The sequence below is a fragment of the Mauremys reevesii genome, linkage group 1 (assembly GCF_016161935.1).
Source record: "Mauremys reevesii isolate NIE-2019 linkage group 1, ASM1616193v1, whole genome shotgun sequence".
Taxonomy (NCBI): Eukaryota; Metazoa; Chordata; order Testudines; family Geoemydidae; genus Mauremys; species Mauremys reevesii.
The window spans coordinates 271,069,240-271,138,582 of NC_052623.1; the positions used below are offsets into that span (position 1 = coordinate 271,069,240).

The 69,343-nt window shown below is 48.4% G+C and overlaps 2 protein-coding genes and 1 long non-coding RNA gene across 9 annotated transcripts in view; 1 reads left to right on the top strand and 2 right to left on the bottom strand.

Moving 5' to 3' along the window:
• Positions 1-6,381: 6,381 nt before the first annotated feature.
• TNFRSF13C (TNF receptor superfamily member 13C) lies at positions 6,382-29,139 on the bottom strand. Of its 6 annotated transcripts, none has more exons than XM_039491694.1 (7): positions 29,041-29,139; positions 27,671-27,798; positions 26,650-26,866; positions 22,150-22,324; positions 20,348-20,635; positions 19,553-19,747; positions 6,382-9,103 (listed from the first exon to the last, which is right to left on the bottom strand). In XM_039491694.1, exons 5-7 carry the CDS (start codon positions 20,469-20,471, stop codon positions 8,781-8,783), a joined length of 642 nt encoding a protein of 213 aa, XP_039347628.1. In that variant the 5' UTR covers positions 20,472-20,635; positions 22,150-22,324; positions 26,650-26,866; positions 27,671-27,798; positions 29,041-29,139; the 3' UTR covers positions 6,382-8,780. The 6 variants fall into 6 exon arrangements, with proteins under 6 accessions (XP_039347628.1, XP_039347609.1, XP_039347585.1 ...); XM_039491675.1 differs by having other exon boundaries at positions 27,625-27,798; XM_039491651.1 differs by adding an exon at positions 21,701-21,854 and having other exon boundaries at positions 26,650-27,798.
• Positions 29,140-41,201: 12,062 nt separating this feature from the next.
• On the bottom strand, positions 41,202-52,966 carry CENPM (centromere protein M). Of its 2 annotated transcripts, none has more exons than XM_039491715.1 (6): positions 52,772-52,966; positions 51,911-51,990; positions 48,014-48,112; positions 46,744-46,823; positions 46,157-46,248; positions 41,202-41,398 (listed from the first exon to the last, which is right to left on the bottom strand). In XM_039491715.1, exons 1-6 carry the CDS (start codon positions 52,826-52,828, stop codon positions 41,348-41,350), a joined length of 459 nt encoding a protein of 152 aa, XP_039347649.1. In that variant the 5' UTR covers positions 52,829-52,966; the 3' UTR covers positions 41,202-41,347. The 2 variants fall into 2 exon arrangements, with proteins under 2 accessions (XP_039347649.1, XP_039347640.1); XM_039491706.1 differs by lacking the exon at positions 41,202-41,398 and adding an exon at positions 44,321-44,630 and having other exon boundaries at positions 52,772-52,953.
• An 11,075-nt stretch (positions 52,967-64,041) lies between these two features.
• The window catches only part of LOC120373393, a 7,125-nt gene continuing 1,823 nt past the window's right edge, over positions 64,042-69,343 (top strand). The window contains exons 1-3 of the long non-coding RNA XR_005585523.1: positions 64,042-64,196; positions 68,388-68,463; positions 68,986-69,343. The exon at positions 68,986-69,343 is cut by the window's right edge and continues 1,823 nt beyond it. This is a non-coding gene — a long non-coding RNA (uncharacterized LOC120373393). The remainder of the gene's footprint in view (positions 64,197-68,387; positions 68,464-68,985) is intronic.

Consider the following 69,343-nt stretch of genomic DNA (forward strand, 5'->3'; position numbering starts at 1 on the left):
GTGTGGGTTGTCTGAGGACTTAGCAAAAGGGACCAGTAGCAGCAATTGGGGAGACTCATCTTTGGCATTCCAAGAATTAAAGGATCCAAAACTTTTTGGTCAAAACAGAACAAGGCCAGGGGACTGCGTCAACAGATAACACGTCCCACTGTGGGATTGCAATGTCACCATACACTGACTGCCCCAGAGCAGCCTGCCACAGAGAGCGTGGGAAACCAGGGGGCTTGTTTGTGAAACAGCTACATGGATAACTATTAAAATTCTTTAATCAACTCCCAGGACAGATAGGAAGTTAAAAACCAGTTATGGGGTGTGCTCTGAATGGTTGGTTTCTTCCTCTGGTTGCCTTTACCTTACAAGAATAGCGCTGGAGTTATATTTTAACCATAGGGTGCTGTGTTGATGGAGATTTCTTGGAGTGGGAGAGGTGCTGCAACATTTGCTGGCAGCTATGAGATCCCATTTTGGGGGAGGTAGAGGGGCCTGATTGGCCAGAACATCTTAAGGGTGGGGCTGAGGGACTATAAAGTTTACTCCAAACTTATTCCACTTTAGGAGATCAGCGCAGATGCTCTAGTCCTCAATCTACTTGCTGGGCAATGGCTTAATTTACTTAGGTGCTTGCTCCAGCCCTGTGGAGTGGGTTGCTCTTTGGGAGCTCAGTTTAGTTAGAAAACTACTGCTGCTCCAGACTTTACGAGGTGGAATTGACTCCTGAGTCTAGTTCAGGAGCTTACCCCACCTTAGAAGCTTGGTTCATCTCAGAAGTTTGCTCTAGTTTGGGAGTTCACTTCGGCTCTGAAACTTGCTCTACTTTATGGATCTGACTCCAGTCTGGAGAACTGGTAACCTTTGCTTAAGGGTTGCTGTTAGAAGCGTTCCTACCCTTAATGAGGGGAAGCGGCTATAGGAACGTTGTCATTCATATTAACATGCTTCCTATGCAATCTTAAATTTAAATTATTTATTTTCTCTATTTTTTAACATACTTCTGGTTTTTCCCTCCTCTCTTTCCTTCACTGCATTTGGAAGTCTAAGATCCACAGCTCTCATGCTATGATTACAGGGTGACACTGACACAGAGTTGTGACATGAGGATGCGGCTGCCACAGCATCATGCTTTTATCTCACACAAGATATGCAAACGGTGGCTCCCTGAGGTGAATGTAATGCATGGAAAATGGAGTGAGGATTTTTATTTCATTGTAACACCGGAGATGATGAAGCTTCCCCGCTGAAGGTTCAGCTTCCTCTGAACATGGGGAAGGCAAGGCCAGGTGAGGGGTAGGTATTTTGTAGTTGTGCCCCCTGCAGGAGTGAGGAGGCTGTTAATATCCACCACTGACTGCTTAGGTCAATGGTTCTCAACCAAGGGCACGCATACCTTGGGGATATGCAGAGGTCTTCGGGGGTACATCAACTCATCTAGATATTTCCCTAGTTTTACAACAGGCTACATAAAAAGCCCTAGTGAAAACAGTACAAACTAAAATTTCATACAGACAATGACTTGTTTATACTGTTCTATATACTATACACTGAAATGTAAGTACAAGATTTATATTCCAATGGATTTATTTTATAATTATATGGTAAAAATGGGAAAGGGAGCAATTTGTCAGTACTAGTGTGGCTGTGACACTTTTGTATTTTTATGTCTAATTTTGTAAGCAAGTAGTTTAAGTGAGGTGAAACTTGGGGTACACAAGACAAACCTGACTCCTGAAAAGGGCACAGTAGTCTGGAAAGGTTGAGAGCTGACTTAGGTCCCTAAGATACAGTGTCATTCTTTACATTTTCAGAAACACTGTGTCCTTGCTGATTCCTGCTGCAAAGGAAGGCCAAGTTCAATTCTGTGACCAAAGGGTGTAGGAGAAGCCTGGAACAGGAGTAATTGGTGCTCAGAGCCACCCCTTGCACATTCTGCCCCATTCCAATGCAAAGGCCCTGGAGCATCGCCAGCAACAAGACCCCCTGGAACTTTTCCCACTCGTATGTGCCTGGTGAGATGACCCCGCTGGAACCTGTTCGGGAGGTGATTTCTCAGCTGTGCTATTAATAGTCTTGACGTGCTTTTATAGTGAAGGGTTGTTTCAGACCCAGCTCCTTAGGATCTGCCACTGGGGTTTCCACAGTCTTCCCCCCTGGCTCTGACAGACCCTCCCATGCAAAACAGGGGAAGCCCCCTTATACACCCAGCAGAGAATGTCCTTTCGGCAGGGGGAGGAAGCACACAGCCTACCCAAGATGGGGAAGTGAAAAACTGCTGTGGAAAATAAGAGAGGGTGATGAGAAGAAGCAACTGTCAACACCCTCCAGCTCCACCCTGCTCCCTCACAGAGGAGAATGAGGCTCTGGTGACCTTTCAGAACTGCTAATCAAATGCTGCAGATGAAATGTGGCTGCCCTGGGGCTCAGCCCCTTTCCACGGCACCTCATTCCTCCCCCGCCCCACACACACACACATCATGGGAGATTGTAACTCAGCATTATGACTATGGCATGGCTTGTGGGAGCGAGGAACGGGCAGGGTCAGGTGACTGGTAGGGACGTTGGTTCAGGAGGTGGGAGGGATGCTACATTTTTAAGGATTGCATGTGAAGTTTTAGCACCTGAAAGAGTGAGGGTCCAGGAGTGGGTGAAGTGGTACAGTATTACAGTACAGACTCGGACCCCCTGAGCCCTCGGCACTGTACACACCCATAGTAAGAGATAGTCCCCGCCCCCGAGAGCTTACAGTGCAAGCAATAGACACAGCAAACACAGGGTGGGCAAATGAGAGTATTATCATCCCTATTTCAGGATGGGGAACTGAGGCAAAGGGAGACAGTGACTCACCCAAGGGGTCTGCAGCAGAGACAAGAGCTGAACCCCACTGTCCTGTGGCCTAGTGCAGTGCCTTGCCACAAGACAAAGGCCTTTCCTCATGCCTGTAATTTGGATTTCTATCGCCTGTAACTTGGAGTTCTAGAGCTAATTTCCTCATGAAGGCACTTAAAGCTCTTTGCAGTCTGGACGTATAGAAATCACTCACCCACAGTACTGCTGAAATGCAGCCACCTCGGGGTGGAACACGGCAATTGTCTAACAACACATTAGCAGTGCTATGCAGCAGTTGAGGATAGGAAGCAAATTATGCTACATTCAACTGAAACTGATGGGGGAATTTTAAGTAGGTGAGATATAATTACCCCAGCTGGAATTTAGCCAGGACACAGAGAATAATAACCCATCTTATATAATGTGCCAGAGTATAGACAAGCCACATGCAAGCTTTCCCTCCCCTTCCCCCCAAGTACAGCTCTAGCAGTACACTTCACTGCAGCACCCCCCATATTCCTGTCCTGGGACCCCCCACTCAGTTCTGCCAATGCCCTGCTCCACCCCTGCTATTGTTGTCCGGTGCTCCCAAATAGCTCTTGTCAGTGCATCTCAGTGCTGGCCTGAAGTATGTCCTATGGTTCTACTCCTGGGCCTTGCTCATGCCGGTAGTTTTGTGACAAGCATTCACGAAGCTTTGACAATGCTGAATCCATCAGACTCGCTTTTCTAGTGACCTAACCAAGATTGCCAGAGATGGGTGGCTGGAGCGCTACTTACCCAGCAGTTTCCTTTCCAAGCCCTAAACAGATTTCACTAGCTTCTTGGATACAGCACCAGATTTCTGGCCTTGGCACCAGTGTGAGTTGTGTTCTCTACTAGATTTCGGCCACTGTTCAGTGCACAGTTCTAGGTTACACCGTGCTCACGTGAACCTCTTGGAACTGGGTAGTGGGAAGGGGCTTATGTTCTTTTCTTTTCAAAGCCTTTTCCTCTTTGGTCACACTCCTTGCTCCCCCGCAGTCCAACAAGGTTGCATGTCTCACCTGGTGAACAAATCAGTCTAGGAAGAGGTGAAATCAGAAGGTCTTGGTGTTGAAGGACTAAAAGATCAGTTTCCAGAGGAGTCTCTTTAACCTCTCACACTTCAGTGGGAGCCAAAAGCAGCATGGAAGGCAATAAAGAGGAAAGTGCTACTGGCTGAAAGTCACTGCCACCCAATAGTCTATGTGTCAGGAACTAGGGCTTGAGTTCCCTCAGCTGAGCCTGGGGCTAGCTGGCTCAGCCCTCAGGCCAGGTAATGAGCCTCGCTGAGGCAGAATCACCTGACTGGCCGGCTCACTCGATTGGCTGCAAGGTGCCAACAGGTCTGTGTTTAAGCTCCGCAGCAGTGGCAGGTTGGTGGCTGTGCTATGCTTACACCTGCAGCTGCGATCTTTCCTGTGCCTACCCACCTTGTTCCCAGCCTTGCTCCAGTCCCACTCGTTTGCTCCAGCCCTGCTGCTTTGCCTGACTTCTGACTCCTGCTTTCAGCTCTGATGCTAGGCTGGGCTCCAGCTCTGGCTCTAATGACTAGGTCTGACTGCCCATCTCCCTGGTCCCTGACACTAGGTAGGCTTGGTCTAGCTTCTTATAGGCAGGTGTCCACATCCTAACTGGCATGCATTTGGCCTTAGACATGGTGGCAGCCTCAGCAGAGATCTCATGTGCCTGGGAGACTGCACTCCTCCCACTCTTAGAGGTGGTCTCTTCTCATAAGGGAGCACTATGTACAGAAAGCTTCTACTGAGGACAATGTGTAGAGGAAGTTTCCACTGCCGTTGGCCTGGCGCTACCTGCTCTGTGGCGAGAGGACTTGCACACTAGGGCTATCAACGGGGCACTATAGTAAAAAGGTGGGTGTGAGGCAGGGGCGGCTCTACAAAGTAGGCTGCCCCAAGCAGCGCGGAGCGCTGCGCCGCCCTTCCCCAGTCCCGCGGCGGGTCCCCTCTTCCCGCGGCTCCGGCATCCTGGGGAGGGCGCATTTGCTCCTCAGCTCCGCCTCGCATGGGTCCACCGGAGTCCACCGGACCGGGACGAAGCGGACCTGGCCGCCGCCGGAGCGGAGAGCCAGCGGGAGAAGGGAAGATGAAGCCGGGGACCGGCCGCACGCCGACAGGTCCCCGGCGCGGGCCTCCGGCCGCGGCCGCGGGCATACCGACCGGGAGCCCACGCTCCACCGCCCGCCCCCCCAGGCCAGGGCCCCCCTGGCCGGTGCTTGCCCCCCCCCCTGTGGTGTGAGGACTGAATAACCACGTACACCCCAGAAAGACAGAAGAGCAGCCTCCTGGATTGATAGCAATTTCACTTTATTCGTTAACATTACAACTTATTTTCTTTGTGTCCACTCATCATTCTCCCCATGCACAGGCAATGGGCAGACCCAGTCAGTCCCATGCACTGAAAATAAGGAACAAGAAGCATCTACAAAGAGTATTTCAGCAATGACATAAATTCCCCCAACTCTGCCCATGAGGGGGGAATTAATACTGATGTGTTTTCACCCATCACTGGCAGGAAACCTATTTAAAACAGGTAGGCTACTACTTGCCTCAGAAGAATCCAGTATGGATTGAAATGGTGCCTGCATGAACCTCTGATATTCATAGCTTAGTGGCATCTCACGAGAGGGATGTTTCACTGGGGTTTTAGGTAAGATGGTGGATGCCTTATCTCTTGCAGCCTTTCAAGTTAGACTGGACAAGCGACTGAGAAATGTAGTGTGGGGAACTATCTTGTCCTGGCACAAGATGGGCTCGTCCACTTGTACTTACTGATTCAGGGTGATCTGGATCACTTGGCAAATTGGATGCAAGCAAACAATACGCGTTTTAATACAGCTAAATGTAAATGTATACCTGTAGGATCAAAGAACGTAGGCCATACTTACATGACGGGGGACTTTGTTATGGGAAGCAGTGACAAAAGATTTTGAAAATCTGAAAGATTTGGGGGTCTTAGTGGATAATGAGCTGAACATGAGCTCCCAGTGTGATGCTGTGGTCAAAAGAGCTAATGTGATCCTGAGATGCATAAACAGGGGAATCTTGAGTAGAGTAGAGAGGTTATTTTACCTTTGTATTTGGCACTGGGTGCAACTGTTGCTAGAATACTGTGTCCAGGTCTGGTGTCCACAAGTCAAGAAGGATGTTGATAAATTGGAGGGGGTTCAGAGAAGAGGCATGAGACTGATTAGAGGATTAGAAAACCTGCCTTATAGTGATAGACTCAAGGAGCTCAATCTATTTAGCTTACCAAAGAGAAGGTTAGGGGATGACTTGATTGCAGTCTATAACTACCCACATGAGGAACAAATATTTAATAATGGGCTCTTCCATCTGGCAGAGAAAGATATAGCACAATCCAATGGCTGGATGTTGAAGCTAGACAAATTCACACTAGAAATAGGCATAATTTTTTAACAGTCAGATAAATTAATCATTGGAACAATTACCAAGGGCTGTGGTGGATTCTCCATCACTGACAATTTTTAAATCAAGACTGGATGTTTTTCTAAAAGATCTGCTGTAGGAATTATTTTGGGGAAGTTCTATGGCCTGTGTTATACAGGAAGTCAGACTAGATGATCACAAAGGTCCCTTCTGCTCTTGGAATCTATGACTAGGCCTTTTCCACCTCCACATCTTAGGATTTTTTTTAACTTCTTTCCTTTTAGAGATGGTCCCGTGTCTACATAAGCGATTCTCAACCTGGCAGTCACAGGCAGAGAGGAAATGGGAGGGAGAAGATACGTTTGCAATCCTGCCTCCTTTCTCTGTCCAGTTTTCCAATGAAGCAGATTTGCTCTGTCACTCAGGACCAAATGCGAGGAATGCCCCATAAATCATTTGGTTAACATCAACATTATAGAAAGTGGTGCAAAGGACTTTGGGATAGCATCTGAGGAGGAGCTGTTTTGAATGGCAGCAACTGGAGGTCTTGGGACACAAAGTTAAGCACCCCTGTTTCATGATGAGGGGGTCTTCCCTTCAGAGGTAGTCACTACCGCCCCTGCAAGGGCTACAGTAACCACAGTTACGTGACATGAGGATTGCCTGGGTGCCAATGCTTCTACAGCCTTTCCAGACTGAGACAGTGAGATGCTGAAGGTATGTCTACATTTAGGGCGGCCTGTAGAGACACTGTATACCCTGCTAGTACGGGTTTAAGCAGCAGTGTTGACAGTGAGGCACGGCTCAGGCGAGTAGAGTGCAGCGCCCCACACATCTGAACACAAGGGAATGTACCCTACACATCCCCTCACATGCCCAAGCAGTGCCTCTCACGCCTATGCTGCTGTGTAGTGTCCCATTTCCTATTCACTGCCAGAGCCTTCCACTGCCATAGTGCAAAGCTCTGGCAGTGAGGAAAGGCTCCGGCAGCAATCCACTGCCAGAGCCTTTCACTGTGGTTTGTATCTACACACCACAGTGACTATTGTGGCTGCAGCCTGCCTTGCACTGTGGCCTGTAGCTACACCTACCCTACGCACCACCATAGACAGGCAATCGAATGTGGGCTTCCCATGAAGAAGCTGCTGAGCACTTAGCCCAGTTTCTGCAGCACTCCCAGCCAGAAGGGAATGAGAGACTGGGACTTGAATCCAGGTCACCTGCATAGCCATGTTAAGCACTAACCTTTACACCACCAGCCAGGTGGTGATGTATTTTAGTTAAAGCGCTTTACTCTCTTACCCTGTCAGGATTGCTGTGAGAAAGTCTGAGACACCAGTTGCAGCAAGGAATTCAGGCTTTTGTTCCCTGTAACAGCTTCTTCAATTCTCTCTAGCAACTATTCTGGATTAAAGTCACTTTTATTTCAGAACAGAGTGTCCACATAAGGAGTTATTCGGAATAGCTATGCTGGTCAATTTCCCCATGTAGACAAATCCTTACAGAAATATCAGTTATAGCTAAATATTCCCCTCACCCTCCCATCATGCTAAAAATATCTATTATTATAATTCCTGTTGTCATGATACATATAGTATTTCCTGAAGAAACATGAACTAAAGCCGTGGTGGCCAATAGGACGTGCACACATATCCAAAGGGCCTGCCACAGTGATAGCCCCAATTCTCTGTCCATGGTCCTGGCTGATTCCAGGTCCAGTTGGTCATTGCAGAGATTTCCTTCCCTCATTCTCTGCTTGGGAAGATGCATTTCAACTCCACCTCCTAGCTTCCCAGACTCTGCAAGGGGATTCGCAGAGCTGCAGAGCCTTGGCAGGGGGATTGCCACAGTGTGAAGTGGTCACAGGAAGGAGGTGTCTGTGTGTGTATGTTATGGGCCCTCTGATGCTTGGAGGACTTGATTGTAAGTTGAATGGAAGCTGGATGGGGCCCGGCCTATGTTATTTTGCACAGGGCCCCACAGAACATAGCATTGTACCAGCGCTAAGGACCCAACCCCGCTCCCATTGACGCCAATGGCAAAACCCCCATTGATTTCAGTTGTGCAGGATCAGGGCCTACAGAAACCCCACCCTCCATTTAAACTTTCACTCTATTCTTCCTTTTTACCCTTCCCACTCTCCCTAGGACTCCCTCTCCGCACCCACACAACACACCCCATCCCCTTAAAATATGGACGCTAGTTCGCCAGTGCCTGGCGGTGCAGCAATCATGCAGTTGGTATGTTGGCTCTGAACAATCACTTTTCCTCACGTGCCATCTCTCATCTAGCTTCTCCAGCTACAGAGCTCACGGACCAGGGACAATACAATTGACTCAGGTATCCTCCACTGGTTAGGGGAGTAACTGGGACTTCCTGGCTTTAACCACCATGTTTGAAAGGGGAAATATAAAAGGCAAAAGGCATAGGAGGCTGACCTCATTTAAGGTAAAAGTCTCCACCCAAATGAAGGGATTTTTGTCACTTTCAGTGGGCAACCGGCTAGAGCCAGCCCTATTTTGCCTGCAGTCATGGTCTCTCCTCAGTGAGGCAGTTATTCTGAATGGTCTTTGTGGTCACCAGGACAGTGGCCCCCAGCTCTGTTGCTGGCAGTGGAAAGCCATGGTCACGTTCTTCGTTGCTGGCAGAGAGACCAGAGAGCTCAATGACATCACTTCCTGTCCCACCTTGGAAAACTGGCTTCCTCTTTGAGAAATCTCCTCTTCCTGCTGGCCCAGCATGCTTCAGGGCGCCATTCACATGTGGGCATGTGGCCAGTACGAGATCATCTTCTGGCAGTTTCGGTCCCTTACAGGCCTGGCTTTCACAGGAAATGACACAGTCCAGGTTTTCTACAAGGGGAAAAAACCTGATTAATAATGCACAAGCCAGGGTGGGCTGTATAGCTCATGGCTGAGCTACCCCTCATGACATCATCCTGCAGGAGCACATGCAAGATGGAGATGGGGTGCTCCAGTGAAGGAGGGGGGTAAAGGGCCAGTGGATGTCACCAGAGGGCACTCCCTTTATTGTCAGCAGGCAGCTCCAACAACCATTCAGCTGTCAGATCCCCTCCCCACCCTTAGCACAAGGCCCTCAACCTTCACCCCAGCTGCCAAACTATTCTTGTGCTCCCAGTGACAAGTGGGAGAGGTGTGACAAGGAGGAATTCTGCCTTTCCCGCCTTCCAGAGACCATGTCTGCATTAGCCAGGTTACACTGACAGTTTCCCTCCCAACCTGCGGAAGAACACCTCACATCCATGCTCAAAAGAGAGTCAGACGATTGCTCAGGAGGCAGCACTTGAGGTAACTTACCCCCAGATGTTGTGGGGGTAAGATCTGGGCTAGTCTGAATTGGACGCATGCATCACACTGACACAGCTGGAGCTCTGGGAGCGGTGGAACAATAAACTGCAATGCTGCCTTCTCTAGTGTAGCGAAAGCCCTGGCCCTAGCTACTAGCTCTGCTTCTTCTGCTGGCTGCAAACCTCTGGGGCATCACTGCAGGACGAGAGGAGCATGTCGGAGGGGAGGGGACACCATGGGGCACTATGCGGGGACAGAGATTGGAGTCTCTGGGTTGCTGGGTGAGGCTCTGCAGAGCAAGGAAGGTGTCTTTTGGGGGTGAGAGGAGAATGGGGTAAAGTGGGTGGAGGACATTTCTGGGGAAGGGTAGTTGGCTGAGATTGCAAGGCCTTACACTCAACAGCATTTCTTGGTTTGTTTATCTGTAACACAATAACTTTTGAACACCACCTCTGATCCAGGCCAGCATTTTGGGGAATGTTCCTGGCCTCAATGGCCAGACCTCTGTTGATTCTGGGGATGATCAGAACATCTATAGAGGGACAATGGGGAACACTTGGAGCATCTGTCACATGTGGGTAGCACCCACTACCATTTTGCAGCATGACAATACCCCTGCTCACCCTCCCATCAGCATTTCACATCTTGACACCCTGAATACAGAAGAGGAATAATTGCTCTCCCTGTGGGGTGGACAGGCAGCCAGCAGGGGAAGCCAGAGGGAGAGGAGAGAGAAGGAGGCTTTCTTCATCCCTTCCTCCTTCCTAAAGTCCTGCCTCCTCAAAGCCTGCTCCAGCTGAGGGAGAGAGGGCACCGGCTGTCCAACCCTCCCTTACAATGGGCGGGGAAGGGAAGACAGGTGCTTTGTGGAGGGAGAAGAGAGGGAAGACACACAGAACCCCTGGCATGGGACTTTGCTGTGAGGGGAGGGAAAAGTGGGGGGAACAGAACCCCTGGCATGGTAGAGAGAATGGGGGACCCTTCTTTGGCGGGAGGGAAAAGGGGTCATGTGGGCACACAGAATCCCTGGTGGATGGGGGAAGACTGGAGGATGCTAGCATGGGGGCACACAGGGCCCCTAGTGGGGAGAGATTAGGGGGAGTTGCAGGGAGTTCCTGAAATAGAGGGGGATGGGAAGGTGGCCCACTGGGAGCTTGTGGGGGGAATGGAGGGATGGTGGGTGAAATAAGCTTGGCCTATGAAAGCTATGTGCGACCCTCTCCTACTATGAGGGTTTTGGATGAAGGAGACATGGCTGGGGGTGTGTAAAAGGGGACCATCAGCCAACACACTAAGGAACTTGCCCAGCTGAGGGGGCTGTCATCTGTCAAACCGCCTCACCTGAACCAGTTTAAGGTAGCCTGAGTGTGGACACTCATACTAACAAGCCCTCACAGGCATGTCTACACTATAATTAAAAACTCATGGCTGGCCCATGCCAGCTGACTGGGGCACAGAGACTATTCAATTGTGGTTTAGACATCTGGGCTCTGGCAGGCGCCTGGGCTCTAGGACCCAGTGCGCTGGGAGGGTCCCAGAGCTCCTGCTAAGATACAATTAAACAGCCTCTTAGCCTGAGCCCGAGTCAGCTGGCACGGGCCAGCCATGGGTTTTTAATTGCAGTGTAGACATACTATAAGAGATCTGCCAATGCCTCCCATGCAGCTGCCACCACCCCTTCAGTATTCATTTCTCTAGCTGGCAAGCCTCTCTCATGCACAAACCCCTCCCATCTACAGGTGATGGAGAGGCAGCTGCCTCTGTAGTTAAGGTCTCAGCGCAGGAGTGCAAGTAGGGTTGGCAAGAAATTTTTAGCAGGTATGGGGTACCGGAAAGACTTGGAGCTAGCCCCTTCCCCTCTGGAGGGGGGTGGCTGCGCTCTGCTCCTTAAAGGAGCTTTGTTTAAGTTTGTTAGCATATGTATTGTGCTGCTACATTGGTCAGGAGTCCTCAAGAGGGAAGGGGTGTGTGGGGGGGGAACGGAAGGTGTTTAAACAGTGTTTTTTATTCTGTTTCTCCCCCTTGGTCTGAATTATCCATGACATTCATACTGCATCACATCAAGTCCAAATCATTAGAGGACTGCCTCTGCTTGCACTGACCAGAGGATGTTTGGATTCTGATGTCAGCCCAGTTCTGCAGCCTGATGAGGATCAGGTGTTGTCCCCAGTGTACATAGAATTCTTCTTTGCAGCCAAACTAGTCTAAAATGCATTTTGTTAACTGGAACTGGAGCAGCAAAACAAAGAAAACAGATGCCCCGTTTTCCAGCTTTGTGGGTGAGAGAACTATAAGTGAAGATTATGATGCCGGACATTGATGGCTTTAAACCAGCTGCCTCAGAAACCTGCCAAGAACTTTGCTGAAAATATGTTCCTCATCTTAGCAATGGAGTTAAGGCTTATGACACATCTGCCCACCTTTATTTGAATGAAGCTCCTTCTGATTTGACAGCTCAGGCATTGTCAGTTTCATCCAGAACAATTTACAAATTTGGAACCTAATCCTGAAAATCATTTGATCCATCCCACTGAAGACAATGGGACTATTTGCATGAGTAAGGACCACTTTTGTGGTAAGAGTTTCAGGAGTCTGTTCTGTTCCCATAAAGGAAGTTGAATCTCCCATTGAAATGCAATGTATGGGTACAATACCATAATGCAGTTTAGGATACAGTTCTACTTAAAATTTGTCTTTTAATAAGTCATACATATGCTGAAATAGCTCCTCACCCAACTTCCATATTCCATATAAACAAACTGAATACCAGGAGAGGAATATTTTAAGTTCTCTTTGGTCTAGGTGTGTGGTGTTTAAGATGTCACTGAAGCAGGGGGAACAGCAGCATGGTGCTGCAGAGTGGCCTCTGCCCATGAGGGAGTGCAGCTGACCCTGTTTCAGTTCCATTACAAGCCCAATCTTCACCCCACGTTAGTTTAGGAAAATAAAAAGATTTTCACCAGCACTTTTTCTGATTGCTGTTAGGATGGTGTGGGTGTCCCCCCGTTCCCCTCACATTTCAAGTCATTTAATGAAATGATACTGAAGTTATAATTAATTTAAAAATTACCCTTTTTAGCCTCTCATGTCTCTGGACCCCTCGTTTACACACTTAAACATATGCACCTGTTGCTATTTTAAGTCTTTTGAAGCTTTCTTTCTAGATTGCATACTGAAGCGTTGTGTTTGTGGCAGTCAGGCTTTGGGATCAGGGCTAAGGGAATTTCTGATGTATGGAGTCTCATTTGAGAATGTTTAAACTAGGGATCGGCAACCTTTGGCACACGGCCTGCCAGGGTGCTTACACTGGCAGGCCAGGCCTGTTTGTTTATCTGCCGCGTCCGCAGGTTTGGCCGATCGCGGCTCCCACTGGCTGCGATTTGGCATCCCGGGCCAACGGGGGTGGCAGGAAGCGACGGCCAGCACATCCCTCAGTCCGTGCTGCTTCCCGCAGCCCCCATTGACCTGGGACGGCGAATCGCAGCCAGTGGGAGCCACGATCGGCCAAACCTGCGGACGCGGCAGATAAACAAACTGGCCTGGCCCGCCAGGGGGCTTATCCTGACAGACCGCGGGCCAAAGGTTGCCGATCCCTGGTTTAAACTATAAGACTACTCCATGCCTCATACTTGCTACCTTATCTTGTCACTTCCAAACTCTTTCATGGATAGATTCTTTCACCTATAGCATTCTTAGTATTTTAATGTTTGTGACTTATTGCAGCAAACTTCACTCTAATTAATTAACTAAGTGTTCTGCCTGGGAGCTGAAAGGCCCCTGATGATCTCTCACCCTAGCTGCTGCTGATACTGAGAGGAGCACAGTCATGGAGCCAGCATCAGTATGCAGGGATGGCTTATCTGTGACATTCACGGGGAATTTTCCCCTCCTTCCCCCCACCCCTGCTGCACAGAAACTTAGAAGCAGAAGGGTGAAGAGAACAGGAAAACAGCATATCTTACCCCCTCCCCGGAAGCCTCTGACGTGCTCAGAGAGACATGAAATTATGCATGACAGTTTCTGAGAAGAGAGTGTGGGGTTGAGTCAGCACAGAGGCATAAGCTCCCAAGGGAAAAGAGATATGGCAACACCCAACCCAATAGTGGCCCTGCCTGACTTTTGATTAGGGAGCATGGCCCTTTTGTGGCTAGTAGGGAAGGGAGGGAAGCCCAGCAGCTCTGCTATACTTGAGGTTAAGACCAGCTTTCTGTGTAAAGCTCAGCTCTTCTAAGTGTTCTAAAATCTACATGGTTATGATTGCCTTGAAATCTGGTGTGCCTCCTGGGGGCACAACACTCTGTTAGTGATCCAAATTCACAGCCATTTGAGCAAGAGGTTCCCAAGATGCAGCCTCAGAAAAACAGCTTATCTTAAAGTTGAAAGATTCTGGCAACTTTTTTCTCATGGCTAGAGCTCCAACCAGGACTCCTGTGCTTGGGTTACCCCAACGGAGCGAGTGGCACCCATTACCCTTTGAGGGAAGTCAAATTAAAATGTTGTTTGAAAAACGTTTTGCTTTTCCCGTTAGACTTATCCCAAGCTTCCTGTGTTTGTTCTTGAGCATAATAGATTACACTGAGCATGCGCAGACAGAGGAGTTGGGTTCTCAGGTTTGATAGCCTTCAAACTTTCCCATGATAGTCAAAGGGATAAGCAGTAAATCTTTGAAGGTGACCCTCCCAGCCCATTAGAGAGACAAGGTGGATGAGGTAATATCTTTGATTGGACCAACTTCTGTTGGTGAGGGAGATGAGTTTTCGCGCTAACACAGAGCTCTTCAGACACTCCACCCAGCCCATGTCAGATTAGTCCAACCTTGGGCAGAAATCTGGGAAAAGTTGGGAGGCAAATTGCTAAAATCTGTCCGGGTTTTCTTTTATTTCAGGGGAATGTGAATGCTTGCTGGCAGGGGAGGGGCACGTTCGGGGGTGGAGGAGTGCAGTGAATGGGGTGAGAGGGTTTGGGAGCTGCATTGAGGGAAGGGGGATGAGTGATAGGGGAGGTAAGGGCTTGGGGGCGGGATCTTGGAAAGAGGACATGGGGGTAAGCAGCATAGGGATTGGGGGAGCATAGGGGCAGGGGCTCCTGTCAGCCCCACATTCTTCCTTACTTTGTGTGTGTGTGCCATGATGTGGGAGGGGAGGGAGTTTCAGCCCCTCTCCTTACCCCTATGTGAGCTGAGATCTGGTGCTCCCTGCCCCCCCCCCCGCCCCCGCCGTGGTATCTGAGCCCTGCACCTCTGTGTGCCAGGATCAGGAGGGTTGGTGGGGGGCTGCCTATCTTTGGTGATCTAACTCCCCATGTGTGCCAGGTGCTGGGGGGGAGGGGTTCTGCTGGAGGGTCTGAGCCCCTTTTCCTACCCCCTCCCCTATGTGAATCAGGATGTGGGGAGCTTAGAACAGTCATACTTGGAGCATGTACCAAAACCACACTGCTTGATGCACATCAGAAAGTCCTGGCGGGAGGAAGGGAACACCTACTGCCATGGAGCAGTTCACGTGTCTCCGAATTATTGTTTCAGGCTGTATTCGTTCCCATTGAGTATTCTCTTTCATCTGAGAACATCTCAGTAAGATGAATGGACTACTTGACAACTCTCTGAGCTTGCAACTTTGAAGTTTGAAACCTACCCTGGACAGAAATCTGAGACTGAACTGTAAACATTTGGGGAAAAGCTGTCTCTCAAATTTTGTTATGTTTTTTGAGAAATGTAATCTGAGTACAGCAGAATATTCAGGAGATGATGAAGCTATATTTGAAAAGCAAATAAATTATAAATGCAAATACTCCCTGGGAGGGGAGGGGTGGAAGAGTAGGTCGTGATAGGTGGCAGAGGGGTTTGGGTCTGCAGTGAGATATTATGGGGAGGAGGATAAATGGGAATGTATGATGGGGGAGGGGAGAAGACAGGAGCAATTGGGAGTAGTGGAGGAAGTTGGGGGAAGGGGGCTTCCCTTCTGTATGTGTGCTGGGATCGGAGGGAGCCCTGCTCCACTCCCTGCCTGCTGTGTGTCCTGGGATCTGGGGACCCTGAGCCTGGTGGGGTGTCTGGGCCCCTTCACCTGTCTCTCCACATGAGCTGGGCTGGGAGGGATGAAGGGTAACAGATTTAAACATCTGAAATCCGGAACACAATTAGCTAAAATATACATCACCCCTATGTGGGGTGGGGGAGAGTGGGGTGCGGGGTCTGGGAGGGAGTTAGGGTGCGGGGGGGGGCGGTTCCAACCTGGGGCAGGAGGTTCGGGGTGCGGGCTCTGGCTGGGCAGTGCTTACCTCAGGTGGATCCCAGTCAGCGGCACAGTGGGGGTAAGGTGGGCTCTCTGCCTGCCCTGGCTCTGCACTGCTCCCCAAAGCAGCTGCCATGTCCAGCCCCTAGGCAGAGGCGCGGCTAAGCAGCTCTGTGCAGTGCGCACTGCCCCACCCACAGGCACCACCCCCACAGCTCCCATTGGACACAGTTCCCAGCCAATGGGAACTGCAGAGCTGGTGCTCGGGGCAGGGGCAGCATGTGGATCTTCCCTGATCGCCCCTGTGCTTCGGGGCCGCAGGGACATGCCAGTTGTTTCCGGGAACTGCACAGAAGCAGGGCAGGCAAGGAGCCTGCCTTAGCCCCACTGCACTGCCGACCGCACTTTTAATGGCCCCGTCAGCAGTGCTGATCGGAACTGCCAAGGTCCCTTTTCGACTGGGTGTTCCAGTCAAAAACCGGATGCCTGGCAACCCTAGGTTTGGGGCCGAAGAAGGAGACACACACTAGTCTTCTCTCCCACACTTAGTTACTGTAACAAACATAGTAAAACTGTCAAGGTTTTGGGACATAGACCGTGGATGAGATTTCTCTCACCAGCGCTGTTAGCAACTACACATTGCAAAGGCTATCCCCATTCCACTGGAACACAATATGCGAGGGGGAAGAAGCACCGAGGAACTGCATAGCAACCAGGTGGCCTACTGCAGGATTTTCCAAAATTGGGAATGTTTCAAAGGGTCGGTTGCATGGCAGCTCCTGTGGCTCCTGTCCCACAGGGCTGGCTGGGCTCACCTCCCTGCTCCAGGCACTACAACCTCTGGGGTCCCAGTGCCACTCAGGTTTGGCCCAGATGTCATGATGATGGGAGCCTCGATAGGCCAAATTTGAGTGAGTCTCACTGCAACCCCATGAGCCGGGTCAGAACTCCATTCACCAATTTGGTCCAGTCAGCAGGGCGGAGCCAAACCTGAGCAGTGATGCCATCAAGTCCAGCCAGCCACAGCACAGGAGCTACTACCCACCAGGGGGCCAGGACCCAACCAAGACCACCCAGGGCTTCCACCCCCTGACTTTTTACTGGACCACGACAGGGACATAAACATTTACGAATGGGTCCTGAGCCCAGAAAGGTTGAGAACCACTGGCCTAGTGGAAACACCACTGTATTTAGACTGTTCCTAGCTCTGCCACTGGCCTGCTGAGTGACCCTGGCAAATCAGTTTCCCATCTGTAGAATGGGGATAATGATGTAAAGTTCTCTGAGAGCTACTGATGAATTGCACAATATAAAAGCTGGGTCTTTTAATTATTACCTTGCCACAGTAGCATATAAACTGCAAACCTAGGTGAGAACACCTGTCTAAATGGCCACTAACTCCTACCAACAAACATTTCTCTTTCTGTTTAAAAATCTAGGAAATTAAATGGGGAAAATACATTGCCCCAGAGTGCAGGTTGGCCAGTGATAGCTCATGCCCTTCCAGCATGCTGAGTTCAGCAAAACTCAGACTTGAGAAAACCAGGAACTAGAGTTCAGGTAAACACCCAAACAACCTTATCTTCGCCGTCTTTGAGTGATGCCCCAATATAACCATAACACACACATTTGCGCTGTGTCTTTTTACTGTACTGGACAGGTGCTACCTGCATCTGCCCTATGTTCCAACACGGAGCTTACTCCCCTGACCTAATACCACACTTGAAAAATGTAATAACCACTCCATGCCCTTCTACAACCCCTTCACACCTGCACACAGGAAACCACCAAACCTGTGCTTTCCCTTACCAATCATTAAATCCACCAACAGCTCTCACATCCCACCTCACTACCCATGATACCCATGGCAAGAAGAGCCCAGTGTCCTGCTACTGACTGATGCAATTCTGTGCTGAAATGATGCTGACAGGACCCTCAAAGTCCACACGTGCACCTCTTCCTTTGATCACACACTGGGGGACTCAGACCCAGACCTCTTCGTATCACAATCACAGCTCCTTCAAGCTGCTCCAACGTATCCCTCTAATATTCAATATGGCTCTGACTAGCACAGTGAATGTAGCTGGAGCGCATGTAGACAGTGGCGGATTTAGAGTTAGTGGGGCCCTGTGCTCAGCTTCATTTTTGAGGCCTCTCCTTGGGACCCAGCCAAGAAAAAGAATATTCTGTCTTATCTTCCCCCCCTTACCCCCCCGCCTCCATTTTTCATTCTTTTTTTCTTCATCCTCCTCCTATAAGTAATAGGAAGTAAATGAAAATAAAGTGAAATACCTTGATTGTTTTTGTAGTCTAACTTATTTTTCTACAGAAAATCTACTTGAAAATCGCTGAGGGTCTCGGTGGACCCCTTAATGATCTTTCTAAATATTGTTTGTCCCATTAGTTAACTATTATAAACCACTTTGAATAAGAGCACTTTATAAAAAAAAATGTAAAAAAGCGTTGGGGTGTGGGGTCTGGCCAGGACTTATGGTGCGAGATGGGGTGCAGGGCTGGGGGTGCAGGGTCTGGGAGGAAGTTAGGGTGCAGGAGTAGGCTGGGGGTTGGGGTGCAGGGTGGGTCTGGCCAGGAGTTAGGATGCAGGAGGGGGCTCAGGGCTGGGACAGGGGATTGGGGTGTGGAGCGCTTACCTGGGGCAGCTCCCAGTTGGTGCGAGGGGTGCAGGTGGGGATGTGGGGTGCAGGAATCAGGGTGGGCAGGGGGTTGGAGGTGTGTGAGAGGGTGCAGGAGTCAGGGCTGCAAGTGTGTAAGGGGGATTCAGGAGTCAGGGAGGGCAGGTGGCTGGGGGAGTGTGAGGGGGTGCAGAAGTCAGGGCTGGGGGTGCAGGCTCTGGGAGGGAGTTAGGGTGCAGGAGTGGGCTGGGGGTTGGGGTGCAGGGTCTGGCCAGGAGTTAGGATGCAGGAGGGGGCTCAGGGTTGAGGCAGGAGGTTGGAGTGTGGAGCACTTACCTGGGGCAGCTCCTATTTGGTGCGAGGGGTACAGGTGGGAATGTGTGGGGGGTGCTGCAGGAGCTCCTGTTTGGTGCTCAGGGTGGGGAGGAGATGTGGGGGGCTGCAGGAGTCAAGGCTGGGGGTGTGGGCTGGGGTCATGGGAGTGCTCCCAGCCCCCTGCCCTGAGTGGCTCACAGCAGGGGGCTGGGGGGTATGTGTAGGAGGAGTGCAGGGGGCACCATCTTTGCTCCTCTCTGACCCGAGTGCACAAATGGAGCTGAGATGAGGCCACTTGGAAAATTTCACTCTTAATTTTTTTTTTCTTGAGAGCTTCTGCAGAACTTAGTGGGGCCTCTGGAGAAGAGCTGGGACAGTATTTTGGCCTGTCTCATCTCACTCGGAGCCCAGGGAGGCCTCGTTGCCTTACAAAGACTAAAGGAACTCAATCTATTTAGTTTATGGAAGAGAAGGTTAAGAGGTGATTTAATCACGGCCAAAAGTGCCTACAGAGGAAGAAGGTATCTGATGCTAGAGGGCTCTTTAATCTAGCAGGCAAAGGCATAAGCAGAGCCAGTGGCTAGAAGTTGAAGTCAGTAGAGTCCAAACTGGAAATGAGGCACAACATTTTAAGGGATGGGTAATTGGAACAGATTATCAAGGGATGTGGTAAATTCTCCATCACTGAGTCTGAATGTCTATCCAAATGATGTGGTCACTGGATGAAATTCTCTGGCTTGTGTTATACTGGAGGTCAGACTAGATGATCCAATGATCCCTTCTGCCCTTAAAATCTATGAAATAAAGACACCTACCCTTGGGCTTTTCATCAGGGCTCCTCTTCTTCCTCTGCCGCCTCCTCCTCACTTTGCAGGTCAGCAATCCACAGAGTGCAGCCAGGACCAGAACTAGCCCCACTAAAGCAGGGATCCCAAATATCAAACCTGGGCCCGGCGCTGGTGCTTGGGTTGAAGTGGGGGCTACGCTGGTGTGACATGCTGTGGAGGGAACTAAAGCAAGACAGGCAGTGGTCAGCCCGAGGGGACATACTGTGCAGACTTGAGGACAGCAATCCTGCCCACGGGACCTTGGGTGGTCCCAGCTTTGAGCTCAGGGGCTGGGGAGTTAAAACACAATGAATAATCCCAACATTTTCATCAAATGTGGAGCAAACTCCCTTCACAATTGTAATTCCCAACATCTACCCATTCTGCCTCCCTTACACAGGGAAGTAATAGACCCAGTCCCTCACCTTCTCTCTCCTAAAGGATTCTTATTTCACACATAGTGTGGATTGGGCACCTTTCATATTGCCTGTCTTTTCCATCTCTGGGTTGGGTTGAGATCTCTCTCTCTCCCTAGCTGTTGGGGTCATATTCACCTTTCTGTCTCTCCCTCCTCCCCTTCCCTGGCTGCCGGTGACTGTCCCATTCCTCCATTTTTCTTTTCCCCACGCCGCTTGGGATGAAGCTCCCCTACCTTCCTGAACCTGTCTCCACCTTCTCTCTCTCTCATTCCTGCAGTCCCTGGAATCTTTCCCTCCAAGAAGGATCCCCAATGGGTGCCTGATCCCCACCTAGGCAACCCAGAGGCTGCCGCTCTTCTCTTACTTGTGTCCTCCTCGGAGTGTCCAGGCAGGTCTGTGCACCTCACACATCCCTTGATCAAGGGGTCGAAGCACTGGGGAAGAAGGCAGGCAGTGTCCTGGTGTCTGTCTAAGCTTCCCCGCGCCATGTCCAAGTCAGATTCAAAAATCCTTTATTGCCCGGAAACTTAGACGAATGCTGCCCAAGTGTGAATTCACAGAGCCCTGGGACCTGTGTCCGAGGGAGATACAGTCTGTCAAGCTGTGTCTGTCCCTCGGGGGCTCCAGCTCTCTGCACTTCCCCCAGGCGGCCCTATATCAGGGGGAGGAGGAGAGGAAATGTGCTGAAGGTGTCAGCCAAGCCTGCCCACGCAACACCCTCCTCAGCCCATCTCCCTCTCCCAACCTGCCCACCTAACAGCTCCATAGCCCATAGGAGCCACTACACCAGAGCTGACTAGTCCAATAACCTGCCTCCTGCCACACCAGAGCCAACCACTAGTTGATCATCCAGTCTCTCCTCCAGGGAGGAGCATTACTTGTAGAAGGAATCCAAGCAAGTGAAAGCCACAACTCAAACTCTTTCTCGGTCACTGCCCGCTAGTCCCATCCCTCTTGTGTTTTCACTTCCCTTTTCACTCACTACATCTCATCTCTCTCACCACCAATTTGGTTTTGGTTTGGAGGCCTCACTTATGCCCTGCTTTGTGGCCCTCTCAGTTTCTGCTATTCACCCTTCTTTATCTGGCTTTGAAAGGATTCCCTTTCCAACCCAGGGCTTGTTTTCGCCTCATTACGGTGCGAGAGAGAGCATTTGGGGATCAGAGCTGTGGTTCCTGGGTTTATGACTCCACTTCTGAGCACAAGTATCAGTAAAACTAGAACTCTCCACATGGGCCTGTGCTTAACAAACACCCCCTCTCCTCCATAGTTCTGAGCTGCAGATATGTCTGAACATGGTGGAATAATACTCAACATCACGTGTGTTGTATTTGCTCATGTTAAACAAATTCTTTATTTTGCTTCCTTTTTGCAGCTAATCTGCCTATGCATTTCTACTGCACTTTTCTCCATGGAATCAGAGCACCTCCATGTCTGTTATTTTGAACTTGCAGCTTCTCCTACTATTCCTGTCTTGGTCTTCTCTACACAGCTCTGCCAATGCACCTGAATCCTAACCTGCAGCACCCTCTGCTCTTCCAGTTCCTGACTTCTCTTGAGCAGCAATAGCCAATCATGCCAAACTGGATTTGTGATGTAAACAGCTGCTGGCTAGAATGAGACTAAGACCCTCAAAACTCATGTCACTTGTGACCTATGTCATAGAGGAACCCATGTCTGGTCCAAAGCCCAGTGAAATTAATGGAAAGACTCCTACTGCCTTAAGTGTGCTTTGGTTCATGCACTTAACACAAACTCTTTTGTTGCATCAACAGCTCTTCCCTTCTTCTGCAACCAAAGCAACTGCAGGATGGATGTTTGTTTCACAGCAAGAGCTGTTATTCCAGTTGTTATTTGGTGAATCCTAGACCCTGGAGATGACAGAAACCAGTGATGTCCCATCTTCTCTCCTACCCCTAACCCTCCCTTGCTTCTTCCCTACAGTATATTCTTTGTTGTTTTGTCCAGTCCTGTTTTAAATTACCCCAAGGATGGGATGTCTCCACTTTCTTTGGGGGACTCTTGTAGTTGAATAGATCTTAAATATTTCATGAAATCCACTCTAGCTTTCCCTTTGATCAGTTTCATCCACTTATTCCCTCATATCACTCTAAATAAAGCAACATAATTAATAGGAAAGAGAACATTTCTTCTCCAAATACACACTTTGGTTTGGTTCAGTTGGAAGGGAACCAGATGAAACTCCTCACAGGGACCCAGGATATCTGTTCGCGATTCTTGTCTGATTCCTCCTGTCCTACAGCAGATTGCTTGGTTGTGAAAATCTTCTCATCGTTCCCCTCTTGTCACTTCTCACCACTTCACATGTATTCCTGCTAGACTGCTGCAAACAAGAAAGCTGAGCACAAGTACCTTTCAAACAGCAGAAAGCATTGTGGGAATACTCTCTCCATGAGGCAGCACTCATGAAGGAACAGGTTGGATGAATGGAAAGAGAACTCTTACAAAATCCATACGGATGGTTTGAAAATAAATCATGCTGTACACATGTTTACAGTGTTGAGATATTAAAAAACAAAAAACAAAACAGGCATTTTTCAACTCATCCCCAAATATTGTCAATCTTGAGCATTCAAAAATCATGAGTGACACTCCACAAAACTATGAGATCATCTTAACAATAATATATAATGTGTTCTTTTTCTTTGCCTTCTGGCTTTTGAGTCTTCCAATTTCACTTGGATTATGTTTTCAAGCTTTTAGCCACAATCATGAGGGCTAGAAATGTACTTTTGTCTTTCAGTGAAAACTGGGATTATCTTGTAATCACTTAACTTCAGGAACTCAGCTTTAGCAAAACCACCAAACATCATGTGACTTGTGACAAAATTGCAAGAGTTGATCCTATTAGGTCAGTAAAAATCCTTTCCAAAGCCGAAGCCCCTGTCAAATCCAGCTCCTATGGAATGTGCTTTAGCATTGCAGCAGAGAGCCGAGTGAAAAAGACCCCCACCCCACCCCGAATGCTCTCTGCTTCACTAATGTATGTTAGTAGCCCCAAGAGTGAGACGCACTTCTGCGTGTCACAAAGATATTCCTTCTTTTTTTTTTTTTTTTTTTGGTAATTGACCCAGAGCAGGTGACTGGGACTAGGAAATAAAGACCATGTGGCACTCTGTGTGTTATGCCCTCATTACATATAGAGACAAGATGTCCAGGCCTGAAACTTCAGCTGAGAGTATGCCACAGCATTTCAAAGAGCCAGGGCACATATCCCATTGATATGAAGGCTTCAACTGACAGGTGATTAACCTCTGCTAGGCCTCTTTAATAAACATCTCTGTAGCCAACAGCAGTAATCCAGCTGCTGTAAGATGCTGTTTGCAAAACATTGAGCCTGAAAAGCTTTCACAAAATACTCTGGTACAGTCTCAGTGTCTCTATATATACACATACACTCATTCCAGTCCTGTTTCCAGCTCTCTGCCGAGTGTGCTGGATGCAGGAATCATGACAATGCTCATGCCCAGTGCGATTCCACCTCTGCAACATCCTTCATTATTGGGCTCCTGTGGCACCCACTGACTTGGGGTGGTGTGATGAGTCAGATCAGTGGGCTGCTTACACCCATATAATGATCAGCTACAATGCTCCTCAAAAAATCTTTCTCTGGAAATGTGTGTCACCAGGCAAATGGTTTCCCAGCTTCTTTGCTCACATTAATTTCACCTGCTATTGTCTTTTTCCAAGACGGACATTCACTCTCTTTATTTCCCATTGGCCTGCTTTACTTCCCCCCACCCAGTTCTTTTGTGTTCTCTCTACTCCAGTCATCTTAATGACCCTAGTCTCCCATTTCCATCTCTCCTCTCTCTCCCCTCCCCCACACTATCTCCCTCTGGCCATCTTACCCCTCCCCTTTTTTCCTTCTTCTTTCCACCTCTCGCTCTTTCTTCTCTCTTCTGTCTTGTTGCCCTTTTACTTAGGGTATAAGGCAGGATTCTTAGGTCCTGTTCTTATTTCACCCATGAACTAAGTACGTGATCTTGGGCAACTCACTCATGGCCAAATTTTCAAATGGGGGGGGTCTAAATAAAGGCAGTTAAGTCCATATTTTAACAGCTAGGGCTGGATTTTCAATACAGCTCAGCACTCAACAGCTCCCATTTGGGCCTCTTAACAAAAACCAAACAAAAAATGGAGACGCTAATCCTTAGCCAACAGCACAGGATGTGAAGCTTGATGCATTAATGTTTGCAAAGTACGCTGACATCATACTGTGTTGAAAGCTGCCGCTGCCTGAATGCACGTTGTTAATGAGCAATAATTCTACCCTTTTCTGTCACTCTACCCAATTTCTTTCTCTCGCTCATCTTTTTAAGTCCTGTTCTGTCACTTTCAGTCTCTCTCTGATTTCTCTTACTACCCTGCCCTAAGCCCTATTGTCTGCATCTCTTCTGTGGGCAGATAGTGAGCTCTGGGTTCCCACTGAAGTTCACTCACTCATTGAAAAGCCCCATTGTCTTCCATGGAACTTTACTCATATGACTAACGACTTACCCGGGTGAACCGGGGTCCACAGTACAGACCTTTCCCCTTTGTGTCATGCATCGGTCTCTGTCACTTTACTCTCAACAAACAATTGATCCATTTGGATCAGCATGAGTTAAACCTGGCTCAGCGAGTGGTTAATGGCTGTGAAAGGTTTGCGTCTAAAAGTGCTATATGACAGGCAGATATCGATAATAACTCACATGAATAATTAAATAGCACAAAGTTGACTCACTAGCTAAGGAAATTCACATTTCTCATCTTGTTTGTGAAGAGATGGAAGCCCCAGGAGCTTAGGAATCTAGTTAACCAAGTAGTTTTTATTAAAGAAATAAAACAGCAGAAGTATAAAAACAGCAATTAAAAGTATAGCTTAGTTCTGGAGCTGGGAAAATCCCTCAAAATAACTTCCACTAACATTCACTTGAATGCATCAAAAATTGAATCTGCATCGGCTGAGTTTGCACCCCATTGTGTCTGGTCCCCACAAATACCTTAGCGAAGGACTCTACTGGTGGAAATAATCATGAAAACAGTGAATTAAGGACCTGATCCTGCAAACACTTACACATACAAGTAAGTTGACTCACACAAGTAGTTCCAGTTATACCAATGGGTGGGTAAAGTGACTCATCTGCACGTTTCCAGGCTAGGACCTCTACATGTCAGAGAATAGCCATTAAAAGTTAACACTGAGCTTGTCTACATGACTATTTGCACAGGAAACCTGATTCTATGGGTTTGTCCAGATTAGAAAAGTTGCACTGGTTAAATTGATTTAAAAGTGACTGAGGTCAAGTGGGGCAAGTTCCTAATGTAGATGCACTTAAACTGGATTAAACTTCACTTAAAACTATTATTTAACCAGTTTAAACCTCACTTAAGTGCACTTCTAGTAGGGTTCAACCCCCCGTTTAAAGCACAGATTTAAGTGAGGCTTAAGTCCATTTGGGTGCATTCACATTAAGGATTTGCCCCAGTGGAATGAGATCACTTTTAAAACAATTTAGTTACATCTGTGCAACTTTTGTAATGAGCGACAGGCCTCGGAGTTATGCTCATCAATAGTCTGACTCAAAGGCTGTGGTCGTCAGCAGGAGTCTTTCCATTGACTCAATGGGCTTTGGAGAAGGCCCCAAATCAGGGAACAGAAACAACTCTACGTCACCTAAGAGTCAAATCAAAACTAACTAACCCCCTTTGAATTTTGCATACTAATCACTTGTAACAAACTGTTCCCGGAAGATCTGCAGACGGAGGATTATTCACAGGAATGCTTTGGTGAATATTTTTGAATAATGAGTAAATCGGAGAGAACAGTAAGGTGCGTGCGGACAATTCCCAAACAGAAAAAGAGGCTACATTGGCCAGACAAATTATTTGCTGCAGTTATTCACTCAGCTCTGTGCATTACATCTCCCCTCATCCCCCTCCATTAGCATATCTGCAGCACAAGCACAGTATGGCCACCATTCAGCAAAGCACTTCAGCACATGCTTCTCTTCAAGCATGGGAGCAGTCCCATCGGAGACTTGGGGACTCCTCACATGCTTAAAGTTAGCCACCTTGCTGCTCGGGGGCCTGTGCCGGTGATAGAATGACAAATCAGTGCTTCCGTGACCGCTGTAAAGTCAGAGTAGCAACTAAATAGGACTAACGGTAAGATGAACCTGTGAATGCTGACATACTAAATGTCTTCCAAAATCAGCTGGCAATGAGTCGCTGCGGTTGTTATGTTAACTGATTCACTCTCTTTGTTAGCGTGGCACATCATGGTATACTACAACCCGACAGCAAATCAGGAATGGACAGTTACGACAAACACACAGGGACACCCCCCCCCCCTCCCTATAGACCTAGCTGGACAAATGCTCATAGTATTTTATCTCCCGCCGACGCAGACCTGGAGGGTTCTGAACTTTTTATTTCCTACCACTTGGCAACACCCATCGAGCTTGTTGTGCCAATAAAATATTTTGAATTTGAATTCGACTACAGGCTGCCAGGGATCAGATTACAGCCCAAGTCAGCCCCAAGAGCTTCAGCAGCGACTGTGATATTTCAAAGTGCGTGTGTGTGTATCGGTTCACTTAAACACCCGTTTTCGCTGATTGATAAATAAACAAACAAACATCCTCAAATATGAGTGATCACCTCTAGTACTGGCTGAAACTGGCACTGCCGCTGTCTCTCTGTGGGCAAGGAACTAGTTGCTGCATTTTGGAAGACTTCAGCTGAAAGTTTAACCTTTCCCTCTTCTTTTGATGGGAGACCAGGAACACTAGGTTCAATTTGATTTAGTTGGTTGTACCATCTCTCTGCTTAATGATACATGCAAAGGCGTCTTTGGCTCCTAGTACCCTGGGATGGCCTGGATCATGAATAGACAGAAATCCAGCATGGCTCTTGGGTCGACACATGGTCTCATCTTGGCCCCTGTGGCCAAGTCTAGCTTAGACTTGGGCCAAGCTTAGCTAGGGTCTTCCCTTGTAAAGTGCTGAGCACCCTCGACTGTTGTTAACTTTGGTGGGGTTACCCAGTAGGAGCTAGGAGCAGACTTTGTAACATTCCCCGAACACGAATGATCTGAAACACTTGGGGGCCAGACTCTGATTACAATCACACTGGTGGGAGTCTGGAATAATTCCGTTGGTTTCACTGGAGTCACTTAGGATTTACACTGGGTGAAGCTGGCCCTGTGTTTGGCCACTATTTCAAATGTCTGTCAGTTCTCTTTTGTCCAGCATCATGGTACATGGCCTTAGTGGTTAGCATGGGGAGCTTATTCAGTTGTCAGGAAAGCAATAAGGTAGAGAAATTAGGTGGAGAAAAGAGAGATGGAGGAGACAGTGAGGAGAAAGAGAAGAGAGACAGGGAGATGGAAAATTCCTCCTTCCCACAAGAAATGTTCTGCCCTACTGGGTGAACTCCATTAAATTACCCAGAGATGCTTTCAAAAAGATATCCCCTTCCTACAGCACACAAGGGCCAGATCCTTCAGTGGGTGTCAATCAGCATCGCTCCATCGATTTCTGAGCCTTAGGGATTGTAATGGCTTGAGACAGAACAAGGACTAAGCAAGGAAAAAGAAGGGATGCCAAGTGAAAGTACACTCTTTTGATGCTATACCTGGGTGTGCCTCTCTGTCAAGCAGGTAGGGGCAAGAAGGTCTTACCTCCCTAATCCCACTTTCCGTTCCATACAGAGCAGGGAGGCCAGTCCCTCTTTGCAGTCTACTACTGAGGAAGTCCTTGGTTCTTTCTGGCAGCTCAAGAGAATTTCGGTTTTCATATGGAATGTTGGCTATTAAAACAAAAGCCCAAATTCTGCTCTCAGGTGAAGCCTAAGCCCCAACAAAGTCGAGGAGGTTGACAGACTTTAGCCTGAAATTTTTAACATACAGCAATCTGTGGCTGTCATCATTTAGCCCAATGCATTGCCTAGCTGCAGGGGTGGGGGGGTAGGTCAGAGATGCTGTGATGAGGGTGCAAACATCTGGCCACTTTCCAGCACATCTTTCGGTTTGGCCCCTTCCCCGCTCCTCTCATTCCCCTGATGGTTTGGGTGGGGATTGTTCCCCACTGCACACACTCTGTGCTGGTTTGCATGGTTGTCTAACACCTTCTTACCTCCTCTCAAGGGTTCTGTAAGGGGCACCTTCCCCTACCCTGGTTTGGGACAGACAGTCACAAGGACACAGACAGGACCAGATAACCATGATTCTCAGGCCTCTGGAAAGAATTCTAGGCTCCTTTTTGAGGGTGACTGATTAATTGCTTATTTAGTCTGATAATACTTTAAAGCAGAGATTTCCCTACTCCCCCCCACCCCCCGCCACCCTTTAGTCATTTTCCAACTAGATCTAGTGGTCTGGAAAATTTTCTAGTTGGAAAAAATTGTCATTTAGTTGTCGGTTGGAAATTTGAATTGAAATTGAAACATTAATATACCCTTTAAAAGCACATATATGATAAAAGACTGTACCTGAAAAAGCAAAATAGGTTTGAAACGTGAGAACAAAGACTAGCTTCCTCACACAGCTGTGCTTGTTATGACAATGTCCACACATTCATTTCGGCCATGTTGGCTGACCTAATAATTTCAAATGATTTATAAACACCAATAAATCATCAGAAATTTAAATGCTGATGTTTATTGGTGTTTTATGATGTTTGAAATTTGGGGCAGAGAGTTAGCACCGAATCGTCTTGCCGACAAAAACGTACAGCCCATCTTTGCCCTCACGGTCTCACCCCTCAGCCCTTACCCGCCCTGTAAATTTGAACAAATGTCAATTTCTGGGAAAACACTGCTTTTAAGGCACCATCTAATTAGGATGATTTTAACCCTTTGCTCTCTGGTAGCAGGGCAATTCAGCACCCCTCCCCCTTGCTCTCTCTGCATCGTTTCCTTTGTGAATCAGGCTGGGGTTTCCTCCACTCTTTTGCATTTGTCCTATTTTGATTCTTTGGCAATTCCACTTCAATCAATATTCGCTCAATTTAAGCCTAATTAGTATTAAAATCAGCCTTAATTGTTACTCACATCCTCATGGTAATTAACACTGGCCACATTTCAACTCTCTCATTGGGTGCAATGAACACTACAGCTGGCTTAAATGACTTCCTCCATACCTGATTGAATCAGCAGCCCCTAAAAGAAACCCATGCAGATTTCAGATGAGAGAATAACAGTTCTGCACTGAATGTCCTAACTAGCAAGAGGGACTCAACACAGAAGAGATGGTAAATGTACCAGTTGTATCATAGCGCCATCGCTGTGTATCAGCCCCACATAGTGGATAAATAAAACCTGGCAAATAACAGGTCCCTTCCCCAGTGCATGTACAGCATGAAAGCATGCGCAGGTTGACTACAGTACAATTCAATACAAAACACAGACAGGAGGTTCAATTACAGATTCATGGATTTCAAGGCCAGGAGGAAACACGATCTTCATCTAGTCCAGCAGTTCTTAAACTGTAGGTCAGGACCTCAAAGTGGGTCACGACCCCATTTTAATGGGATTGCCAGGGCTGGCTTAGATTTGCTGGGGCCTGGAGCTGAAGCCAAAGCCAAAGCCAAAGCCCAAGACCCACCGCCCGAAGCTGAAACCCGAGAGCTTCAGCCCTGGGCAGCAGAGTTCAGGTTACTTGGGACTGAAGCCCTTGGGCTTCAACTTTTACCCCCCTGCCAAGGATGGTGGGACTTGGGTGGGCTCAGGCTTCGCCCCTCCTCCCCCGGGTCATGTAGTATTTTTTGTTATTAGAAGGGAGTCATGGTGCAATGAAGTTTGAGAACCCCTGATGGAGTCTGACCTCCTGCATAACACAAGCCAGGGGATTTCACCCAGTGATTCCTGCCGTGGAGAGAATTATTCTTCCCTGCTCTGCAGGTGAATGTTATCAAGCCCTGTAACTTATGGCTGAATCAGATCATTATGCAGCAGCTGCACACAAACAGCTCCTGTTAACTCTCCTCGGAGCAGCTCATGTGCAGTGGCTTCATGATCAGACCCAGAACGGTTCAGTGTTTGTTTCAGGTCCCTCAAAGTCACACCACTGCACTGGAACGTCTCCACGTGTACCTTGCGGTGACCTCACAGCCACACTGAAGCAAAGAGGGGGCCTGTGGGGAGGAAAATGGGTGGGAGGATGAATTTGCCTTGTGGAGCCTAAAAAGGGAAGGGAGGGGAAGAAACCAGCACATTCCAGAAACTATTATATATGTAAGTATTCCCTCTGTGCCCCCTCACTGCTCCATCCTACCCCACTGCCCCCAGCCCCACACATACCCCACAGTCTTGTTTGCCCTCAGCACAGCAGCAAGTTGATGAAGGGGCACTGCTGAGAAAGGGGCACTGGCACTGCTGAGAACTGGTGGGTGGAGAGACTGGATAGAGAGAAGAATTGTTTAAAGTGGCTGCCCCAGATATAACTAGGGAACAACTGGATGAAAATGAGCAAAGGGTAAATATGGCAGAAAAATTCCCTGCATGATGAGAAAGAACGGGCCGTGGAATCGTCTCCTAAGGTAACCCAGCTTCTGCCAACTGCTAGAGTGGTTTAAAACTAGATTAGACAAAGCTCTGGAGAGCAGAGTGTAGAGAACAACTGTATCAGCCCGAGGTGTGCCTGCATGGTGAACAAGATGGGACACACTGCAGCGTACCAGTCTTTTATCTCTCATTCTTTTGATTCTATGCCACACTGCATAACAACGCATGATAATTAGTCACCTCTTTCCCAGGGGTGTTGTGAAAATTAATTAGTCGCTGTCTGCACAGTGCTTTGAAGATGAGAAGTGTTATCTGCTGTAAGAGCTATGGGCTGAGTTGAACACCGTTCTGGTTTGGGCTTTGCCTGCCAACTTTTGACAGCTATAAATAAGGAGATTGGAGGAGAAAAATAAATACAGACATTTTAACTCACTTGAAACACACCGGAGCACGAGGGAGGGGCAGAGAGGAGAAATGATCAATGTTGACAGAAAAAAATAGGGACAGTGCCTCCCGTTTATGTATTTTAAATGTTCGTGATTGTCCATTTGCATCGCTGTTTTTGCAGGAAAGGTCCGGGCAGGGACACTGGTGCTTTATAGATCAAGGAGATCAGAGACGGGTGAGCACCAGGTACCTGGATCCAGGCTTACAATTTGCCACTTACACTTCTCTCTATATAAATGGACCAAACCCAAACAACCCAAATGTAAAGAGAGTTTGGCTTTAGAACTGGATTCCAGCCCCTCTCACTACAAAGACAGGATGTTTGGGTTCGGAGGTGTGGAGGGTGACGCTCATCTCTATGTAAAACTGCCCCGGCGATAAAAATACGTAGGGCACAGACAGCCCTGCTGCCACTGTATGTTAGGAAAGGAGATGGACTTTAATAGGAGAGTTTGCTTTGGTCATCATCTCGGTGTATGTCCTCTCACTACCTTCCCTCCAGCTCCTCTTCCTGTGCTGTCTGGAGCCCCCGAGAGCTCTTTCAGCAGGGGACCACAGCTGCACCTGTGCTCAGGGGGAACAGCAGCCTGTGGGTATGTAAAATAAGGTCTCTCTCTCTTTCACACACTGCTGCCTTCACTGAGCCGTGAAAGGATGCGTGAAGGACACAAGGGGAGGGCAGTGGCTTTCACAGCTGTCGATTACTATCAGACCATTACAATGAGTGATATTCTGTACAGGAAGGAGCCCCCGCCTTAAGCCCTCTAGTTAGACAGTACTGGAGAACAGAATAGTACCTACAGCTCCTCCTTCCTCCAGAAGGACTCCAGTGGATTTCAGGGCCTGTAATAGGGGAGGCAATATGGCCTGGTAGACAGTACTGCACTGGGAGTCAGGAAGCCTGGATTCTATTCCCAGAGTTGCCGGAACACTTTTAATAAGGGGGCTGGCTTTCAGCACCCCCACAACCCATGACCCTACATGTGGGGCTGGGAGCGGAGCCTCACATAAAGCCTGGGGGTGCTGCAGTACCCCCCGCACCCATCCTGGTTAGCATGGCACTAGAGCAATATAAATATTTAACCAAGAGAAATACGTACAGAGGTTTGCCCTAGAGCTGGGCAGAGAAAGGGAGTCCTGAAAGTTGGTTTCATTCCATTTCAGGACAAAAAGGACAGTTACCTCTCCCGTAACTGGCGTTCTCCGAGATGTGTTGCTCAGGTGTATTCCACAGTAGGTGTGTCTGCTCGCCATGTGCACCAGTGTCGGAAGTTTTTCCCTTAGCAGTAACCGTACCGGGGGAGCACCGCTGTGACCCCTGGAGTGGCGCCTCTATATCGCGCTATAAGGGGAGCCGCACGCTCCCCCCACCCTTGGTTCCTTCTTGCTGGACAACTCCGACAGAGGGGAAGGAGGGCGGGATGTGGAATACACCTGAGTAACACACCTCGAAGAATGCCAGTTATGGAACAGGTAACTGTCCTTTCTTCTTCGAGTGATTGCTCGTGTTTTCCACAGTAGGTGACTCCAAGCTGTATCTGATGGAGGTGGGTAGGAATTTAAGGGTTTCTGGGATGCAGTACCACCCTACCAAACCGGCGTTATCCCTTGCTTGGGAGACGATCGTATAATGCGAAGAAAATGTGTGGACAGAGGACCATGTGGCAGCCCTATGGGTGTCCTGGATTGGGATGTGGGCTACATAGGCAGCCGACAAGGCCTGAGCTCTCGTTCAGTGCGCCCTGATGATCGGTGGTGGAGGAACCCTCACCAGGTCATAGCACGTGTGTATGCACGAGGTGATCCAGCGGGAAAGGCGCTGGGTAGAAATTGGTTGCCCCTTCATATGCTCAGCTGATGCAACAAACAGCTGCGAGGATTTTCGGAACAGCTTGGTCCGGTCCAGGTAGAAGGCCAGTGCCCTATGCACACTGAGCATGTGAAGGCGATGTTCCTCGTTGGAGGAGTGGGGCTTAGGACAGAGCACCGGGAGGAAAATGTCCTGTTCCATATGGAAGGCAGAGACCACCTTCGGGAGGAATGAGGGGTGTGGAAGACTGTATATGAGGGTTCCGAGGTCAAGGCCCTGAGCTCCGAGACACATCGGGCTGACATGATAGCTATAAGGAATGCTACCTTCCATGAGAGGTGAGACCAGGAACACGTGGCCAAGGGTTCAAAGGGAGTTCCCGTGAGACGGGATAACACTAGGTTTAGGTCCCATTGCAGAATGGAGGACCTAGCATATGGGAATGAATGGTCCAGGCCTCTTAGAAAGCGGGAGGTCATAATGTGAGAAAAGACCGATTGGCCCTGCATTGGCGGGTGGAATGCCGATATGGCCGCCAAATGTACCCTGACAGAGGCGGGAGCTAGTCCTTGGGTCCTAAGGGACAGGAGGTAATCAAGGATAATCTGGAGCGGTGCGGACAGTGGGGAGGTTCCCCGCTCCGCCGCCCACCTAGAGAATCTGGACCACTTTGCCAGGTATGTCTGCCGTGTGGATGGCTTTCAACTTTCCAGCAGGACTCATTTGACATCCACTAAGCACCTCCCCTCCTCCTCATCTAACCACTGAGCAACCATGCTGTCAGGTGGAGTGAGGCTAGGTTGGGATGAAGGAGGTGGCCTCCTTCCTGGGAGAGGAGGTCCAGGCGAAGTGGTAGCCTCCATAGGGGGGGCCACTAAGAGGTGCAGGAGGGTCCCGTACCAGTGTTGTCAGGCCCAGTCTGGGGCTATGAGGATAACCTGCGTCCTGTGTGTTTTTACTTTTTGCAGGACCTTGCCGATCAGGGGAAAGGGTGGGAAGTCATAGAAAAGCTGGCCTGACCACTGCAGGAGGAAGGCATCCAAGATCGCCCCCTTTCCCACTCCTCCCCTGGAGCAGAACCGGAGACAGTGCTGGTTCTGGTTGGTTGCAAAGAGATTGACGCGGGGAACTCCCCACTCTCGGAAGAGCTGGTGGATGACCTCCGAGTGGAGCGACCACTTGTACTGGTGGGAGAAAACCCTGCTGAGGCGATCACCTCGCACATTGCAGACGCCGGGTAGGTGGAAGGCTTGCAGGGAGATATCGTGGTCTACACAGAATTCCCATAGGCTCAGAGCTTCCAGGCATAGGGCCGAGGAATGAGTCCTGCCTTGCCTGTTGATGTAGTACATCGCAACGGTGTTGTCCATAAGGACTCTGACCACCTTCCCACGAAGGTGCATGCTGAAAGCTACGCACGCCAACCGTATTGCCCTGAGCTCTCTGGCATTTATGTGGAGGGACAAGTCCGAGGCCGACCATCTCCCTTGGGTTTGAATGTTCCCTATATGAGCTCCCCATCCCAGATCTGAGGCATCTGACACCAGGTCTAATGATGGGGAGGTTTCCCGGAAAGGGACCCCCTGCAGCATGTTGCTCGGGAGGGACCACCATTGTAGGGAGGCAACTACCTGGGGTGGTACCGTAATAACCTTGTCCAGTCCGTCCCAGGCCTGAGAGTACTGAGAGGCTAGCCAGAGCTGAAGGGGCCTCATTCTGAGCCTGATATGGCGGACCACGTATGTGCATGCCGCCATATGCCCGAGGATCTGAAGGCACGCTCTTGCCGTTGTCACGGGGAAGGCCATGACCGAGGCAATGAGACCTTTGAGGGTCTTGAACCTGCCTGGAGGGAGAGAGGCCGTGGCCTTTAAGGAGTCCAGCAGCACCTCCATGAAGTCTATGCGCTGAACTGCGACTGACGTAGATTTGTTCTCGTTCACCTCTAGGCCAAGATCTGCGCATGTGGACAGGAGCAGTTCCACATGGGCCTGCATCTGGGACCGAGAGCTGCCTTGAAAAGCCAATCACCCAGGTATAGAAAGATCTGCACCCCTTTCTGTCGGAGATAGGGCGCTACCACTGCCATGCACTTGTTGTAAACGCTGGGTGCCATGGATAGACCAAAAGGGAGGACCGTGAACTCGTAGTGATCCAACCCCACCAGGAACCTGAAGAAGCACCTGTGCCCTTCAAATATATGGATATGGAAATACGTGTCCTGAAGGTCCAGGGAGGGAATGATAGAGGCCAGGGACTCCATGCAGAACTTGCAGCAGACCAGAAACCGGTTAAAATCCTGTAGGTCCAGGATGGGCCTGAGCCCCTCTTTTGCCTTTGGGATCAGGAAGTACCGGGAGTAGAAGCCTCTGCCCTGGAAGTCTACTGGTACTCTTTCCACCGCCTCCAGGTGAGGCAGATGGGGGTGGTAAGGTGGGAGCGAACACGTAGCCCTTGGAAATGGTGTCCATTGGTCCAACGTTATACGGGACCACTCCACTCGGAAGGCAGACAATCGGTTGCAGAACACAAACTTTATTAATTGGGGGGTCTCCCTGGCAACAGGCCTGGTGCCCCCCTGCAAATAGTCAAAACTGCCTCTTTCCCTGCCTCTTGCCCTTTGAGGGCCCGGGCTGAGGAACAGACATTGAGACCGATGCCTCTGGTCTCTCAGCCTCTTGGACAGGGGCTCGTATCTGCTCTGTGCAGGTGGAGCCGAAGTTTGTGGCCTGGGCTTGTCCTTAGCCAGTGGGACATAGAGGCCCAAGGTTTGCAGGGTGGTATGGGAATCCTTCATCCCGTGCAGATGGGCATCCGTTTGGTCCACAAACAGCGCTTTCCCATCAAAGACAGGTCCTAAATGAGGGACTGGGCCTCCGCCAACAGCCCGGACAGGAGGAGCCAGGATGCCCTGCGCATGGAAATGGCGGAAGCCATCAAGTGGGCTGCCGTATCAGCTGCATCCGACGATGCCTGAAGGGTTGCTTTTGCTGCTGCTGCCCCTTCCTCTACCAGAGCCTTGAAGTCCTTTTTGTCCTCCTCCGGGAGGAGAGATTCAAACTTTGGTAGGGACCCCCATAAGTTAAAGTCATACTGGCTCAGTAGAGCCTGATGATTGGCCACCCTGAGCTGGAAGCTTGCCGAAGAATGAACTTTCCTGCCAAAAGTATCCAGTCTCCTGGTGTCTTTATCCTTGGGAGTGGGTGCAGGCTGGCCGTGTTGTTCTCGTGGTTTCCTGATTCCACCACCAGAGAGTTAGGTGCCGGGTGGGAATAGAGGTACTCGTGGTCTTTAGCTGGCACAAAGTACTTCCTCTCTGCCGTTTTGGAAATGGGGGCCAAGGAAGCAGGAGTTTGCCACAAGGTCATGGAAATGTTGGCTATTCCCTGGTGGAGAGACAGGGCTACATGGCCCGGTGCCGAGGAGGACAGCACACTGAAAAGGGAGTCAGACGGGCCCTCCATCTCTTCAGCCTGGAGCTGGAGGTTGGACACCACCCTTTTAAGGAGGTCTGAAGTCCTGAAGTCCTCCTGTGGAATGTCTGGCAGTGCCGTAATGGCATCATCCGGTGCCAGAGAGGGGGCTGGTGCGGAGCCGAGAGTCTCGGGTAGAGAGTCAGGGGTTCGGTCCCCAGGTCGGAGTCTGGGCGCAGTGCCTACAACAGTGCCTTCTGTGGGACTGGGACCTCGATGCCGAGGACCGGTACCCATCGGAAGTGCTGCTCTGGACTTGCTCCAGCGCCAGCAGCTACAATGTTCCTGTGCTGGTGAATTGCAAGAGGAGTCCCGAGTACGATGCCTGGCAGAGCGGGAACTCGAGTGGGAGCGTCGATATCGATGGCGTCAGGACCGGCTGTGGTAGCTGCAATGCGAGGAAGAGTGTCTGTGGTGCCTGTCACAGTGCCTGTGATTGTCGCCGCGCGGCATGGAGGGGCCTCGAGACTCCCGTTCGAGCGGCAATCCAGTCAACCTGACTGGTGTAGAGGACTGGCGTGAGCCATGAGAAGACCGGAGTGGGAGCTGCGCCGTGCCGGGGAGGTCTGATGAGCGCCCAGCGGCGACTTGCCTCAGGACCGACACCGGTGGTGCCCCGGGTATCAATAAGCTCAAGATGCCTAGCACGGCCTGTGCAGCCTCCGGCATCCTCACTGCAGAGGAGGCATGAGCAGACAGAACTGGGCTGCTCCGCTCAACACGAGTCGGAGGCGTAGGGCCTGGGGGGAATCGAGGGCTGCCTGGCTCAGGACCAGCCTCACCCCCTCCTTTTCTTGGTGCTGCTGTGAGACGGAAGTCTTCCCTTGCTTCTTGGAAAGGGAGTGGTGCCGGCTAGTGGAGGGGACTTCGCTATGCACCGAAGACGCGGTGCCGGGCGCCGAGTCCGCTCGGCGTACCAGGGTAGGGGCCAGTGCCGATTCCATCAGGAGAGTGCGAAGCCTGATGTCCCTTGCCTTCTTAGTCCGTGACTTGAACGACCTGCAGATCTTGCAGCACTCACTTATGTGAGTTTCGCCCAAGCAGCGGAGTCACTCAGCGTGCAGATCACTTCTGGGCATAGAATGACAACAGGAGTCGTCCAACTTGAAGCCTGGCACATGGGGCATGCCCCGAGCCCACTCTAACCACTTGAAAAGCTACTAAAAGTAACTGTACCACTAAAGTCAACTAGAGAAGCTGCAGCAAGGCTAGAGCTAGATGTTCCGACTACCTTCACCAGCGGCAAGAAGGAACTGAGGGTGGGGGAAGCGTGCAGCTCCCCTTATAGCACGATATAGAGGCGCCACTCCAGGGGTCGCAGCGGTGCTCCCCCAGTTCAGGTACTGCTAAGGGAAAAACTGCCGACACCGGTGCACATGGCGAGCGTGCACATCTACTGTGGAATACACATGAGCAATCACTCGAAGAACTCAAATTTCAAAATTCTTTGCCGGGGGAGTGAAGCCCTGGCTCCGAGGTTGTCTGCATGATGGGGCTGTCACACAGGAGCTCTATCAGCCAGTCAGGCAAGCTGGCAGAAAACCAGGCAGGTTTTCATCAGACACCTGCCTAGGGTCTGTCAGAACTTCTGTAAGATCGCTCTGTCTCAGTCTACGTCTGCATGTACAGCACAGGCACTACATGTGCAGCAACATGCCACAATGCAAGGCAGGCTACGGGCACACTTGTCACCATGGTGCATTGCTATGTGCAGGGGTGAAAGGCTTTGGCAGGGAAGAAGCAGCAGGGAGCTGGCAGAGCCTTTCAGTGTAGCAGGGAAAGGTTCTGGCAATGGGAAACTACACTGCTAAAAATGGCAGTGTAGAAATGGAAGGCACTGCTTGGGCATGGAGAGAGCCATTGGAGGGAGTATATCCTGGGGGTTCAGTTGGGTAAGGCAGAGATTTGCAAACTTTTTTTTGTTGACAGACCCCTTTTCAAATCCAATGTTGATCATGGACACCCCCCGAGAAACGGATTGACAGAAGTATGTGTACGTCATATAAACACAGGCGAGAGGAGTGGGATGCACAGAGGCTGTGGAGCCCAGGAGGCTGCCCAGTCTCCACTCAGCACTCGACAGCACAGAGCCAGGACATGGCTGCCCAGCAGGGCAGGGAGGTGCTGTGGTAGCTGAGCCTGAGAAGAGCATGTGAGCACCCAGAGGAACATGGGGACCAGCTTGGACCAGAGGGACCTTCCGCACCTGCCTGGCTCCATGATGGGGCTCCCTCAGGGGCGGCTCTAGCCATTTCGCCGCCCCAAGCACGGTGGCATGCCGTGGGGGGCGCTCTGCCGGTCGCCGGTCCCGCGGCTCCGGTGGACTTCCCGCAGGCTCCACCGAAGCCGTGGGACCAGCGGACCCTCCGCAGGCTGACTGCCTGCTGCCCTCCCAGCGACCAGCAGAGCGCCCCCCGCGGCATGCCGCCCCAAGCACGCGCTTGGCATGCTGGGGCCTGGAGCCGCCCCTGGGCTCCTTCTGCTGCTGGAGCTGCTTCTTTCCCGAGCTGTGAGTGTAGTGGGACTTGCCGGGCTGGGAGCTCCCCGGTGGGGGGCTGGGGAGGGTGCAGGAGCCTGTGCCCCAGGGGGAAGTGACGTGCAGTCCAAGAACTTACCGACTCTCCCCCTCCCTGAAGCCTCTGCAGCTTGGACCTAGCGCCGAGCTGACAGCCCAGGCAGGGGCATTGCTCACAGCTACCAGAGCTCGGAGTCTGCCAGGGGGCCGAGGGGTCCAGAGGTTTCAATACAGACGTGCAGTGACATTTTTTAGAAATACATTTTGGTAATATTTCGCAGCGCAGTCTCTGCGGGCCCCAGCTTGACAATCGCTGGTGTAAGGCGCTCTGCTCACCTAAGCCATGCCTCTCTACGCTGCTATTTACAGTAGATTCTACTTAATAGCAACCCAGATATTAACTTTTGGTTAATAGCAACTTGCTGCTGGGAACCAGTCCCATCCCACTGACTTTAATGTTAACGGGATTCAGAGATTGGCAATGGTATGCTGCTTCTTAGCAAGATTTTTGGGGAGACAAGCTCCACCAGCAGGCAGGTTTGCAGGGCTGCAGCCAGGGAAGGCACATCCCAATAGTTCCTACTGTGGCTGCTGCTTTGCAAACCTGCCTTCTTGTTAGCAACGACTGGATAATAGAAGTTATTGGTTCATAACTGAGGAGTTGCTAATAAGCAAAATCTACTGCATGCACATACTAGCTGAGCCTGCAGTGTCTGTACTCTGTAGATATACGCTCAGGAAGAGGTTTCAATTTCACTGCATCAGTAAATCCTGACAAAAAGAGTTTGCTCTGAATTTTTCCAGCCAACTCTACTTTGCACTTCTGTCCCTCGCTTCATCTGAGGGGCTCAAAGCCCTTTACAAATGTACATTCATTCATTAACACTCTGGTAATTCACAGAGATGTGACCCATTTTACAGATGGGGAGAGCGAGGCACAGAGATGTTAAGGGACATGCAGAAAGTCAAGAGCCGAGTCAGAAAAAGACCCCAGCCCTTCTGCCATCCGGTGCTGTGCTACACCAGCCATTGCTTTGTCTTGCTCAGGACCCATCCCTCCCACCAACGGACAGCTAGTTGCAGGCTGCAGAGTGGCAGCTGTTCAACAGCTTAGGCTAGGAAGTGAATAGTGTACATGGTGGAAACTGCAGGGGGAATTAGGCCAACAGACCATAAACAGCACAGCTGGAATTCGGCTGGGACTAAGCCCCCGTTCGTACAAAATCAAAATTGAAACCAGACAAAAGGAAAACAAGTATTTTCGTTTTCTCTAATCAGCATTGGGACCTTTGTTTTGTGTCTCTTCTGGCAGTGGAGACCTGCAGCTATTCAGTGTCCTCTAACACCATACAGTACCATCAGTTCAGCATTGACTCAACAGAAAGTGCACCGCCTACCATCTCACTAGCGTCACCACTGATTGCAACACTCGGGAGAGCAGCTACCAAAGCTTCACTCACAAACATCACAACGTCCCTCATCTAGTGTAGTCCCTGCACTGATTTTAACTAGCAAACACCCTCTAGCTACACTACATGGACAGTTGGATTATTTGGTAACTACTCTAGTAGGCTTCAAAAGATAAATATTGGAGATATCTTTAAACAGGAATCTGAACTCACACACTGGTCCCCAATTCCACACCAAATTGCAAAGGGTCCATATTTACGTCCCCAGATATGAACCCATCTCTATGATTCTGGTTCCAGGTCAATTCCAAACCCAGGAATGGCCTGTTTTCTGGGTCTGGTTTAGAACTGCTTATACTAGTGACGCCAATACTAGTTTGACTGGCATAACCACCAGTATAAGCACTTGTATATTGATATAACTGTGTGTACACTAGGAAGGTTTTGATGGCATAACTAAATTGGTTTGAAAAAAATCACACCCCAACCAACCAAGATATACTGGCAGAACTTCTGAGGGTAGATCAAACCTGAGACATTAGTAGACTCATCCTCACAGCATCTGAGGGAGGCAGGGGATGGAGGCACAGAGAGATGAAGAGCAGGATAGTGGCACATTGCACAAACAATTGATTTTCACTAGATTTCTACAGTTTTGGCCAAATCTCTCATGAGAGTTCAACATGGTGGAGCCTAAATGTAGTCCTAGTTCAGCCTCCAACCCTTCCATAAACCTCATCTAGATGTGAATGCCACCTCCATAACCCATCTCTAGTAAGTATTAAAGCTGTGCTTTGAGTCTAGATCAAGATATTTTTGGCTGTCTGGCCCGGCTCCATGACAGGCCGTGCTGTCTCCTGTCTAAACAAACAGCCAGCAGTTCCCAGAGGTCTTTACATAGTTGTGGTTGTCACTTTAGATGAGTCCCAAGAACTTCTATTTGTAAAATGTAATGGACCTGAGACACAGCATCACACTCTCAGGCATGCTCCAGTTACATTACAGAAAGATCAGTTGATCAGGGCTATAGGTAAAGGAGGACAGCCTTTCTAACCACCAGAGAAATGTTTGCCATGGGAAAGGGGGGAAAGAACAGCTGTTCTTGAAGGAACTAGATTTTATCTTGAAGCAGTAGAGATTCAACAACCTTTAAAAAGTCTCAGAGGAGAGTAGGGCAAATGGGTTTCTGCATTTTCTCTCTTCAAGGGCTGTGATGAGGGAGGACATGCTGGGGTAGTACACAGATTTGAGTCTGAGGGTAAAAAGGCAAGAATTGGTAAAGTCATACAAGTGGGTGATGATAGTGAAGAGCACAGTGAGGACTTTCATCCCAGAGAAAAAAATTAGACTATCATTAAGGGTACGATTCTCTCACCGAGGTCACAGATTCTGTGACCTCCATGACTTCCGCAACAGCCAGAGCAGGGGCCCCCTGGGGCTAGAGCAGAGGCCCCCCAACGGCCCCACCCAGCCACACTCCCAATGTTAGCTCCCCCTGCGCGCGCACACACACACGTATTTTTAGTAAAAGTCAAGGACAGGACATGGACTTCTGTGAATTTTTGTTTATTGCCCATGACCTGTCCCTGATTTTTACTAAAAATACCTGTGACAGAATCTTAACCTTAACTCCCAAGAAAGTGATGCTTGTTGGGAAAAAATAATCCCAACTATACATATAAAATGATGGGGTCTAAATAAGATGCCAGCACTCAAGAAAGATCTTGTAGTCATCGTGGATAGTTCTCTGAAAACATTTGCTCAATGAGCAGTGGCAGCAGTCAAAAAAGCTAATAACATTAGGAACCATTAGGAAAGGGACAGGCAAGACAGAAAATATAATGCCACTATATAAATTCATGGTACGCCCCTACTTTGAATAGCAGTTCTGATCACCTTATCATAAAAAAGGGTATTTTAGAATTGGAAAAAGGTACAGAAAGGGACAATAAAAATGATTAGGGATATGGAACAGCTTCTATACAAGGACAGATTAAAGACTGGGACTGTTCATCTTTAAAAAAAAATGATGAAGGGGGAATATGATAGAAATCTAAAATAAAAATAAAAATCATGAATGGTGTAGAAAAAGTGTTATTTATCCCTTCACATAACAAGAACCAGGGGTCACCCAATGAAATTAATAGGCAACAGGTTTAAATAAATAAAAGTAAGTACTTCACACAATGCAGTCAACCTGTGGAACGTGCTGTAATGGGATGTTGTGAAGGCCAAAAGTGTAACTGGGTTCAGAAAAGAATTAGGCAACTTCATGGAAGATAGGTCCATCAATAGCTCTTTGCCAGGATGGTCAGGACATAACCTCAGACTTCAGGTGTCCCTAAGCATCCAACTGCCAAAAGTGGAGACTGGACAACACGGGCTGAATCACTTGAAAATTGCCCTATTCTGTTCATTCCTTCTGAAGCATTGATCACTGGCCATGGTCAGAGACAGGATACTGAGGTAGATGGACTCTGGTCCAACCCAGTACAGCCAGTCTTATGCTCTTAAATGACTCATCTGATTTCTACTGTCGGAATCACTTAAAAGTAGACTGGACAACTGTCAGGAGAATATAGTATAAGGACCCATCCTGCATTGGCTAGTGAAGGGAACAAAAGAACCTAAACTGGACTTCTTCCATTTCAATTACCCACCCACATGAGTTTGCACCTGTGCTTCAAGATCACATTGAAACTACTGGCTCCTCCAAACTGTGTGCACAACGCTAGCTGAAAATAGTTCACATTGATTGAGCTGCTGTGGGCTTTGAATTCTTGCTATATGGGCATGAAAATCCACTCCGCTTTTTCCTCCCATGAGTTGCAGCCATTGCTTTTGGACATAGAAACACAGCTTAACATTTTAGCTCTTTTGTTCAAGCTGGCTGCTGGAGACCTCTCCATCTCCCTCCCCATGGTCACGGTGTCAAGAGGATTGTAGATGGGATTTGTGCACCCTCAGGGTGTTAGGGAGGCGCAGAGCCTCCCTAAGTCCTTTCTGTGATGACTGCCAACACCCAGAGCTGATTGAACCTGCATTGCACTTGGGGCTGGGGCTCTGTATTCATTAGTTCAGTGTGAGGGATCACCCCCCCACACACTCTGGTTTAACTTAAGGGACTTCTTTTAAGAGGTTTTTTTATTCTAGAAAAAGATTTATTTCCTATTCAGTATGGAAGAGCCTAGACCATTTGTTCAGGAAGGTTGTTCAGATGTTTATTAAGGGGTTTATTCCAGTGATGAGGTCTTAGCACCATCTTGTGGATTGAAGTGGTAATTGCAACCCATCTCAAGTTAATACAACAGAAGCTAAACAAGCTGGTAAGAACTCCCACACTCAGTTTACACTGTTGGTAGCACCAGTGTAGAGCTACACCACTGATGAAAAATACCTACTGTTTTCCCAGCGCACCCACACTATGTATCAGTGAATGTTACCAGAGAATAGAGAGAGTCTGGACTAATTTTTAGATATTACACATTTTATTAACTTAATATTCCAGCACATAGTATCAGATTCATGGTATATTCCCAATACAATTACTGCTATTTGTGTCTCGACAAGTATAGTCTGACTTTGGGGTTTATAGGCACAGTGCAAATGTATAGGCATGTGCAATCTGTAAGAAAAACACATTATGCAGCATGTTTATAGCCAGGTTAGCCACATTACACCTTTCCACTCATGAAGAAAGAGCAGAGATGGCACAAGATCCAGGGAAGCTGGAGGAATGCAGATTAAGGGCCTGACTTTCAGAGGCACTCAGCAATTCTGAAAGTTAGGCCCTTTGAAATCAAACTTTGTTAGAGAGGAACCATTTTGTGGATCTTTACTTTTAGAATAATAAAAGTCATTGAAGAGTGACTTCTGCACTTTTCTGTGTAATAGACACACTTTCACCACCACGCTGAGCAAATCCATGCCCCCATACACATACCTGGACTATCTATAATTGGTACTAGGCAGAGAGCAGGCAGCAGCCTTCTGATACTTCCTCTCCTGACACCCTACTGCTAGGATACAACACATTGACCTAGGACCTGCATCTCTCCCTTCCCCCCCAGCCAGCTCTCTCAGACAGCAGCTCTCTCTCAACAAAAAAAAAAAAAAAAACTTAATTGGATAGGAGGAGAAAGGAGATTCATTTAGTATCACCACAGCCACCCACCAAACAGGAACCAAGCCTTTCCTGTAAAGGTAACAAAAGCAAGCAGCAGCATGGAACGAGCTGGCCTCATTACAAATCAACAGAAAAAGCGTCTCAACAAAATTCCCATTTCCATCTATTTCTGCAGATTGAAACAGGATCGAAGAGTGTGGACAGGAAGAATGGCAATGGATTTACATCAAGGTTACTCATCAATGGAGCTTTTCATCAAAGAACTGAAGAAGAGGGCCGAAACCCCCGGCACGTGACCAGCGCAGATCTGCAACATCCGTAGCAGCCGCTGAGCTGTGGCAACTCTGATTCCTTCAGACTGGAAGCAGAGGGAGAAAACCAAAACCCACAAGTTACTTAAAAATAAAGGGACGGAAAAGAAAATCTAGTTGGTGCTGAGGCGCAGGCAGGAACCAAAGTTAAGTGGGACCCAGATCAACTAGACATGGAGGTTCCCAAACCTGCTCACCTACTTGTCTAGGGCCAGTGGGAAGAAGGGGACAGAGTCAAAAAGGTTGAAAGCCCGTTTGAAGAAGTACTGGGACCCAAACCCACTGGTATGAAATTGGGGAGAGGGGGAGGGAGGAAGGAGTGAAAAGGGGCAGCAGAGCCACAGGGTTGATGAGGGAAGGTAGGATAGGCAGTCACTAGATTCAGGATGACCGATTATGTGCAAGGGAGCAGCAAGCCATTTCCATTATGCAAGCTCTCTTCCCCCAGCCCTTCAAACAGCAGCAGCCGATAAATTTCCCCACCCCCAAGTACACATCTGACTGCAGGGATGAAGTATGTGCCCCTCTAGGAGGTGCTGTGCCTTACGCTGTAGAGCTTGGGAAACAGGAAGTGTTTGGGATGTGCGAGCTGCAGGGCAATTGCATAACAGATAGGGATGGCAGCTCATGGGTTCACAGCAAGGTGACAGAATGTTTCAGGGAACTGGTGTACTGGGGCTGCATGTCTCAGAGGGGAAAATCCACGCAGCAAAGAAGTCAGCTAGTTACCATCAACCTCGTAGCTATCAAGATGTGGGTTTCTGATCACCCTGAGCACTTTGCTTATCCCTTTACATAAGAATGGCCATAGTGGGTCAGATTAAGGGTCCATCTAGTCCTGTATCCTGTCTTCTGACAGCAGCCAATGCCAGGTGCTTCACTGGGAATAAACAGAACAGGGCAATTATCTGTGACCCATCCCCTGTCGTCCACTCCCAGATTTTGGGAGTAAAAGGCTAGAAACAACTCAGGGCATGGGGCTGCATCCCTGACCATCTTGGCTAATAGCCACTGATGGACCTATCCTCCATGAACTTATCTAGTTCTTTTTTGAACCCCATTATAATTTTGGCCTTCACATCATCCCCTGGCAACGAGTTCCACAGGTTGATTGTGTGGTGTGTGAATAAGTACTTCCTTTTGTTTGTTTTAAACCAGTTGCCTATTAATTTCATTGGGTGATCCCAGGTTCTTGTGTTATGTGAAGGAGTAAATAACACTTCCCTATTCACTTTCCTCCAATCCTTTGTTGGTTTAGCCGGTCAACTTTATAGGGCAGGGATTGTGTCTTCTTGTGCTATTACAATCTAAATAGAGGTTATTTAAATGAAAACAAGAATAAGTTTCTAGAAGCACATTGACTCTACTACCTGCACTTTGAGTGGCTGCAAGGATTTGGTCTTTACAATCAAAATATACAAGCAGTATACACTGATATTAGGTTTAATCACACACCTCATCATGATTTATTGCTGACATACCAGATATTGTTAGTTAATAGGAGGATTTGCTGACCCCCATCTCCCGCCCCTCCCTGCACCATCCCCCCAACCACAAAATTAAATATCCTTACATCCAGCTCACAGAATAGGACAGGGCTGCAGTAGAGGTTTCCTAGTTTCCGGACAGCATTCATCTCTACGCTGCAGTGATTCATCCTACCAACTTCACCAGAGAAAACAGGAAGGCATTAGGGAAAGTTTTGCAATATTCCACAGCCCATCCCCAGTGGAGAAGAGCACTGAGGAATGTTTAGTTCCACAAATGATCCAATAGTCCTCATAATAGCAAAGCTCATTCAGGCAGTGATGAGCAGGTCAAACAGAATGGCATTGAGATTACCATTAAGAAAAGTCCATGGGAAGACACTTTGCCATTCCATACAAATCAATCTTGCAATTCGTATCCATGGGGGCAAGGGCAGAAAAGAGACACCTGATTGGAGGAAATGAAGGGAAGGACCAAGTGAAGTAAAAAACATGTTCTGAGCTGGGGAAAAGAGATGAGATTCAGCAACATTTAAAGAAAAGCTTCTGTGACAAGCTGTTGGCTTGTTTTGTTTAAGGTGAAGCCATTCCAGGTGTTCTAAGGAGTAGAATAAGAAGTGATGAAACACTGGAAGGAGGAGAAAGAAAAAGGCAGCTACTCGGCCATACATACCACCTGTGATGAGGAAGCACACTTTCCCAAGGAAGAAGTTGGCATCCATGTGTGATAGTGAAGCTTCAACATTCCTAAGACTGATGGAAAAGGAAAGAAAAAAAACCCATCATATAATCCAGTTAAACCAGAGGTTAGGCTAGTGCTAGTACTGTCACCAGCACACCAGGAAGCCAGAGCAGCACAAAAGGAGAGACTTTCAAAGGCACAAATGACAGATGGACATCCACCTCCTACTGGAAGTCAGAAGGACTTGGGTGTAGCTGCCATTTATGCCTTCGAAAGTCTCTCTCCTTTGTGTTTAGATACTAAAGATGGGTGCTAGAGAAGCCATGAGACAGACAGAAAGGAGAACAAAACTCAAGAGTAAGAGGATACTGTTCAAATGAATAAATATCTTGGTGGAGATCTTTAGAGGAGCCTAAGGAAGTTAGGCATCCAAATCCCACTGGGCACCTAACTCCTTTAGTCTTCTTTGAAAATCCCAGTCCTTGTATTTTATAATGACTTTCATATGGATGGCTGTCCAGTGTGACCGGTTACTTTTGAAGATCTGTTCGAGTCCAGAATCAAAGGTCACAAATGAAGTGGCTTTGGCAACACTCTTACTTTTCCCAGCAATAAAGTTTTATCCTCATTATAAAAATAAAAACAGGATTGGTTTTCTCTTTGTATCAACACTCTGGTGCAGTGGCACAGCTGAGAGACGTAAGGGATAAGATAGACAAAGATCAAAGATCATGTTAGTCCTGCTGACTGATGGAGCTCCAATCCCAGAGGGACCTGGTTTAGCAATGCCATCATAAAGAGTACCTGTACACACCATTGACTCAGCTCGGACTGTTAATTAAGACTGCCTAGGGTAGGCCTGCTATCAGAACACCGTAACACCCACCACCAACTTGTATGTTGTTTCCATTTTACAGATGATAAATTTTCAGATTTCATGCACCTGACTCTGCATAAGCAAATTAATAGCGTGATCAGAAAGAAATGCCACCCTCCTTGCTATGGCAGAGCACTGCACAATTAGGTGTGTTATAAGAAAGCAGGTTTCATATAATTTATTCATTGCCATAGGCAGGATAACTGCTGGAGGAATTATTGATCTGTTCCACTACAGCAAGTCCAGTGTCTGAAAGCCAATGGCTCCGTGGGCTTCTAACCATCACAATGATGCAGGTGCTGGATCAGTTTACCCCAGGTTAAACTAACAACTAACTCCTTCCTCAAGTTCTCCCTCCACTGTTCCAACCCCTTCTGCATTTACCTGTGTTTGCTTTGCATGTTAATCATAAAGGCAATCAGATCAATCCGGGGCCGGATATGATCTCTCTCAGCAGGTAAAGGGAGGGAGGTCGCCACGTGGCTGAAAGACAAAATAAGTTTGCAAGTTTACCCAAACTGAATAGAGGGACAAAGCAGAATCCATTTTGCCAGCCACTTACTTAGCTAGAATGGTTAGCAGGAACAGATTTAGTGTAGGGTGACCAGATGTCCCAATCGGGACCGTCCCGATATTTAGGTGTTTGTCCCGACCGATCTTTGGTCAGGACGCAATTTGTCCCGATATTTTGCTCCGCTGGCAGCATTCGCCTTATTTTTTTAGCTCCGTCGGCAGACTCCCCCCTCCACGTGTCCCGATATTTTCCTCTCTCTCATCTGGTCACCCTAATTTAGTGCCATGTATTTCAATGGCTATAAGCAGTTGATGAGACTCACTGCTTGGTTAAATGGCACTCCTGGTGTCACCCATAAGCCTATTCACAGTCATTAACAGCCACAATTGACATTTGGTAGCATGAACTTTGTTCCCTCCAAGCTGCTTAATGAGGCCATCCCATATGACAATAGTTTTCTCCAAGGATTTGTACTGGACTCTTCCCTATAAAAGCCCTAGCAAGGTATCAGGAACTGTGTGCTGTTAGAGGTCATCTTTCAGATGAGATGTGGACCAGAGGTTCCAACTCCTCACAGTCATTAGTGACAGCAGGGTTGTTTTATGTTTTTCCTTTTTTAATTGTCAGAAGAAGAGTGTTAGACCTGGTCTGCTTGATCAACTTCAAATCAAGTAGCTGTCATGATCTCGTACCAGATATGGTCTGGCTACAGTGTTTACTTATGATGAACACATTTGGTATGTAGTTTGCTCAGAAGATCCTTTAATGCTCTGCCAGCTATGGCTTTGGTTCGTTTAAATAAGATATTTTACACATAGCACACCTAAGAACAGTATAATACAGTTTGTCTTTCCATTACAATAATTACATTTTAGAGGCCTAAAAATTCTCGTGTAACTACAGTTGAATGCAGCACTGTACTTCCTTGGCAACACTGCATGTGTGTAGGATAATGTCAGTAAATAGTGCTTTGCATTCTACATCAGAGTCTACTTCAGTAGCACTTGACTATCCTGTAAAGTAGAGGTTCTCAAACTTTTGTACTGGTGACCCCTTTCACATAGAAAGCCTCTGAGTGAGACCCCCCTCCTTATAAATTAAAAACCATTTTTATATATTTAACACCATTATAAATGCTGGAGGCAAAGCAGGGTTTGGGGTGGAGGATGACAGCTCGCGACCCCCCATGTAAGAACCTTGCGACCGCCTGAGAGGTCCCAACCCCCAGTTTGAGAACCCCTACCGTAAAGTACCTTGAGGTTCTGTAAGTTAGGAGATACAGTATTTTTTTATCTATGTATCACAGAGAGAGTGTAGCATCTTCCCAATTAAAACTTCTAACCAGCTCTCTATGGTATATTTAATGATAACCACCCCTGCAACGCTCAAAAAGTGATCTTTTCAGCTTCAGAGTGTGTTTTATGTGTGGCTAAGGAAGAATCTTTTTGACCAGATTTCGAAAAAAATTGGAAGTCATTTCTGAGATATGAGAGTTTAAATTTTAAGGGTGAAAACTCTCTCTGGAAAATACTTTTGTTTGTAACACCGTTTGTCAAAAATGATTTGGCTTAAAAACTTAGGATGACATTTATGGAAAAGTTCAGGGACAGATCTAGTGCCTTTTATCATGTTTAGGAAGTGGAGCTGCATATTTTGGAAAGTCTCCATGGCTGAATTACAATCAGAATGGTTTGGAGCACAGGTGATGATATCTGGCAAATCTTGTACCTTTGTAATACTTACAACTTATAGGTATTTGCTAGGTGAGGCAAAGGTATAAAGTTAAGGCAGGAATGCAGTGGTCTTACAGGTCTTGATGTTTGTAGGCCAATAGCTTAGCTAAACTAATTAGGGTATAAGGCCCAAAAAAGTTGAAGCATAAGTAGCTAACAAAGACCAACCATAGATCATAAGGTATCACAAGACAGAATGTGGTAATGACTGAACTGCTGACAGGTAACCACAAGATGTTAGTTTATATCAGCCAGGGATATTTTAAGCTAGAGACATCAGCAGATGTCTGACCACAAGAATGCCATGTAACCTGGCTGTACCATTGTCTGTATGCCTCGGGAGATGCCAGGGTGATGACCATTGATGATGGTGATGATAGTGAGGGGGAAGACGATACCTAACACTTCAGGTTGTTCTGCAAGGGCCGGCATAAGTATAGGGACGCTCCACTCATTCTGTATTACATCTACCTACCTTGCTTGGTTGGAGTGTTTGTGAGTTTGCTGATTGTGTTCATAAAATTATTACAAATACAGAAGGTTTTTCCTAAGTGTGAGTGTTGTCATTGCTGTGCACATTGGAGCTCCCAGCTGAACAGTAATTCTGATAATACTTGGCCTAATCTTGGGACAAGAACCTACCAAATTCCAGAGTGCTAACTGTGGTAATGTAGTTCACCTACAATCAATAGATCAGGCAACACTTGCCAATGGCCTTGAATGGTCCAAACTGTGTTGTGTTGTGCTGTGGATTTTGGAAGTTTCTCAGGAGTTCTGGTGGACAATTATACTGCTTTAGAATCACTAGTGCTGAAGCAGCGAGAGAAATATACCCTTCTCCCAAAAATCCAAGTTAATGCATTGCCAAAGTCATTACATTAGCAACAAAGGGAATTCCCAGACAGAAGTTATCATTTAAGCTGGAGTTAAAATTCCAAATGCAAATCAATAACGCGAGGAGGAATAACATATACATAAAAGGATGCGTGTAGGACAAGAATTGCAGCTAGTGGACATTTTACAAGGAAACTTGAAATCTAATCAGTTTAAAGTAGTGTGAGGCACAGCTGCCTGACTCCCCCTATTGATTTCAGAGAGTTTCCATTTTTGAATGGAAGACCCACACAGACAAAAAAAAAAAATCTATCTATCTATCTATCTATATCTATTTAGATGCTTATACTGCACCCAGCACTCATCTCCAAGCACTTGGGCTATATGAGGTATGTCTACACTGCAGCTGGTATCAGGGAGGGCAGACAGACTCATGCTAGCACACTAAAAATAGCAGCTTGGCTGTCACAGCATAGGTTATGGCTCGGGTTAGGCACCCAATGACCCAGGTGGCGGTTGCCACACTGCTATTTTTAGTGTGTTAGCTTGAGCAGAGACAGTGCAAGTCTGTCTGCCCACATCAGGAGGCATGTCCCCAGCTGCAGGGTAGACCATTCCACAGAGGGCTAAGTAATGCACAGTAAACAAATGAAAACAAGCAAAGAGTCTTGTGGCACCTTATAGACTAACAGATGTTTTGGAGCATGAGCTTTCATGGGTGAATACCCACTTCGTCGGATGTGAAAACAAATATTCTCCCCCTTTAATCAGGTGTGGACTGCTATTTCCTGAAGAAAATGCAACTTGTCTCTTGTACATACACCTAAATCCTACTGAGAAGTTGTAGCTTGCAGTTGTACAACCACATTGATGCAATATTGTGCTCTGGGGGTTCAGAAAAGCAAATTCTATCCTTGGATTACATTTGATTCCACTGCTACCACCGTGGAGATTGCACCTGTGAGTTTCAGGTCTGCATTTGACAAGTGCAGATGCAGCCATACTGAATCACTATCCATTTCCTGCAGCGCCTCAGTTTTAACTTAATCTGCCATAACCAAAACTACTTCCACAAGCCTATCTGACCAGATCTCAATTTGAGATGGAGTCTAGAAGAAAAAGACACAAATAAACCTTGGCAAAGAATAATTTCAGAATTGAATTGGGAAGATTTTTGTTCCACTCTTTCCCATCACTTACATATTTATCTTGAAGGTTTTTTTCTCCTTAAGAATTGCCTCTGCTAGCTGCTGCTGCTGACTTTCATCCGTGCCCACCAACTGCTCAGGAAGGGAAAATGGCTTGTAAGAGATGCAACCAAAAGACGGAGGGAAGTCACTAGCTAGTGCCCTTCACCTTGAGAGGTCCCAGGGCACGTTATGGACAACAAGGCTCAGGGAAGATGGCTCACACACAGGCAGCCACTTCTGGGGCATGATGGGGCAGCTGGTTAACAGCAAACGGCACATCTGTGGGGAGAAGTTGCAGCCACCTGGCCCTACATTTTGGGCTTGTGCCCATCAGACCCCAGGCACATGTGTCCAGTTGTGCAGGTCTCTCAAGCCCCTGGCACTAGGGGAACACCTAGCACAGGTTAAGGAGAACAGAGGCAACCAGGGTTTCAGTGTTGTAGCCCAGCAGAGGAGGTGCCCTCGGTAGGGCCGCATCCCCCACAGCCAGGCTGGGGCTCAGGTAGCCATCCGCAGAGCACGCATGGCCCAGTCACCCCTCCAGCCCCTGCTCCAACTGGGTCCCCTGTGCAGGTACTGACCAGACAGGATCCTGCTTAGCCTGGGGAGGGCACGAGACCTGCCCACAGTCGCTCTAAGGGGCGGGGCAAACAAGCCTCCCCGCCTATCAGCACAGGCCCCTGGGGAGGCAGGGCGACTTGTTTGCATACTAAATTCAGAGCACCAATCAGGACGCAGGGCGTGGCCAAAGGCCTCGGACGGCGCCGATTGGCCGAAGCATACGGTTAGCTGGAGGGAAGCGGCGGTAACGGGGCTGTTGGTCCCGGGCGCTCCGGGCAGGGGACGGGACGCGGATTCCTCACAGACCTACCAAGACAGTGGCCGAGTTGAGCGTCGGGAGTTTATCGAAGGGCTTCACCAGCGACATCGCTGCAGAGTAGCGCGCGGGCTCTGTCGCGCCAGGCTTTCAAACCGCCAGCACGCGCTGCGTCATCACCCGTCGGACCGCCCAACGCACGCAGCGTAGGCGGAGCGAGATCACCGCGCGCCACTGCGCATGTGCGCCTGCACGGGCGGGAGGGGCCGGGGGAATAGAGTAAGCTTGAGTGGCGCGCGAGTTCGCTTCCGTTACCTTACTTCGGTCTCCCGGCGCGTGGCCGTCTGGCGCGCGCGTCACTCCCCCTCCCCTCGTGCTGCGTGCGCAGCGCAGCCTCGCTGGGGGTAAGCGGGCCCCGTGTTCATGCGCGTGCGGCTTGGGGCGGGCTGCACGTGCCTGAGCCGCCTGGGTCCCCGCAGCGCGTTAGAGAGACGGGGGAGGTTGGCCCAACAGCCCCGCTTGGGGACCTGCGCAGGGCCTGTCAGTCCCCTGGCCCAGGGTGTACGGCGGGGGGCAATGTCAGCTGCTGGCCCCGCCTCGCTAGGATTCCCCTGGCCCCTGATGCCAGTAGCCCGGCTCATTCACCCAGGGCAGGGGTGAGCTGGGGCACGTGGTGCTGGGGCCAGGTTCTGCCCCGGGGGGGCTGGAGAGCAAGCTCACCCCCCAGCAGTGGCTCCTGTGCCAGGGGAGGCGTGTGTCTGGGTGCAGGTGAGGCGTTCCCCCTCGGTGCCCTGCGCCTTTCCTGGTGCCAATGGGGCGCCTGCCCCGAGTGGGGCTGTGATGGGCCAAATAAAATGACCTGGCCGGCCAGATGCGGCCCCATGGCCACCAGTTGCCATCTCTGAATTAATGTGGTATTGGGACACCACTGGCATTAGTCATACATAATGGTGACTCAGGTTGGATGTTCATAATAATAAATAATACTTGGCAGTTCTATAGGTGCTTTCTATCCAGGTACTACAAAGCAGTTTAATAGAGATGCCTGCTGTTTATACAGATATTAACTAATCACAACAACCTTCTGAACTGGGCTGGGAGGATGAGTATTAGCTCTATTTTACAGAAGGGGAAACAAACAGACTAATGCTCCTAGAGTGAAATAAGAATTTAAAAAACCGATTGGGGTTTTAGGCAAGAGAGGGAAGGAGTTACACACCAGTGGCATGCTGTCTGTGTATACAAGGCTTGCCTTGCCTGCACGCTTGAGTGGCTGTATGTTGTCCAGCTGACAGCGCTCAGGGTGACTGTCCAGTCCTCATGGAGGATGGCATTTGTAGAACAAAATGGCATCCTTTGCACAGCGTGATCTCGACCCAGGTGTGACCGTATATGTGAGGTCATGCCACATGGAGGACGCCATTTTGAACCGCCCAAACATGTGAGTTGTTGTATGCCTTACTAAAACTGTCATAACATGCCATTGGTATGTGCAAACTATAAATCATTTTCTCACTATTAAAATGCAGCTATTAAATAAAGATATTTAACGGCACACAGCAACACTAATCAACAATTGAGATGGGAAGTGAATGTTTTCCAGTCCCCTTCCTCACTATCTGCAGCACAGAGCCTCAGTACAGTGCTTAGTCATTGTCTGACTACTGACCCAGAGACAAGTGATCCTAGTTGTTTGCCAGCACCAGCAGAGAGGCATAGACTGATGAGGGGATTGTGAGCCATTAGGTGTAATTTTCACTCTCACATGGAGTCCCTCTGACTTTCAGCAAGTCACTTAACCTGTCTGTGCCTCAGTTCTTCATCAGTAAAATGGGTTTAATGGTCCCTACCTGCCTCCGAAGACTGATGTTTGTGAAGAGTTTAGAAGATGGAAAAGGGCTAAATCCTGCTACCACATCCTGCTGGATTTCCCCTGGAGCTCTCCTATTCACTTACCACCCAGGCATCCTGCTCTTTTGCTTATAGTATCACTGATATGAATCAGTTAGTTTACAGAGCAATTTGAAGATGTAAAGCAATATATAAATGTTGTGTTATCACAATGAATTTGTAATGAGATTATAATCTGAAGACACTTGACACTCTAATGCCCTTGGAGAGGCAGTCAGTCACCCTTCTTGATCCCAAGGTATAAAACTGCAGTCTGTCTTGCTGCAGCCATTGTTGCTTGACTGCACTGCCTGCAAGTCCATGCAGAGGTAGCTTGAATCTTGTATATAGTTAACAGCTTTGTTTCATGCTGGGTTTGGGTCACTGCCTGAGCTTTAACTATAACACCTCATAATAGGGAGTAGTATTTGTGTATGCTTGGGGGCAGGGAGAGGCTCAGAAGGCTCAAGGATAATGTCATGGACTAAAGAAGACAGTGTGGACAGACTTGCAGGCCATACCTCTCCCTGTCCTCTGTTGAGTGCTCATAGGAGAGACAGGGTGGTTGTGGTGGGTAATATAGTCTGACATCATATAGCTTGGATGCCTGTTTTGATCCTGACAAAGGCAGACAGCTCAGCTCATTGCCAGCACTAGGCGAATTACAGGTGAAGCAGAAGAGATCAGAGAATATTTATGGTTCCTGTCAGATTCAGTTGGGAGGGTGAATCCAAGTCAGGCATGTTCCAAAGGTTCAAGGCAGACAGAAGCATTAAATAACCAGAGGCTGCTAGTTGGGGTTGGAGTGAGAAGACAAAGGTTCTTTTATTTGCTGAAGAAATGAAAATGTGCTAAAAGATGCAGCACCAAGTTAATAAAAGAAATGATTCTCCTTACTCCTCCCCTCCTCTGCTCTCTATATTGAAAGAGAGAGCTGTAGCTAGGGATGAGGTCATTGCATGGTATGGGACACACTGGCTTCATCCACTTGTCACCTGCAGGCATTTCAAACATCGGTTTTCAATTTCAGAGATCCAGCGCTGATTAGTGAGTTTATCTTGATTCCACAGTTATCTAACTGCCCATACTAGACATTTTTACTCTGCTCATTGCCATGATATCTGAGTACCTTGGCACCATGTGGGTGGGCACTTCTTCAACACACCACCTTCTAGGTATGAGACCCTCTGGTAACTGCTAGGCTCCCCACCCAACCTCCATTTTTATTCAGTCTTGGGCTGTCCCTTTAGAGACTCCCACTGCCCTTGGATCTCAACTCTATCCTCTCATGGGGTAAGAGGAATTCAGTCTCCATTCTTCTTTTTTGCTCATTTCTGCCCTGTCCCCATGTTTTAAGTGAAGATGCTCACCCTCCTTAGCTACCCCTGCACTCATTAATTAGGGCACTTCAGAAAGTGCTCCATGATCCTCTGCTATGACTGCCAAATAGTTCACAGAAGTGGCATTCTCCCTTAATCCTGCTGCTGCTTTGTAGCCTCTTACTGAAACATGTGCTACGCAATCTGGGGCACTGGAGGAAGAGGTAAATCAAACTTTCTTCAATAACAGTTATGAATGGCACAAAGAATTCAGACAAAAGCAAATTTATTTTACTTTTTTTGGGGTGGGGGAGGGGGTGCCCCAAAACAACCACTTCACAGTGAGCCTATTTCCATGGGTATGAGGAGATGGGACTAATTCTCCACTGCTTTGCACCTGGTGTAATCATTTACAGTGGGATCAAGAAAATGTTAAACACACCCAAATCAGAATGGTGGCATTTTACATTCACTGCACAGGTATAAATGAAGGCACGAGAGGCAATGCAACAGAGAATCAGTTCTGCTAGGAATACAGACTCACTAAGAAGAAGAAAGCTGGTCAAGGAGAAGGATTGATTTGTGTATAACAGTCCAGATTTCTCTAATTAGTTTCCTTGTTTAAAACTATAAGAGCATCCAGAAGGCAGACCACACCACGAAAGCACTGGAATATTTGATTTGTGATATGCTGATATACATCCAGAGGGCTAGTCTCTCCACGGGGAAATCAATTATGCTGAAACTGGGTATTTAAGCACAAGTATTTTTGTGACTCCTGCTGGAGCTCCACCTGCTTGTAAACTTGAGGCACATCTAGTTTTGCAAACCTGTGCTAGCAGATCCTGGGCTTGGGGCAACTGGTTATTAGTTCACATGACTTGTTACCTTATAAGCTCTGCAAGTGCTGACAGTGCCAGCCTGTTTCTGAAGACACACACTAGATGCTACTCATTCTGAAAATTGAACAGGTTATAGGACATCTTGGTTAACCACATTCTCTTCATGTTTTTCAACATAAGACTGAGGTACCATTCTAGCATGGAATGAGTTCATCTTTACCAAAGCCTATGGGCAAACACAGTAGAATATTTTCCACATAGCCCTCTTCAGGGCACTGGATATTTTATTTACCTTAGACCAATGAGGCAAAGGGGCATATCCAGCTGCATCCCTGTAATGACAAAACTGACTTCATTGTTAAAACCAGAAGTAAAAATGATAGGGCCAGATTCTTTGTGGCACAAAGGGAATGGAAACTGGGTGTGAGTCCCCCAACGTGTCTCCTATGCCTCTGTCCCCAGATCCCATAGCATGATGAACTCCAGCAATCCTCAGTTGTCCCTTGAAGGTCCCTTGGGGACCATAGTCAGCTAGTGCAGGTTAGAGAAACCCCCAGTCCGAAGCCCAGCTTGGCAGAGAATCAGGGAGCTTTAACCAGTTCCCTGACAACCCTATTTCTGCTGTGCCCAGCAGAGGCTGGATATAGCAGAGACTCTGACCTGTACTGTTTACCTTGATGAGTATCGTACCTTTACCGTGATGTAACCAACCCCAAACCTCCAATCTTTTTTATATAAGTTTTAAATGCACATTGTGACCTACTATGTGACCTTGGGCTTTCATCTCTGTGCCTTGGGTTCCCCATCATAAAATGGGGATGAGGATATTGACCTCCTTTGTAAATTGGTATTATAGTCCCATATGCGTTCCACGGCACCATACTGAATGCTTTATTAATATATAGGGCCTGATCCATTACTGCCTCACTCTGGTTTTGCACTGAAATCAGTGGACTTACATCAGTGTAAAACTGGTGTAACACAGTGGTGAATCAGGCCCATGTTTTTTCTGGAAATCAAATGGCAGCTCTGGTATCCTTTTTTGTTTCATGGTTATTCATCAGTACTTTAGCACATAATAATGAGTTAAAGCATTTCTGTGCAGTCATACAGTATACAGTTCATCAGTGTCTGGTGCTATCTTATCCATAGTAGTTCTCATAACAAGCTGCATAGTATCCTCAGCAGACTCTCACCAATGCGTCCTAGTGATCTGCTGTTCCAACAGTCTAGTCTTTTGAAGAAGCATGCAGCAACCGAGCTTCCAAAAAAAACCCAACCAACCAACCAAACGAAAAAAAACCCTGAAAATGTTCTCATTTGTTTTCTATTATTATGATTTGGTTAACAATATATGGGTTTTGAACTGCTTACTGCCAAACAGATGTGTACTTTGGTCAAATGAAAATGTATCCTCTCTCCACAGCCATGGTTAGTGTAGAGTCTTGTAGGGGTTACTTGGAACAAGCACTCTTTTAGTTTAGGGCCACCAAAGAACGACAAAAGAACTGCCATGCAGTGTTTCACCTAGGAATAGCTCAAAGCAATATGTTCCTGCTGCCACTTTCTTTACATCTGTCAGGACTTGGAGCATGTTTCCCCTTCTAGCTGTTTCTCAAGTGTGCCTTGTAATGCTCTGCTTTAAGATTTGCTCCAGGAACATAATATCCCTTCAAAATATCAATCCAATTTTTGTTTCATCTAGCTTTTGTGGTGCCCTTCAGTCAGTCCATACTCCATTCGTTTTTCTTCCTAATATGGTCAAAAATATGCCCTTTCAGTTTATTTCCTTTATTGTTTGATTAGTGAGAAGATAATGATCCAAAATGGTCAACAAAGTATTAAAGCTCTCTTCAATTATGTTACAGATAAGGGCTTCAGCTGCATCAAATGCAGCTGTTTCAACAGTTTTTTCTGGAAAGATGCTGTATTCGCATGCAGCCAATCTTCTTGGAACAAATAGGAAAGACTTTCATCCTAACTGGATCCCCTGTTGTATAGCAGAGAATCACAAGCACCTACTTATACTTTCTAAATTAATGTTAACTTTTACTAAGCACAGACAAATTCAGCAAGGTGTGAAAGAAATCAGTCAGCATCCCTAACAGCTCTCAGCACAGCTCTGTCTCCAGCTCATTTACATATAGAGGCAGGCTAGAATATTAGCTGCTACAATGTATTACCTTTCATCATTCCTTGCTCTAGCCAACAGGAGCACAGCCAGTCACATGGACTCTATTGCAGGCCATACATATACATTCTGAACCCAGTAACTCTTTAGTTGCTGAACTACAGTATTGTGGAAAGCTCACATCTAAACATTGCTCCCCTACTCCTGGGGATCTGGAGTATCCTTGGGCCAAATAAATTCTGCTAATTTGGAATGAACCCAAGAGAAGAATGTTCTGAATCACAGCAATCAAGAAAGACAGGCAATTTAGAGACCAAATTATGTTTTATCTCAATCAGAAAAAGTAGAAATCAGTAAAATTGTGAATAATCACAGGTAAATCAGAGTTAGTTGTTTTAACAGGAACTACTATTTAGGCTTACACCATTATCTAGTGTAAACTGTTATGTACTGTATATTTACTATTATCTTAATCAAACTAGGTAACAATTTGCATTTATGAAATAACAGAATTTTGATTTGGAACATACAATGCATAAACCCCACTGTTATATGGTCCTTTTTCAGTTTCCAGCCTCTGTAAGCCCAGAATTTGGAGGAAAACTTGAGTTATATCTTCAGCAATCCTCTTGTGCAATCTTTGTTTACGGTTTTGAGTTCCAGGGTAAATAAAGGCTTGTATTCCTTGACACTGTGTTTTGGCTACTTGATTAAACAATTATCTCTTCACTCCTTTCTGGTTCACAGTTCTTTGGTCTCTGACAGTTTCTCTATCCCTGTCACTTCACCTTATATACCATAATATGGTGTTTGGATGTTTTTTTTTCTTTTTACAGTTCTTTTTCTTGCGTTCCATACAGCACACTTCCTCTTTATTCTTAAGTTTGTTTCTCTTTAATTAGTTTATTTTATTACAGCTTATTTCTTTCAATTTCACTCTTGCTTTACTTTTCTCAGTTTTCTAATAATTTCTTAGATGAGACTCTCTAGTTATTTTCCTTTTGTTTAAGGGTACTGTTCTTCCTTTAACTTGTCCTCTTTTGCCCTTATATTACTGTCTTTCCTCTTTGTAGGTACTGTCCCTTTTGTGGCTATCCTTACTGTTCCTCCAATCTCTTGTCTTTCCTGTGCTTCCTGAACTGGACTTTCTTCCTTTCAGCTCTGTTCCTGCTGCCCCTTTGATGATACAACTCAGCCACCGAGGTCCCTACCTAACTCTCCATTACTGCATCCCTTCATTTCTGGTACCAGTTGCTGCCTTGCTTGCTACTGACCTCTCTCCTAATGCTGGGCATGCTACCCCCAGACTCCACCAGATGTTTCCATCACTGCCTCTTTGGCCTGCTCACAGCAATAATCTAGGGAGGAAACTGCGGCCTGCTCGGCCCTACTGCTCCCATTGCTCTTTAGACCCAACAGCCTCCAATACAGGTGGGGCATTACAAGTGCAACTGTACTGACTTTATTGGAGTTCATGTACATATTCAGCTCCCAGACCTCACTGAGTACCTAAGCCAGCGACTTCAAGGAGAGGACCACTACAGTTCACCTTGATGGGTAGGTGGTATCAGTGAGTTTGTAGATCCCAAATTATACGGTAGGCTGGGAGGTCCCTTGGTTAGAGCTGGCTGAAATTTTTTGGCAAAACATTTTTATGTAATGTAGCTTTTTAATCAAAAGAAATTTGTATGGAAATTTTTCATTCTGGTTGATTTTTTCCCTGATTTTTGAATGAACTATTGCAAACTAAAACTCAGTTATTGGCAAAGTTAAATCAGCTTTAGTGGCTTTAAAAACAACATTTTTACTAAAAATGATTTTTTTAAAACAAAAGGACTCTTAAAAACAAGTTTTCTGGTTAGGGTGTTTTTTATTTTTTGCTAAAAATGAGTTATTTGCATAAAATAAATAAACTCCCATGGCCTTTTCTGCCTAGCTCTACTCTGACTAGCGGAGTGAAGGGCAAGGGTTAGAGCTACATTCCCAAGCTCAGTCCCAGCTGCTAAAATCCTCCCTCAGTCCCCACGACAAGACCCCTGCCTCCCTAACCCTCTTATCAGTTATGAGTCCTCCTATCCATGGGCCATGGCTATAATAGGCCAGAGGAGGCTCTGCCTCTGCTGGTGCCAGACTCCTGGTTTTGGGAAAGAAGTTTTTGCTTTATTATGCCCCATGCAGGTTCCGGGAAAGCTGAGGAGGTGGTATGTATTATTTTGCTTCCTGGGTTCATCAGTAACCTCCCTGGACTCCAGGGACATTACTGATAGACCCATGAAGCTGAGTAGCAAATACCACATCATCAGCAGTCGCAGAACCTACATGGGGCATATCAAAAGCTTCTTCAGAGGAGAGCTGGGTGGCCACATGTGAGGAGGGACAGGGATTTTCCCAGGATGGGAGATCTGATGCAAGCTTAGTGGGTCAGCCTGATTGCGTCCATTTGCAAAGAGAGGCAGCAGCTGGTCCCTAGTTTCTGCTTGGAAAAGGAAAGTCAATCAGGAAAAGAGTAGCAGAGAAGAGTAACAGGAATTCTTCCTGGGCGCCAACATCCGGAAGCAGCATATTCCATCCTGGAAAGGGCTGAGTTTGGAAGATGCAGCCACTGTGCATTGAAAGGAAAGATCTACGGGCCTGAGAAGCTGCAGCTCTCAAGAGGCGCTTTGAAAGCCAAAGGGGCCTTGGGTGAGTTTGTGATGGCATGATTTTGAGGAGCATGTGGAAGGGGGAGGGTAGAAAGAAAGGACAGAGAGGAAGAAGGTGCTGAGCAGCCCATCAGTGAGGGAAAGGTCCCAGGCAGGTGTTGTGGGAAGAGCTGTGTAGCCCCCAGAGGCGGCCTGCTGGGCAAGCGGATGTGAGGAGGGACAGGATTTTCCCAGGGCTGTTGCTTCCTGCAGCCAAAGGCTTTAGGAAGAAGAGAACAAGGGTTCTTGTTCCCTGGTGGAGGCTGTGGTGTGATCAGGACAGTTCTAGGCACCAGCAAAGCAAGCACATGCTTGGGGCGGCACATTTCCAGGGGCAGCATTCTTGACATCCTTTTTTTGGGGGGCAGTTGCGCTCTTAGAGCTGTGCTACTTAGACAGGGTGAGGGCGCTGCACCCCCGGCCACAGCAGGAAGGGGAAGCCCCAGTCCTGGGATGCTGAGCTGCCAGGGCCCAGCTGCTACCTGGGGAGGAGAGGGTGAGTCCTGCTGGGGAGCTGGGGCTGTGACGCCACATCTGTGCACTGTCTGCTGTGCTGTCTTGTGCCACCCCTTATATTGGGGCTTCTCTGCGCGGCCAGGCAGGGGACGGGGTAAAACCCCTGCAGGCGCTGAGAGCAGGTGACATCACTCCCTCTGCTTCCAGTGCCTCTCGTGAGCCCAGCCCCACCTGAGCTTGGGGTGGCAAAAAAACCTAGAGCTGGCTCTGAGTGTGATGTAAGCTGGCCATAGCTGGTCTGTAGGAGCTCCGTATAGCATACAACCCATCCCTGTTCCTTGGTAGTATAGTGGTGTGTATCCCTACCTGTTATACAGACAACTGGGATTTGATTCCCTGACAGTGAGGGTGATAACCTTTTGAATGGGGGGAAAGAAATGCCGGGCCTGGTGAGCACATGCCTCACCTCCTCCTTCTATGGTGACTTCCATTCACACCCTGCAGTGTGGATTTTCAGCTCGAGAGACAATTAGCCCACAAGGCCACCGTGCCTGCTTGCCCTAGCAAAAGCCTCTACATCGCCTTCCGCCACCGGGCCCGGCTTCAAGACCTGCATGTCTGGGCACTTTTTGGAGTCGCCAAGGGAAATACTCTGGCCAAGGGCACAAGGACAATCACCCAGCCAAACAGGGTGGCAGCTAGTGAAGGGGGCGAGGAAATGAGAAAAGCGGACAGGCAGCAGGCTGGGCTCCTGTCTTTTTCCCTTTTGTTACGATTTAACTGTGACAGGAATGGGGAGACTTGAGAAATAGCTGTGGCCACAGGTGAGGCAGGTGGCCACGCCAAGAGTGCATTTCCCTCTCTGTCACTTCATCAGCTGACAGCTGGCCATGATCATATACTGGTTAGTACTCTGTGCCATGGCTGCAACAACCTCTGCCATGATCGTATACTGGTTAGTACTCTGTGCCATGGCTGCAACAACCTCTGCTCGAATCCGAGTCACAGCATTGCTTTTGGATGGGGGATCTCCTGATGCAAGCTTAGCAGGTGAGCCTGATTACATCCATTTGCAAAGAGAGGCAGCAGCTGGTCCCTAGTTTCTGCTTGGAAAAGGAAAGTCAATCAGGAAAAGAGGAGCTGGGAAGAGTAACAGGAATTCTTCCTGGGCACCAACATCCGGAAGCAGCCTATTCCCTCCTGGAAAGGGGTGCTGAGCCGCCGGTCGATGAGCGAAACATCGCAGCGCTAAGAGGCTTGTCCCTGCGTTGGCTTGGGGTCTGCGGAGGCGCTGCGGGGCTTGGCTGCGGCTGGCCCAGGGGGCACCTTCGTGTGCAGGAGGGGAAGGCTCGGGGTTTTAGCTGGCCCGGGACTACTCCGGCCTCTATGGGGGCGGGACTCGGACGTCCGGCCAGCGCGGGGCTTCTCTGGCCGACGGGGGGTCGTTCGGCGGGGGCGAGTCTTGGCCCCGGCCGTAGGACTGGACAGAACGGGGGGTCTCAGGGCTCCGGCGGGGAGGGCGGAAGAGGCAGATCCCGGGGCTACCCTCCACTAAGGGGGGGCTCCATCCGCCCCCCCTTCTCAGACCACCGTGGGGGGCAGGGGAAGAGCTCCCGAGTCCCGCCCTTTGCTCTCAGCCCTTCCCCCCACCCCTGCGCCCAGCTTCCCCCAAGCGCTGCCTGCTGCCGCCCTCCCGTGCAGCCCCCTGGCCTGCCGCTGCCTCCCAGGCAGACAAGTCCCAAACAAGCCGAGCGCCCCAGCCGGAGCCCGGAGCCCGCCGCCCGCCCTGGGGTCCCCGCAGCGCGGCTCGCTCTGTACCACGTGCGCTGAAGCGCTCCTAGCCTTGTTGCTACGGCGACAGCACATGAAGGCCTCCGCGGCGTTTCGATTGGTCGGGGACGGGTTCGCCCCGCCCATGCTGGGGGTGGGCGGGGCCGCGGCCGGCAGGGTGCCTCGCAGGTTGATGGACGAGGGATATCCGCGGGGGGCCGGCGCGCGTCGCTCTCACGCGCTCTGCTCCGCCTGTCCCGCCCCTCCCTCCCTGTGGTCCTGTCACGCGCAGCGGCGTCACGCGCGAGGGGCGCCCCCGGGATCTCGAGGACCAGAGGATCGTCTGCGCGCTGCCCGAAGCCCCCGCGCGACCCACGCTCGTGGAGCCCGGTAGGTGGCGCGTGCCGGACCCGTTGGCGGGGCGGGCGAGCTGCGCCCCCCTGGGCAGGAGCTGGAGCCCCTCTGTGTCCGGACGGCTCCAGCAGCACCCCAAGGGCGCGCTGCGGCGGCGAGGACTCAGGGTTCCGTCTCGGAACCACAGCTCGACATCTTCCCTCCCAGACCTGGCAGGGGAAGAATCGCCCCTAGCGAGCCAGCCCGCTGTGTGTCTCGCTAGCCCGCCTTCGCTTGGCCAGTGGAAGGAGGCTCACTGGCCGGTGTCGGGCGGCCCTTGCAAGCTCTCTCCGGTTCTCTGCTCCCTGCCCAAGTGGATTTTCCTCACTCACTTGGGACTGGTGCTCAAATTCCTGGAAGGCCCATTATGCCATCATGGCTATTTCCACAACACCTCTAGCCAGCCTGGTGTCCAGCACAAATGATCAATCTGAAGAGGTGCTGCTGCTGCCGGGGGTTGTTGAGGGTGGGGTGCATCATGGGTGTTTAAAAGGAGGAGGGATCCCCTTGAATTTAGTTAACTGAAATCTCAGCTCAAATGTAGATGACTTTTTTTGCCTTTAGAAAGGCATGACCCTAACAGTGAAAAAAAAACAGCTGAAATGTTAGCACAGTGGGGGTTAAACCCTGCTTAAGGTCAGCAAATCCACTGTGTAAAACCAACACTTTCTCTAGTCTGAATATCTGCTCTTGGGGTCTTCCAGTCAAATCTACTCATTTCACTGACCAAAACAAGAGCTGACTGCAGAGCTAGTGTATGGCTGTGGGAAAGCGAGGTGGGTTCCAATATGCCTCATAACTGCCACAGTATGTCCAGCCAAGATCTGATTGCAAAATTCTTCATTTGGGATGTCGAAGGCAGAGGGCAGGTCACTGGGAGTATAAATAGAGAACTGTTATTTTACTGTCACTTTTTGGACTATAACTTCACTTTCAGATGTTGGAGGGAAATTACTCATGTAGTCAGCCTGTCCCCAACCACCCCTGGTAGCTTAGCAATAGTAAGTTACCTGTTCATTTTCCCTCCCTCTCCCCATTGGTGTCACTTCAGACATCCATTACATTAGCCATGGCTTTATGTAATTTCCTCTGACACCTTTGGAAGTTGGTCCTGGCACCTTTGGTCCCCACTCAGATAGTTCGGTAAGTGCCAAGGTGAAGAATGCAGTGCCATATGTTGTCCATGGGTAATATGGAAATGTCACTGGCATAATTAGCCTTTGAAGAAGTAGGTTCCACTGGTAGAGAATGGATAAACAGGCATCTAGATTGAAGGATCTTCTACCATATTTCAAATCCCAACCTGATTGGTGTTTCCTGACATGGGGGACTGGTTCCTTTCCCATCACTTATCTCTCTGCCACCCTTCATTACAAGACCGGGAGTGAATGACATTCTATTTTTAGATGTAAATTTCCCCCCTTCCCACACAAAACTACTGTTGTCCCAATGTGGAGGTTTTTAAAGGTATTTATATAAGATGTCCAGAAATGAAGCTGAGGAATTCCAGGATATGAGGAGGAAGTCATATTACCTGTCACTGAAAGGTTCCCCCCTCTAGCTGATTAAGGGGTATGTTGAGAGGCTCAGTGAGGAGGATAGTGGACTGGACGAAAGGGGAGCTGGCAATCAAGTGACAGGAAGGCAAAAATGCTCAAGAACTTAACAAGGAGATGGGGATGCCAGAGTGGTTGCAGAAATGTTGAGTTAGAGGAACATAACCGAAAAAGACAGGCAGGAATGAAATCTACCAATGCATCCCTCAGCATGTAGGATAAACCCATCTGATCCCTCCCCCTCAAGGCTTTAGAAAATGGATAAACTTCCAAGATCCCTGTGAATAAGACTGGGTAAGGGAGATTCCTTCCCAGCCTCAGATCTGACAGTTTGTTGTTTATCCCTGTGCATGTGAGTGAGAATCGCTGGTAGTTTGATATCTAGTCCTGTGAATCTGAGGCATAGAAAATGTGATTGATAGGGTTGAAATGAACATCATGTTCACTCTTACACTTCCTGCTGACTTGCTCTGCACTAGCGGGAGGGGAGGGGGATCTTGGTAGCTGAGGGAAATCAGCTGACAGGTTAGGTAGGGGAAAAACAGTCTCACACATGCACTCTTATGCAAATTTGATTTAGTTGGTTGCTCCAGTATTGAAAATCAACAAGAACTATATGAAATCAGTCAGTATGGTACCAAATTATATAAAACACTTAACATGTCATAAAAAATCAGAGATGGAAGCAATCTGTCAGGTCAACATCCTGTCCATTCCTCCACTGTGGTTTATGCAGAATTGTTCAGTACAGCACATTTTCCAGGACATTGTCCAATTTTTAATAATAACTGAGTGATGGGGTTTTCATCACTTTGCTTGGAAAATGGTGCTGTAGTCTTAATACCACAGAGGTCCCTGTTACAAAAAGGTGTATTGATCTCCATCTTAAATTTCCCCTTTGCTCAGATACTTCCTGTTGCTCTTTGTCATATTCCTGGATCATCCTTAATACTTTTTCTCCCTGCTTACTGTACCCTTAACATTTCATTTTCTCACAGTCTCCTCATCCTTAAGAAGGCATTTGCCTTAATTAATTTTATGCTATATCATATTTTAATTAGATGTATTCCTGGGTGACTGGCAGTCAGATCCAGCTGAGCCAGCAATTTGGGGATATCCCTAAGGGATTTTCAGAAACTCTTTGATGAGATCTCAGTAGCAATGATACACCATCTGCTTTTAAATATACTGCCCTTCATGTATAAGATCACTGAATACATCTAGAGAGAGATTTAAAAGGAAATTGTGGCACAGCACAAGAGAAGGAGTGATCCACTTATCAGTTAGGGAGGATGTTGGGAAGGTTTGACTGCTAACTTCCTGGATTTGGTACACAGAACAAGATAAGTGTATCATGTGGCGTCTCTATAATCCAAGTATTATGTTCCTTTGCGGTACAATTATGCTGCCATAGAGTATCACAGGGGCATGACATACATCTGCTTTGCCAATAGGACAGATATATGATGTAAGAATATTATTGGCTGGGAAGACAGGAGAATGTGTCTCAGTTGGTTTGGAGGTAGGGATGGGACAGAGATAGATGGGCAGTAGTAGCAGCAGAAGTTAATGTGACAAATCTCCTCCCTCCCTACCTTTGACCAATCCTGGAAAGGCCTGAGGAGTGCGACAGAGATAAGCAGCTAATAGTGTAGTAATAAAGCTCCCAAAATAATCAGACTCTCTCTTTGATGTGACTGTCACAGTTTGAAAGTAACTGTACCTGTATTCTCTACTCTGTGGTCCACTCCAGGAGTGCCCAGTCAGGTCTTCAGCCATTGACTGTCTCTGGCAGGAATCCTTGTCCCACTCCAATCTGACTGGGGGATTTAAGGCTGCACAGCTTCCTGCCTTACACTGTGATAGCCCCAGCAAGCCAGTCTGCCTGACAGCCGGAACCTGTACCAGGGGCGGCTCTAGGTATTTTGCCGCCCCAAGCACGGCAGGCAGGCTGCCTTCGGCGGCTTGCCTGCGGGAGGTCCCTGGTCCCGCGGATTCGGCGGCACGCCTGCGGGAGGTCCGCCGAAGCCGCGGGACCAGCGGACCCTCCTCAGGCATGTCGCTGAAGGCAATCTGCCTGCCGCCCTCGCGGTGACCGGCAGAGCGCCCCCCGTGGCTTGCCGCCCCAGGCACACGCTTGGCGTGCTGGTGCCTGGAGCTGCCCCTGACCTGTACATTGCTCTCAGTCTCTGAGGGTTATGACCAGTGTGTAGCCAGCAGTAACAAGTTACTACACAGTTATTTCTAAGCAAGCACAATTATTCTTGAAGTAGAAGCAGTACAGAGAAAACAGAAGAAAATAATAAACAGATTTAAACACACACAAAACATACCAAGAGTCACCCATCAGGCTTAAGGGGCCCTAGTTGGCCAAAGTGTTTCCAATACTTGGACAAAAGGTCCTGTCTGTTTGCTGGGTCATAAAGAAGGCCCTGTGTCAGTTCAAGATCATCGTCTTATAACAAAACCCCTTTGTCTGCTAGTGAATGTAGCTGCTCTGGGAGATTTTGGTCTCTCTAACCCATTCAGCTCTTGGTCTCTCTGTTGAGACTAACAAGGCAGATCGTTAACGCCAGTGGTGATGGGTTTTGTGTCTGGGTAAATTGAGTGCTTGTTGTTTTGCCTTTCTTAGGGGTATATTGGTTTGAAAAGGGAACCTCACAAGCAACCCAAGAGTGAAGTTTGATAAGAAAAATCAGCTGTTGGAGGTAAGTCACTTTTTAGGCCCACTTAAGCTACCGGGCATTCTATGAACATTTCACATCAGTTTAGATGCATTGCAGCCAGCAAATGAGCTGAAATCAGAGGCCGAGTCAAATGAAAAGCAGAAGTTAAAAACATGAATATGTTAATGAGAATTTTTTAAAAAATCCCCAACCCCCCAACCATTGCAGTCTAAATGCCTTTGTTTGTACACACAGGGAGACTAGAGAACATGCAATCTGAGGGTGAAGATGGTGCTTAACCAGGGCAGAGTGGGGCATAATTGGTGCTGAACCTTACAAAGTAGAGTGCCAAACTGGGGCAAAGCAGGGTACTAAAGGGCAGAACTAGGCATTAAAATAGAGCAAAGCTATGTTCTAAACTGGATGCAGGGGGGCTGTAAACGAGGATGGAGTGGCCTGGGTCCTTTTAGTTACGTAATCTCTGCCACGCCTCCTTATGTCTGATCAGTTTCCTGCTGTCATTCACCTTAAACCATCGAATCTGCTTCCCTCCCCCTTCTCCAGCAGCCATGCCCCACTTCTTGGACTGGTTCGTGCCAGTGTATCTGATGATCTCCATTCTCATCTTGGTGGGATTCGGCGCTTGCATATACTACTTTGAGCCGGGACTACAGGAGGCCCACAAGTGGCGGACGCAAAGACCGATCATGGAACGAGACCTTCGGAAAACACTGATGATGCGGGATAACCTTGCCTTTGGGGTGCCTGAGGTCTAGTATTCTGCGTGTGGGGCGTTTCTAGAGAAACGGCCAAACAGAGCCTTTTCTGGATGGGCCCTGGCTAACAAGGTTTGGTCTGGATGCATGTTTCTCCTCACTCAGGAGAGAATCTTCTACTGTCTAGTGACTGAAGAAGGGTAGTT

Coding starts and splice junctions, on each gene's coding strand:
- TNFRSF13C (XM_039491694.1), bottom strand. CDS start 20,471: ATGGCGCGGGGAAGCTTAGACAGACACCAGGACACTGCCTGCCTTCTT. Junction 19,748..20,347: donor ACACTCCGAGGAGGACACAA/GTAAGAGAAGAG, acceptor GTCTTGCTTTAG/TTCCCTCCACAGCATGTCAC. Junction 9,104..19,552: donor CCCTGATGAAAAGCCCAAGG/GTAGGTGTCTTT, acceptor TTCCCCTTGTAG/AAAACCTGGACTGTGTCATT.
- CENPM (XM_039491706.1), bottom strand. CDS start 52,828: ATGTCGCTGGTGAAGCCCTTCGATAAACTCCCGACGCTCAACTCGGCC. Junction 51,991..52,771: donor TCAACTCGGCCACTGTCTTG/GTAGGTCTGTGA, acceptor CTTCCTGAGCAG/TTGGTGGGCACGGATGAAAG. Junction 44,631..46,156: donor TCCTATTCTGTGAGCTGGAT/GTAAGGATATTT, acceptor CTCTGCTTCCAG/TCTGAAGGAATCAGAGTTGC.